This window comes from Saccopteryx bilineata, chromosome 1, assembly GCF_036850765.1.
Source record: "Saccopteryx bilineata isolate mSacBil1 chromosome 1, mSacBil1_pri_phased_curated, whole genome shotgun sequence".
NCBI lineage: Eukaryota > Metazoa > Chordata > Mammalia > Chiroptera > Emballonuridae > Saccopteryx > Saccopteryx bilineata.
Genome location: NC_089490.1, coordinates 46,761,060 through 46,833,148, shown reverse-complemented (window position 1 = coordinate 46,833,148; position 72,089 = coordinate 46,761,060). Strand labels below are relative to the sequence as shown.

Sequence of the window (72,089 nt, the reverse complement as noted above, 5' to 3'; positions counted from 1 at the left end):
GGGCAGACCCGCGAGCATGCCCTTCTGGCTTACACACTGGGTGTGAAACAACTGATTGTTGGTGTTAACAAAATGGATTCCACTGAGCCTCCCTATAGCCAGAAGAGATACGAGGAAATTGTTAAAGAAGTCAGCACCTACATTAAGAAAATTGGCTACAACCCTGACACAGTAGCATTTGTGCCAATTTCTGGTTGGAATGGCGACAACATGCTGGAGCCAAGTGCTAATGCAAGTGACTTTTTTACACCAGTTGTTTTAAAGCCCTGAAAGGGAGGGAGCAAATTGTAAACAGTAGTTGACAGTCTCAGTAACTGGCGATCTTGTGTTTTAGATGCCTTGGTTCAAGGGATGGAAAGTTACCCGTAAAGATGGCAGTGCCAGCGGAACCACACTGCTTGAAGCTCTGGATTGCATCCTGCCACCAACTCGTCCAACTGACAAGCCCCTGCGCCTGCCCCTCCAGGATGTCTACAAAATTGGTGGTATGTTGAACATTACTACTATATTAGAATGTAACTGGTATGGGGGGGGGGGTGGCTGCAATTTCTTCAGAGCTGTTTTGACTATGCCCCAAACATTTTAGGTATTGGTACTGTACCTGTGGGCCGAGTGGAGACAGGTGTTCTCAAACCTGGCATGGTGGTCACCTTCGCTCCAGTCAATGTTACAACTGAAGTCAAGTCTGTTGAAATGCACCATGAAGCTTTGAGTGAAGCTCTTCCTGGGGACAATGTGGGCTTCAATGTCAAGAACGTGTCTGTCAAAGATGTTCGACGTGGCAATGTGGCTGGTGACAGCAAAAATGACCCTCCAATGGAAGCAGCTGGCTTCACAGCTCAGGTAACACTTTAAATAGCATGGTCTTCCTCCCATAGCCATTTAATGGTATTTTGACACTCAGTAAATGCAAATCTTTTCTTCAAGGTGATTATCCTGAACCATCCAGGCCAAATCAGTGCTGGCTATGCACCTGTGCTGGATTGTCACACAGCTCATATTGCTTGCAAATTTGCTGAGTTGAAGGAGAAGATTGACCGCCGTTCTGGCAAAAAGCTGGAAGATGGCCCAAAGTTTTTGAAATCTGGTGATGCTGCCATTGTTGACATGGTTCCTGGCAAGCCTATGTGTGTTGAGAGCTTCTCTGACTATCCTCCTCTGGGTAAGGGTAGTCATTTAACGCAACTAGAAATTTTATTTAGGATGAAAAGTATTTGAGTACCAAGTGTAACTAATGGTAATAATTTGTTTTAATAGGCCGTTTTGCTGTTCGTGACATGAGACAGACAGTTGCTGTGGGTGTCATCAAAGCGGTGGATAAGAAGGCAGCTGGAGCTGGCAAAGTCACCAAGTCTGCCCAGAAAGCTCAGAAGGCTAAATGAATATTATCCCCAATACCTGCCACCCCAGTCTTAATCAGTGGTGGAAGAACGGTCTCAGAACTATTTGTCTCAATTGGCCATTTAAGTTTAATAGTAAAAGACTGGTTAATGATTACAATGCATCGTAAAACCTTCAGAAGGAAAGGAGAATGTTTTGTGGACCATTTGGTTTTTTTGTGTGTGTGGCAGTTTTTAAGTTATTAGTTTTTAAAAATCAATACTTTTTAATGGAAACAACTTGACCAAAAACCTGTCACAGAATTTTGAGACCCATTAAAACAAAGTTTAATGAGAAACCTGTGTGTTCCTTTGGTCAAAACTGTAACTTTCTCTTACACTATTTACAAAAAAGTTTTTCTAGTGTTAACATGTGCTGATACTTTAGAATTGGATAATTCTGTTTTTCTGGGGTGGTGACTTATTTTCACTGTCAGGAGAATCATCTTTATATAAAAAACTGGGTGTTAGTACAATAGTAAATAGGACAGATAAGCAGAGTTAACTTGTTTATATGTAAGCTACTTTATGAAGGCCAAATTCTGTTAAAAGTTCATGTGTTACGTTTAAAATTCTGTAGTTAGATCAATCAATATTGACTTCATTTATTCTGTCAAAATTTTAGTTTTCCAGTTACACTGGAATGTGAGTTCACGTTTACAAAATACTGAGGTGTAGTTAAAACAAACTAAAATGAGACAAATAGTATGGAGTGCTGTCTTGCTATAGTTAATTGTATCAAGTCCAGGAAAAATAAATGATGCTGGAAGTTGAGTGTGTTTGGTCACTTTAAATAATTTGTTACCAGTAGGAATTTTTGTGTAAAGAGTCAAAGTTGGAGAAGACATTTCTACATTGGGATTAAACCCAGATTCAAGAGGTGCAGTGGCAAATTAGCCTGAGAAGAGGGGGTACTATTTGGGGTGAGAGTTGGGATTCAGTCAGTGGCATTTAAAACAATGTTCAGTAAGGAAAAATTGCTAAAATTTGCCAGGTGGACAGGATGCAAGTGAACAGCTTTTTAACTACTAGGATAATCTGGTAATTTGCATGCAATGATTGGTTACAAAGGAAAAAATAGTTGAGTATTAAGTTCAATGAATTTGTTTGCTTTGGTGTGATGGCCATTAGTGAATTATGGATTTTTTATAGTTGATTATTCAGAGTACTTGAAAAGGGCATTTACAGTGTCCAGCTGAAAGCAAAACAGACACCTTATATAACAGGTTTTTGGGTTCTATAATTAAAATCGTCTATTAGATAATTTTCAAATTGAATGCAATGTGAAATTTGTCTTAATTGTAAGCAGGTAAATGCCTTAGCTCTGCTGAGAGGTGTGAAGACTAAGATTACTCCATGGAGGGGGGGGCGGCTATCTTATAAATTTTATAACGAGATGAAAGGATTCATACATGGTAGCTGATATAAAAGCAAATTTAACAGATGTATTGCTAGAACAAGATCGTAACCACCATCAGTGTTACACTGCAGCAAATAGCTCCTGTATGAAATGCTAGGGAAGAGGTCAGCCAGATTATAGGAGTTTTCCTCATGATTATGTGCTTCCTTTCCACAGAACAGTTTGTATAGGGTGGTTGGAAAAACTGCTTGGTTTGAGCACCATCTACTGGTGGTTACTGAATTAGTTTTCTCACAGCAGTTTGCTTTTTTTTTTTTTTTTTGCTCTACCAAGTTTACACTAACTCCGTAATCTTGTGTTTTAATTGATTAAAAACAAACTTGCGATGTCTTCATTATAGGCCATCTCAAACTGGTGTTGAAAACTTAGGTACTTAAGCTGCTATAATATCTAGGTCAAGATTTCAGGATTTTGAAGTTTTACCAAGAATACTGGTGTGGTTTTAAGAGTATAAAAGAAAATGGGGAAGGCACTTCTGTTCAGGGGTTTTAACACATTACCTATCAGGCATATCTTGGTTTTGTTTAACTTACCCTCTGCCCAGAGTTGGCATGCAAAAAAAACTACGGGTTTTGGTTATTTCAGACAATTTATGCCCTCAGCTTTATTTCCTATAGTTAATCCTATTGGTAATTTACCTCCCAAATCTAAGGTGCATCAAGAACTCAGCTATCTGGATTAAGAACCCAGTCGAGATTGACAATTTCTTCTGAACAGCTAACAACCCAGTTAGTGCTTTCTTCATGAAGAATGCATGTGGTTATTTGCCAACATTGCCATGGGATTTTAGTAAATGAACATATCTTCCTGTGGTGATTCCAAAGATTTCATTCAAGTAGAGATACTGATTTTTAAATATCCCTGATCAAATTAACTGCAGCTAAATGAAAGTTCTGCCATGTCACTAATAGACAACTAGAGTCACTTTTTTTGGAACTTAAATATTTTCTAAGCAAAATGTAAGTTGACTAATTTTGCTGAAAGGATCAATGTTAAATTCCTAAACTAAGTGGTTGACTAAGGGCTGATGTAGCAGCAAGGTCGACACTGCAGAGCAGTTTTTCAAGAACACATTCGAGTTCTCGCTCTGCCCAATAAAGGCTCCTGAGTGTACAAATCAATGGTGAAGAGCTCATGATTTTCAGTATGGGATGTAAAAGTCCTGAGAAATATTACGAGGACTGGATTTTATTTAAATTTATTTACCTTGGTAAACTTTACTGCTGAATTGAGCATTGGGCTCATGCTGAGACAAGCTCTTCCTGGCCATAGTGGTCACAATTCCTGAAATGGGCACCTCTAGATAAAGGGTGACAACTATTTCATGTGTGTCAAGATGGCCTTTACATGTTTAGCTTGATAAACAAATGCTAGTTTGTCATGAAATTACACAGAATCCAGTAAATTGAAAAAGTTGCATTCTGCAGTTAACCATATCCTGAAGGGATGTACAATATGAGTTCTAAATTCTGCTAGATTCCATGGTGATGGGATGAGCATACTGTAGACAGGAAAGAGAATAAGACATTTCTCCCTTTTTTATCTTCCTAAAGTTTTCTTCCCTGCTCAGGTTTTGGTTTTCATAACTTTTTTTCACCTATAGGTTCTCTCTCACCCAGGTAGCATCAAAGTCACCATTATTTGCAGGTCTATGGAAACTTCCATGACTAGTTAAAATGAATTGAAGAGTAATTACTGTTAATGCATTATTTGCTCAGTCAGTAGTGATTTAGAAGAGGAAAATAGTAACTTTGTTAGGAAATTGCTACACAGTTCTTGAAATGTTGGCTTGATTCAATAGAAATCTGAGGGGCTGTTTTTAGTAGGCCCCTGGATCTCTTAAGTGTTTAGAACTCAGTTTGGTCTCGGGGGTAAACATCATAACAAAGATAATGCTAAATTGATGTTACAATAATATTCTAAGCAAACAGAATATTAGACAATCTACTAAGAAAGCAAGAGATTTAAAAGTTTTTCTCACCTAAGTATTTACGTACACTGAATTTCACCATTTTAAAGTTATGCAAGTGTTGACACATGTACATCTACCCTCCCCCCGAAACTTGCCCTGCGACTCTGTAGTCATCACCTGCCTCTCCACAGAATCCTTGGTAACCACTGATCTAACTTCTGTAATTTTGTTTTTGTACCAGTACCATATATCTGGATTCAGACAGTATATAATAGCCTTTTGAGTCTGGTTTCACTTGCCATGATGCATTTGAGATGTCTGTTGTGCATGTATCAGTAATCTCTTCTTTTTAAATGTGAGACAGTTTATTCATTTCGATGTGAGGGACATTTGGTTGTTTTCAGTTTTGGATAATTATGAATAAATCCACTATAAATGTTCACATGTAGGTTTGTGTATGACTACAGGTTTTTATTTTACTTCTGTATGTAGTATTGGGATATATGTCAAGGCACTGATTTTTGTTTTTAAGTGGTTTTTTTTGTTTGTTTGTTTTTTTGTATTTTTCTGAAGCTGTAAACGGGGAGAGACGGGAGAGACACAGACAGACTCCCGCATGCGCCTGACCGGGATCCACCCGGCACGCCCACCAGGGGCAATGCTCTGCCCACCAGGGGGCGATGCTCTGCCCCTCCGGGGCGTCACTCTGCCGCGACCAGAGCCACTCTAGCGCCTGGGGCAGAGGCCAAGGAGCCATCCCCAGCGCCTGGGCCATCTTTGCTCCAATGGAGCCTTGGCTGCAGGAGGGGAAGAGAGAGACAGAGAGGAAAGAGGGTGGGGGGTGGAGAAGCAAATGGGCGCTTCTCCTATGTGCCCTGGCCGGGAATCGAACCCGGGTCCCCCGCACGCCAGGCCGACGCTCTACCGCTGAGCCAACCGGCCAGGGCTATGATTAATTTTTTAAGGAAGAGAAATAATTTGATAAGTGAAAGTGACAGGCAAAACTCTTGATAAATTTCATCTTCTCACCTCCTATATGCTTTCCCCAGGCTGTGCATGTACCCAGTAGGTGCTGGGTAGGTGGGCATTTCCCAAGGGTCTGAACTGGGTCTTTTCTATTACTCTCTGCTGGAAATTCTGTAGAACAGTGAAGAGCTGTGACAATGTTATGAAGGAAAAGAAAAGGATACTACGAGAGAGAAGAGTAAAAGGGAAAAAATTGGGGTGGGCTAGAGAAGGTATTTGTCACAAATAGCTGAAACCTGAAGGTTAAGAAGGAGTTACTGAATTGGATAATATAAAAGCATTGTATTACTTCTTAGATATCTCAATATTATGAGGCTTACCTTGGCCTCATAACTATATAGAACCAGAAAAACTAAGGAAATCTAAAAGTCTTTTAATCTAACAAATCAACTTTGATTATATTCATTGAAATCCTTTTTCAATTTAGAAATTAAATTTAATGGGGTGACATTGATTAATAAGAGTATATAGGTTCCAGGCAAACATCTCTACTGCATTTGAACTGTTGTGTTGTGAGCTCATCACCCAAAGTCAAATCATTTTCTGTCACTGTATATTTGTCCCTCTTTACTCCCCTCCTCCCTACCATCTCCCCCTGGTAACCACTTCACTTTTATCTATGTCCATGACTCTCAGTTTTATATCCTCCTGTGTGTGAAATCATATAGTTCTTAGCTTTTTCTGATTTGTTTCACTTAGTACAGTGTTCTCAAGGTCCATCCATGTTGTCATCAATGGTAATGTCATCATTTCTTATGGCTAGGTAGTATTCCATTGTTTGTATGTACCACATCTTATTTATCTAATCCTCTGTTGAAGGACACTTTGGTTGTTTCCATGTCTTGGCCACTGAATAATGCTGTGATGAACATGGGGGTGATTGTGTCTTTGCATACTAGTGTTTTTTGAGTTTATTGGGTAGATATCTAGTAAAGGGATTGCTGGGTTATACGGTAATTCTATTGATTTTTTTCCTTTTAAGAGAGAAAGGGACAGACAGGAAGGGAGAGAGATGAGAAGCATCGACTTATACTTGTGGCATCTTAATTGTTCATTGACTGCTTTTGCGTGCCTTGATTGGGAGTTCCAGCCATGCCCGTGACCTGAAAGAAGCAGCCGTTCAGGTCCTCTCCCCATTTTTTAATTAGGTTGTTCTCCTGTTTGTTGCTGAGCCTGGTGAGTTCTTTATATATTTTGGATATTAACCCCTTATCAGAGCTGTTTCTGAATATCATCTCCCATTTGGTTGGCTGTCTTGTTTTGTCAGTTTCTTTCACTATGCAGAAGCTTTTTAGTAGGATGTAGTCTGATTTTTTTATTTTTGTCTTTACTTCCCTTGCCTTTGGGGTCAAACTCATAAACTGTTCTCTACAGCCAAGGTCCATGAGTTTAGCACCTATGTTTTCTTCTATGTAATTTGTTGTTTCAGATCATATATTTATGTCTTTGATCCATTTTGAATTAATTTTTGTGGAGGAGGACAAGGTATAGTCAAGTTTCATTCTTTTGCATGTGGCTTTCCAATTTTGTCAGCACCATTTATTGAACAGATTTTCTTTTCTCCATTGTGGTTTGGGGGTCCTTTGTCAAAGATTATTTGTCTATATATATGTGGTTTTATTTCTGGGCTCTTGATTCTGTTCCATTGGAGTGTGTGTGTGTGTGTGTGTGTGTGTGTGTTTTGCCAGTGCCAAGCTGTTTTGATTATTGTGGCTCTGTAGTATAATTTGAATTCAGGTAGTGTGATACATCCAGCTCCATCTTTTTTTCTCAGGATTGTTTTGGCTATTCAGGGTCTTTTATGGTTTCATACAAAGATAGTGATTTTTTGGTTATATTTCTTTAAAAAATGACATTGAGATTTTAATAGGAATTACATTAAATGTGTATATTGCTTTGGGTAATATGGCAATTTTAACTATGTTGATTCTTCCAATCTATGAACGTGGAATGTTTTTCTATTTCATTGTGTCTTTTTCAATTTCTTTTATTAATTCTTTGTAGTGTTCAGTATATAGGTCCTTCACATCCTTTAACTTTATTCCTAGGCATTTTACTTTTATTTTTTTATTGTTGCAAATGCAAAAGGAATTAATTTTTTCAATTCATATCCTTTTTTAAAAATGTTTATTGTACTGATTTTAGAGAGAGAGTGGAAAGGAGAAGGAGAGAGGGACAGGAATATTGAGGCAACCTCTGCATTCTGGGATGACATGTCAACCAACCAAGCTATCCAGCCAGGGCTTAATTTCTTTTTATTTTTTGCTTCAGAGAGAGAAAGGGAGGAGTAGGGGATAGGGGAGGGAATTATTTATTTGTTGTGTTGTTCCACGTAGTTGTACATTCACTGGCTGCTTCCCACGTGTGCCCTGACTGGAAATCAAACCCATAACCTCACTGCGGGATGACACTGTTAACCGACTGAGCTAACTGGTCAGTGCCTGGACATATCCTTTGATCTCTGCTTTTCTTTCTTTTTTGATTCAGTCATTTTTTAGAAGTATGTTGTTTAATTTCCACATTTTTGTGTGTTTCTTCACTTTCATTTTCCAGTTAAATTCTAATTTCAAAGCCTTATGGTCGGAAAATATGTATGATTTAAATTGTCTTGAATTTGTTGAGGTTAGTTTTGTGGCCTAATATATGGTCTATCCTTGAAAATATCCCATGCACACTGGAAAAGAATGTGTAATCTGCCTGACTGGTGGTGGCACAGTAGATAGAGCATCGCATCAACCTGGGATGCTGAGGTCCTAGATTCGAAACCCTGAGGTTGCTGGCTTGAGTGCAAGGTCGCCAGCTTGAGGAAGGGGTCACTGGCTCAGCTGGAAGCCCCAGGACCAGGCATGTATGAGAAGCAATCAGTGAACAACTAAAGTGCCGCAGCTACAAGTTGATTCTTCTCATCTGTATCTCTCTCTCTCTCTCTCTCTCTCTCTCTCTCTCTCTCTTTCTCTTGCTCACTTAAAAAAAAAAAGAATGTTTAATCTGATGATCTGGGATAAAATGTCTGTAAATGTCTATTATGGCCTGACCAGGTGGTTGCACAGTGGATAGAGCATCGGACTGGGTCGCAGAGGATCCAGGTTCAAAGTCCCGAGGTTGCCAGCTTGAGCGTGAGCTCATCCAGCTTGAGCAGGGCTCACCGGCTTGAGTGTGGGGTTGCTGGCTTGAGCATGGGATCACAGACATGACCCCATGGTCACTGGCTTGAGCAAGGGGTCACTTGCTCTGCTGTAGCCCCCCAGTCAAGGCACATATGAGAAAGCAGTCAATGAACAACAAAGGAGACTAAGGAGCTGCAATGAAGAATTGATACTTCTCATTTCCTGCCTGCCTGTCTGTCCCTATCTGTCCCTCTCTCTGTCTCTCTCTCTCTCTCTCTCTCTCTCTCTCTCACACACACACACACACACACACACACAAATGTCTACTATGTCCATTTGGCTTAGTGTGCTGTTTAAGGCCAATATTTCTTTATTGATTTTCTGTTTGGATGACCTATATAAAGCTGTCACTGGTGGGTTGAGATCTCCAAATATAATTATGCTTTTGTCTATCTTTTTGTTGTTGTTCTGTTAGTAGATGTCATACATATATTTTGGTGCTCCCTGAGTCAGTGCATATATAATAAGTGTAATGTCTTCTTGTTATAGTGTCCCCTTTACCATTATGAAATGTCCATCTTTGTCTCTTGTTACCTTTGTTGTCTTGAAGTGCGTTTTTTGTTGTTGTTGTTTTTTTACAGAGACAGAGAGAAAGTCAGAGAGAGGGATAGACAGGGACAGACAGACAGAAACAGAAAGATGAGAAGCATCAATCATTAGTTTTTCGTTGCATGTTGCAACTCCTTAGTTGTTTATTGATTGCTTTCTCATATGTGCCTTGACTGTGGGCCTTCAGCAGACCGAGTAACCCCTTGCTGGAGCCAGCGACCTTGGGCTCAAGCTGGTGAGCTTTTGCTCAAACCAGATGAGCCTGCATTCAAGCTGAAGACCTCGGGGTCTCGAACCTGGGTCCTTCCGCATCCCAGTCTGACGCTCTATCCACTGCGCCACCGCCTGGTCAGGCAGTATTGTCAGATATAAGTATGGCTACAACTGCTTTTCTTTGGTCAATATTTGCTTGGAGAATCGTTTTTCCAATCTTTTACTTTGAGTCTACTTTTGTCCTTGCAGCTTAATTGTGTCTCCTGAAGGCAGCATATTGGTGAGTTTTCCTTTTAGATCCAATCTGCTACTCTGTGCCTCTTTATTGGTGAGCTGAGTCTATTTACATTTATGCTAATTATTGACACAGAGAATTTCCTACAGCGATTTCACGTTTTGTTTTTTGATAGTGCTGTGTCTCCTTTGGTTCTTCTCCTTTGTATTTCTCTCAGTTGTTTTTGTTCGGTAGTATTCCATGCATCTTTCCTTAATTTCTTCTTTTCTTAATCTATGTATTTCAGTTTCGTTTTTCTCATGGGTGGTTACCATTTTTTTGTTTGTTTGTTTTTGTGACAGGGACAGAGACAGAGAATCAGAAAGAGGGACAGATAGGGACAGACAGGAAGGGAGAGAGATGAGAAGCATCAATTCTTCCTTGCAGCACCTTAGTTGTTCATTTATTGTTTTCTCATATGTGCCTTGATGGGGGGGGAGGACTACAGCAGACCTCTTGCTCGAGCCAGCGACCTTGGGCTCAAGCTGGTGAGCCTTGCTCAAACCAGATGAGCTTGCTCTCAAGCTGGCAACCTTGGGGTCTCAAATCTGGATCCTCCACCTCCCAGTCCAATGCTCTATCCATTGCACCACTGCCTGGTCAAGCCCATTTGGTTTTTGAGAAAAAAATGTTTCATATATACGAGTCCTTTGTCTTATGAGTGCTTCCACACTCCATCCTACTTTGCTTTTTTAGACCTTGATTCTCTCCCTTTTTATGTTTTTGTTGTCACAGATTATCCTTGTTTATATTGTAAACTTGTTGGACATTTTACTTACAGCTTTGTGTTGTTTTGTTCTTTTTATCCAGTAGACTAACCCCCTTGAGTTATTTCCTGCAGTGTGGGTTTTCTGGTGATAAATTCTTCCAGCTTCTGTATGTCTGCAAAAGTTTTTATTTCTCCTTCATATTTGAAAGATAACTTGGATGGATATAGTATTCTTAGCTAGTAATTCCTCTTTCAGTACTTTGAATGTTGGGGCCCACTCTCTTCTGGCCCTTAAAGTTTCTACTGAGAAGTCTGACAATAACCTGATGGGCCTTCCTTTATATGTTATGTTCTTCTTTTCCCTAGCTGCCCTGAGGATTCTTTCTTTGTCATTGATTTTTGACAGTTTTATTACAGTGTACCTTCCAGAAGATCTGTTTGGGTTGAGGTAACTCAGCGTTCTGTTTGCTTCTTGGATTAGAAGATCTAACTCTTTCCATAGGCTTGGGAAGTTCTCATCAATTATTTGTTTTAATAGGCTCTCCATTCCCTTCTCCCTCTCGTCTTCTGAAATACCCACTTTTCTTATATGGCTCTTTCTGATAGAATCAGAAAATTCTTGTAGAGCTCTCTCATTTTTCTAAAGTTCTTGAGTCTCTCTGTTCTTCCCTCTGTATGATCTCTAGTTGCCTGTCTTCAATGTCATTGATTCTCTCCTTTGTCTGGCCTGTTCTATCAGCTAAACTTGCTAGCTCATTTTATAAATTCATGAATTGAGTTCTTTATGCTTGTTTTTAAAGTTTCAATCTCCTTGGTGATGTACTCATTGTATTTTCTGAGCTCATTTAGTTGCTTATCTTTGTTTTCCTGCATCTCAATGAGTATTTTCAGAACTTCAATTTTGAATTCTCTATTGTTTAACTCCAAGGTTTCCACATGATTGAGATTTCTTTCTGGAGATCTTTTTGTTTTGTTTTGTTTGTTTTGTTTTTGTGTGTTTTTTTTTTTTTTTTTGGTTTTTTTTTTGGAGGGGCACCCGGATATGAACTGAGGTGGAGATCTTTTATTTTCTTTCTGAACTGCATCTCTTTCTTGGGTAGCCATGGAATTCATTTTTTCTGCCTTGAGGGCATTTGAGAATGGTATTGTTAAGAAATCAAGCAAGAAACAATAGAAAAATAAGAATAATAAATTTAAAATAAAAATGAAAATGAAAGGATAAAAGAGAATGGTTGACCTATAGTGGTGCAGTGGATAAAACATCAACCTGGAATGCTGAGGATGATGGTTCAAAACGCCGGGCTTGCCTGGTCAAGGCACACACAAGAAACAACTATTACGAATTGATGCTTTCTACTCCTTCCTCCATCTTTCTCTCTATGCTCTCTAAAAATCAATAAATAAAAACCTTTAAAAGAAAAAAATCACAAGAAAAACAAAGAGCAAACCCCAAAACAACAATCAAAACAGATAATACAACAAAAAAAACTAAAGAAAAACAAAAAAAGAAAAATCCCCCCCCAAATAACTAAGCAAACAGAAGACTTCTAAGAGGTTTTATGTATTTCCAGAAGGTGGCAGTAGAGTATAAGTTTTAGCTCTGTGAAATTCCTAGGCTAGCCTCTGTTGAGAAGCTGCTGTTCCAATGATGGAGGCAGGGCTGCAGTTGTGATGGTGGGTGTGGCATGCTGTGAGGTTTATGGCTTTAACAATGGCGATCTCAGGCCTCTGGGTGCTCCTCCCTGCATCTCAACAGACCAGGGGACCAGACAAAGAGCACTTCTGTTCTTCAGAGGAAGGAGACAAAACCACTTGTGGAGTATGTCTTGGCTACTGTCTGTACTCGCATGGGGAGGGAGGCACGGATCTGGGAGGCTGGGGGGCCACATTTTGCATTTTTGTGTTTCCTTCTGAGTGCAGGCTGCCAACAGATGGTGGGAACACTGGTGGTGTTCCCATGCTCTGCTGCTTTGATTCAGTATCTCTCCAGCTTCCCCACATCTTTGATTCAGACAGCTCTCTGCTCCTCCTGGCAGAAGAAGACCCAGTCACTCTGGATTTCTCCTCTCTCCGGAGCCCCTCCAGACAAAAACTCAGACAGTCCAGGTTTCTCTCTTCTCTGGAACCAACCAGGAGTGGGTCTTATCTTCCAACCCCTTCTCAAACATACCCTCCTTTAGTCCATTTGGTATACAGATCTTTCAAGCAAGCCTGTGAGTTCATCTGGGGTTCCTTCACTGAGTTATAGTTGTTCCATTTGTTAAAATTTCAAGGGGGAGAGATCAAGGGTATTTTTCATTCTGTCACTACTCTGATGTCTTCTCTCATTGAAATCTTTGCTTGATTACATCATTGAAGTGTATGTCATATATTGGAAGGCAGAGATATCTCATAGAATCCTCACAACCTTCTTACGGGGCAGGTATTGTACCCATGTCTCAGATAACAGACTGAGGTATGGAGAGAGGCTCATATGTCATCCCATTGCTGGATGAATTTTTTTCTTGATATTTATTTAAATTTGCCTTCTGATAACTTACAATCATTATACCCAGGCTACTCTTTAGGCGAGATGAAGAATTTCATTCTATTTTCTACCAGAGCCACCAATTTACTTGAAGACACCAATCAATACTCCTTAGTCACTTTCATTTCCTACAGCAGTTTATTTTTCTCTTCTTTTTTTTTTTTAAAGATTTAAAATGGATAGAAAGGTGGGGGCAGGGGGAGGAACAGGAATCAACAACTCGTAATAGTTGCTTCTTATATGTATATGTGTGCCTTGATTGGGGAAGCCCAGCATTTCAAACCAGCAACCTTAGCATTCCAGGTCGACACTTTATCCACTGCACCACCACAGGTCAGGCTCTATAAGCAGTTTCTTAACCCTCAGTTAGATGGTTTCTAGATGGTTTCCGTTCTGTTCTTCCCAGTTTATAACTTTAAAAGTGTTTTCACTGAAATTAAGTATAAATATATTATGGCCATGGATGCATAAAAGACTGGTCTCTTAATCTGGAGTGTGCTTTTATTAATGTGACTCAAAAGAAAAGTCACCTTATTTGGACTCTACTTTCCTAAATTGATGCATTTGGACTAGATGATCAGAGTGGTATAAGTGGGAAAAAGTTGTCCTTTTTATTATCTATCCAATGCGCATAATATTGTTTATCTCTTCAGATTGTTGTGAGAGTGAAATGAACTAGCAGATACAGACTCTGTAGCCAAGTATCTTGCCTATTGTAAATGGCCAATAAAAGGTAGTTATTATTATTATGATTGTTTGGAAGATCACAATTTACTTTAAGCAGCTCCACTGTAATTTTCTGGATTATAGTAAACAAAACATTACCTAATCTTTAAAATATAAATTATGTTTTAGGAAGACATCCTTTAAATTATATTATTTACATGTCTTTTTTCCTTTTTCTTTTACAAACAAAACTTTTATTTTGGAGTAATTTTTTTTAAAAAATTTTCCATTGATTTGAGCAAGAGAGAAAGGAGAAGAAGGAGGGAGGGAGGGAGAGAGAGAGAGAGAGAGAGAGAGAGAGAGAGAGGAGCATTAACTATTGCTCCTCTTAGTTGTACACTCATTGACTGTTTCTTAAACGTGCCCCGACAGGGGATCAACCCCATGGCCTCCATGCACCAGGATGATGCTCTATCCACTGAACCACCCGACCAGGGCTTGGAGTAACTTTAGATTTATAGAAAAGTTACAAGGATAGAATAAGAATTTCCATACACCCCTCACTTAGTCTGTTTCCCCTAATGTTATCATCTTGCATTACCAAAATATATTTGTCAAACTGAGGAGCCAACATTGGTGTGTTACTATTAATTTCTAGACTTTAATCAGATTTTGCCATTTTTTCAATTAATGGCCTTTGCCTATCCTAGTTTCAATTAATGCAAGACCCCACTGTATGGTTAATTTTAAGAACTCAAATATCAGAAATTTACATATAACTCTGCTATATTTCATCATTTTGTTGAGATAATTTCGAATCTTGAACCTTCTAACTAGCGTGTTACATAAAAATGTGGGCTTTGCCATTTACACATATGATACTTATAATTATGTTTTTGTAGTTTCATTTTTAATTATTGTTAACTACTAAACAAAATGGGTCCAAAAATAGAGACCTACGGTATTGCACTAGAGCAGTGATTTTCACCTGGTGTGCCACAAGAATTCTTAAAACACAATACTTATTTACTCAGGGGCACTGACCTCTTTTCCCTTAGACTGTCAAATAAAAAATGACAACAGTCAACACAACAATAGCCATCTGGTGTGAATGAATCAAAATTATACCTATATATTTTTTTTGTCAGGCCAGCAAAACTATATGTTTTGGTGTGCCACAGAATTTTAGTAATTAGTTTGTGTGCCATGAGATAAAAAAGGTTGAAAATTGTTAGAGAAATAATCTTTGATTATAGTCCAGCCAATTGCAAATTCACCTAATAATCTTGCATAACAAGATTATTATCTAGGTCATTCTAGATCATTATTATTATTACCAAGACTATAATCTATGTTGCCTGACCAGGCAGTGGCACAGTGGATAGAGTGTCAGCCTGGGACACAGAGGACCCAGGTTAAAACCCCCGAAGTTGCCAGCTTGAACAGGGCTCACCAGCTTGAGCACAGGGTTACTGACTTAAGCATGGTATCATAGACATGACCCCATGACCACTGGCTTGACCCCAAAGGTCACTGGCTTGAACTCAAGGTCGCTGGCTTGGCTGCAGCCCCCAGGTCAAGGAACATATGAGAAAACAAACAATGAACAACTAAGGTACCGCAACTAGGAGCTGATGCTTCTCATCTCTCTCCCTTCCTGCCGGTCTGTCCCTATCTGCCCCTCTCTCTGTCTCTCTCTCTCTGTCTCTGTCTGTCTTGCAAAAAAAACAAAACTATACTCCATGTCCTATTTCACCACTTAAATCACAAGGTAGGCCCTGGCCGGTTGGCTCAGTGGTAGAGCATCAGCCCTGCTGTGGATGTCCTGGGTTTGATTCCTGGTCAGGGCACACAGGAGAAGCTCCCATCTGCTCTCCACCCCTCCTCCTCTCACTTCTCTCTCTCTCTCTCTCTCTGTCTCTCTCTTTCTCTCTCTTCCCCTCTTGTAGCCATGGCTTGACTGGAGCAAGTTGGCTCCTGGCGCTGAGGATGGCTCCATGGGCTCTTAGCTAAGAAGAGCTCGGTTGCTGAGAAATGGAGCAATGCCCCAGATGGGCACAGCATCGCCCTCTAGTGGGCTTGCAGGGTGGATCCTGGTTGGGGCACAAGGAGTCTGTCTCTCGGCCTCCTCTCCTCTCACTGAATAAACAAAACAAAACAAAAAAATCACAAGATAATTATGATGAAATTTTTATCAAATATTTGGTAAAAGCAAAGTTAAGTAGGTGATAGCTTTAAATTTACTTTCTCTCTTTGAGCAGACAAAAATAATTTGCTCTGCACTTAAGGTTACAAAGATCAAAGTGAGTAAAATCTTCTTGAAATTTATTTATTGATCAAGTAAAAATTGAAACTTTTATTTTGGGCATGAATGATAAGTACATTACATTAAAAATCTGGAATCAAGCCTGACCTGTGGTGGCACAGTGGATAAAGCATCGACCTGGAATGCTGAGGATGCCAGTTTGAAACCCTGGGCTTGCCTGGTCAAGGCACATAAGAGATGTAGCTACTATGAGTTGGTGCTTCCCACTCCTCCCCACTTCTCTCTCTCTCTTCTCTCTCTAAAAGCAATAAATAAAGTCTTTTTAAAAAGTGACAATTTTTCTCATATTTCATGCTGCCCCCATCCCAGAAGCCTACAAACATATTTCTCTCCAGAAGGGGACAGGTGGTGCCTGCTCTGGTGGCCAAGTCTGGGTCTGGGGACAGGCACAGGTGATCTGTCTCAGAGCCGGGAGGTCTCTTCCAGCAGCCCCCTCTTGGGGACAGTGACCCCCTCCTTGTTGGGCGGTGGAAGGTGCAGAGGGGCCAGGTCCTTCCAAGTGGTTGTGGAGGGGGTTCTGTGTGGGGATGTACTAGGAATTTAATTTTTCTATATTAAGCAATTATAATTACCCCAAATACAATCTGAATATCACCTTTTATTTGTTTTTTTTGTTGTTGTTTTTTGTTGTTGTTTTTTTTCCCCTGAAGCTGGAAACAGGGAGAGACAGACAGACTCCCGCATGCGCCTGACCAGGATCCACCCGGCACGCCCACCAGGGGCGACGCTCTGCCCACCAGGGGGCGATGCTCTGCCCCTCCGGGGTGTCGCTCTGCTGCGACCAGAGCCACTCTAGCGCCTGGGGCAGAGTCCAAAGAGTCATCCCCAGCGCCCGGGCCATCTTTGCTCCAATGGAGCCTTGGCTGCGGGAGGGGAAGAGAGAGACAGAGAGGAAGGAGGGGAGGAGGTGGAGAAGCAAATGGGCGCTTCTCCTATGTGCCCTGGCTGGGAATCGAACCCGGGTCCCCCGCAGGCCAGGCCGACGCTCTACCGCTGAGCCAACCGGCCAGGGCCTGAATATCACCTTTAACACAATCTCTTTTGAAAAGTTGTCTAAAATGTAGGTTATTGCTTGGGCAAAGCAGAATAGATTTTAAAATAGACATAGTCAAAAGTAGGTGGTTCTGTTTATCCTAGTTCGAGTAGCTGGCCGCAAAAGCTGCAGCAGACAGTGTGGGGTGATCCTGCAAGCGTGGTTTCAGGAGTCAGAGGACAGGTGGCTAACATCAAAAGAAAAAAACATAAAATATTCTATTTGGTTACATTTTCAGTAAAATCATGTGATTGAGTTTATGAATCAATCCCATTTGGTGTTGTAATAAACTGTAGAGTTGCCACATCAGCAGCTTGAGTTTCAGTGCTGCCTGGACCCCGAGGCAGTGGTTCTCAGCCTTCTGGAGAGGACATTGACAACATTTTCTGAGCCCTGGGTTTTAGCCATTGAGATGTAAGGGGTGCAGCAATATCATTGCAAAAAAGGAAGTGTGACAAGCCTTGACCCGATCAGATTAGTGACTGATTAGATTGGCAGCTGATCGCATGGCAGTTGATAAGATCAGCGGCCAGTCAGATAGAGGATGATTAGATTTTTTCTTTTTAAGTGAGAGGAGGAAAGGTAGTGAAACAGACTCTCACATGCGCCCTGACTGGGATCCACCTGGCAACCCTCATCTTGGGTTGATGCTCGGACCAACAGAGCTATCCTCAGTGCCAGGGCTGATGAACCAATGAAGCCACTGGCTGCAGGGGGTGACAGAAACAGAGAGAGAGAGAGAGAGAGAGTGAGGTACAGATATGGACAGACAGGAGATGAGAAGCATCAATTTTTAGTGGAGGTGCTTTAGTTGTTCATTGATTGCTTTTTCATATGTGCCTTGACCGGGGATGATAGCAGAGCAAGTGACCACCTGTACTCAGGCCAGAGACCCCGTACTGAAGCTGTTGAGTCACGCTCAAGACAAATGAGCCCATGCTTAAGCCGGCAACATCGGAGTTTTGAACCTGGGTCCTCTGCGCTCAGTCCGACCCTCTATCCACTGCACCACCGCCTGGTCAGGCTGTTTCAAGACTCTCGTCAAGCTTGCATGGAAAGATGGCAGGTGGCACTCAAATCATCCTAAAAATGCAGCCAACACATAGCAAGGTGACAGCTCTGGAGCTGACAGAAAATGCCACTGCTAGAAAGAATATAGCATTCTTACACCTTCACTGGGCCCCAAGGAGCTTAAAGTCCAGCCAACTTTTCTACTTTCTCTCCATCTCATTTGGTTTCCTGCCTTTTTCTCCTCATAACTTTTCACCACAGGAAAAAACATCCTTTACCAAAATACAGAAGCTATTCTTATTCTCAATATATTTAATATTTGAACTTTTTCATAATAAAAAACTTTTTTAAAAAAAATTCAGTGCAACTACAAAGTCACCTGTGGCTCTGATGGTCAATGCAGGGACCCACGGGGAGAGGGTTCCGTGTGCTATGATGTGCAGGGCAGACACTGAGCTTCTCTGCCTGATACACGTAAGTATCTGCTAATGGTGGAGTATTCCATATACTGTCAAAGCTAAACATGGTATTATTTTTCTCATTATTAGAACATAATATGGAGAAACTGTAAAAATGGAAGCTCAAGAAAAAAAATATATATATATTTTAAACAAGAGCATTATAGAGCAGTTCCTCAACCTGCCTAAGACTATGCTGGTCCTGTAGTAATAATGGCTCCTCTTAAAATAGAGCGCTTTTTTTTTTTTTATGAGACCAGGGAGGACAGAGAGGAAGGGAGAGAGATGAGAAGCATCAATTCTTCGTTGCAGCATCTTAGCTGTTCATTGCCTTCTTATATGTGCCTTGACTAGAGGGCTCCAGCCAAGCCAGTGACCCCTTGGGCTTCAAGCCAGTGACCTTAGAGCTCAAGCCAGCAACCATGGTGTCGTGTCTGTGATCCCCCACTCAGAGCCAGTGAACCCGCGCTCCAGCTGGTGAGCCCCTGCTCAAGCCGAATGCACTTGTATTTAAGCTGGCAACCTCGGGGTTTTAAACTTGGATCCTCTGCAGTCCAGGCTAATGCTCTATGCAATGAGTCACCACCTGGTCAGGCAAAGCAGAACTCTTCATAGAACTGCTGTCCATTCATAGTTTGTACAAATGGAAAAGAGAGTATATAGGCATCTTAAGTAACAAATATATTTTCTACCTTCTATTTTCAGTCTTTCAGCTAGCTCTCGGCATTTAGTGTATTCCTTCAAGGGTTCTGGAACAGCCTTGGCCAGTAATTCCATGTCAACTTCTTCATACTTGAGAACATCTAGGGCGCTGCAGGCACACAAGCATTTCATTAACATAGGAGTGCATACAATACAAGACAGATCAAGAACAGGATTCCTTAGAAATAATGTCAGAATAAATAATATCAAAAGATACCTATTGCCTGACCAGGTGGTGGCGCAGTGGATAGAGCGTCGGACTGGGATGCGGAAGGACCCAGGTTCAAGACCCCGAGGTCGCCAGCTTGAGCGCGGGCTCATCTTGCTTGAGCAAAGAGCTCACCAGCTTAGACCCAAGGTCGCTGGCTCCAGCAGGGGGTTGCTCGGTCTGCTGAAGGCCCGCGGTCAAGGCACATGTGAGAAAGCAATCAATGAACAACTAAGAAGTCGCAACGCGCAACGAGAAACTGATGATTGATGCTTCTCATCTCTCTCCGTTCCTGTCTGTCTGTCCCTGTCTATCTCTGCCTCTGTAAAAAGATACCTATTTTTTCCAAGTACAGTGAAGAAATGCAGCAGCCTCTGCAACATAGCAGAACCTCAGTGACACCTGTGTGATTCTTGCCAACTCCCTTCCTGTATCCTGAGAAATGAGTTGTTGGTAAAGGTTTATTGCTGTAATCCATTTGTCCTCCTTTCTTGTAAGGATGGAATCTCCTCTGATAACAAGGGCTTGATTGAGCTTCCTAAGAATTTACACCTAAGCCACAGCCAGTTAAGCGCATGTTCTGTGAATGAGTCTCCTTGCTCGCTCAGACCAGGTGAAGGTCTCCAGTTTGCTCCAAGACTGCAAAGTATTCTGCAGTTTCCCTCTTACTTTGTTTGGTTGTCTCAAGGCCTCAGTGATCTGCAGTCTCCTTACATTTTTTTATTTACTAACTTTCGTCTTTCCCTCTTATTTAATAGATTGCTTTTTTTTTTTTTTTTTTTTTTATCAATTCTGTGCACCCAAAACCAATTAAACCACTTAAACCAATTACTACCAAGTCAACAGAAAGTCAGATCTGCCCATCCAGGGTCCCAAGTCCTCCCAGGGCTCACACTGACCTTCTTTATAGCTCATTGTATTATCACAGTTGTGCATTATCACAACCTGTGCAGATGTCTGACTCATCTATCTCTTAGAAGGCCTGCTCTAAGAAGATCTAGAAATTCTCTCTCCACAAGGAACTAGATAATTCATTACAGAGGCCTCACCAGATAAGCTACATTGAAACCACAGAACCCTAACCTCCAAAAGGGTGATGGTTGTCGATGTCAGAAATTATAGAACATAGTGGAACACACCTCCTAATGACTAACCAAAAAGTCACCTTGGAACTAGCAGCATGTGACCTTGAAGAAAAGTCCTTAACTATCTAATTTATAAAACAATCTTAAATCACTTGTTTACGAGACTTGGAGTTGCTCTCGGTTCCAGACTTCAAGACGTTCTTTGAATCAAGCCTAAGCCGCAGGGTTCAGGAGTCTGGCACAGAAAGGACAAGTCTCACTTGGGGAGAAGACAAGAGAACTTCAGCTACCTAACACATCAGTGGGTCTCCTATAACCCCGACAGGAAACGAGTGTGCACAGGCATGAACCTATCCCTCTGGGTAAGATGCCTGTTCAAGTCGTCAGTGCTTAGCACAGAGCCTGCCATGTCTGCAGTGAAAGCGGTCAGTGTATCTCGACCAACTCTCTACCTTTTTAGCTGTATATATCTAGGCATTGATAAAGTGAGTTCGTTTAGGACACTGAATGTCAATTAAAACCAAAATATAGCCTGACCTGTGGTGGCACAGTGGATAAAGTGTCGACCTGGAACGCTGAGGTCGCCGGTTCAAAACCCCGGGCTTGCCTGGTCAAGGCACATATGGGAGTTGATGCTTCCTACTCCTTCCCCCTTCTCTCTCTCCTCTCTCTCTAAAAATGAATAAATTTTTAAAAAAATAAAAAAAACAAAATATAAAATTGTTTTTAAAAAAGAAAAATAATAACCCAATAGAGTCAATTAAAAAAATAAAGGAAAAAAAAGAAATGAAAACGTAAGTTTATTTCAAGAGGCCAAATGCTAAACTGTAAATATTCTACTGAAATCAAACACGGGGACTGAGACCCTGCTTCCTCCTGAAGGGAAAGACTTGAATTAAAAAGAAAAGTAGCCCTGGCCGGTTGGCTCAGCGGTAGAGCGTCGGCCTAGCGTGCGGAGGACCCGGGTTCGATTCCCGGCCAGGGCACATAGGAGAAGCGCCCATTTGCTTCTCCACCCCTCCGCCGTGCTTTCCTCACTGTCTCTCTCTTCCCCTCCCGCAGCCAAGGCTCCATTGGAGCAAAGATGGCCCAGGCGCTGGGCATGGCTCTGTGGCCTCTGCCTCAGGCGCTGGAGTGGCTCTGGTCACAATATGGCGACGCCCAGGATGGGCAGAGCATCGCCCCCTGGGGGGCAGAGCACTGCCCCTGGTGGGCGTGCCGGGTGGATCCCGGTGGGGCGCATGCGGGAGTCTGTCTGACTGTCTCTCCCTGTTTCCAGCTTCAGAAAAATGAAAAATAAATAAATTAATTAAAAAAAAGAAAAAAAAGAAAAAAAAAAAAGAAAAGTATTTGGCCAAATTAATTTTTTTTCCTTCTTTTCCAAGCGAGAGGAGGGGAGATAGAGAGACAGATTCCTGCAGGTGCCCCGACTGGGATCCACCCGGCAACCCCTGTCTGGGGCTGATGCTCTGCCCATCTAGGGGTGTGCTCGAACTGAGCTACTTCTAGCACCTGAGGCAGAGGCTCCATGGAGCCATCGTCAGTATCCAGGGCCAATGTTTAAATCAATTGAGCCATGGCTGTGGGAGAGTAAGAGAGAGAGAATGGGGAGGAGAAGGAGTGTGGAAGCAGATGGTCACTCCTTCTGTGTGCCCTGACTGGGAATCAAATCTGGGACGTCTTCACATGGGGCCGATGCTCTACCACTGGGCCAACCGCCCGCATTTGTTTTTTAAATCATCTTAAGAGAATTGCTACTCATGGCTATTCATGAGATTAGTTTGGTAAAAATGTAAAACAGTCTTCTTTTACATATTTTATCATCAATTAGCATCTTATTTCCTTATTGATTTTTATTTATTAATTTTTTAGAAAGAAGAGAGAGAAAAAGGAGGCAGGGAGGAGCAGAAAGCATCAACTTATAGTTGCTTCACATATGTGCCTTGACCAGGCAAGCCTAGGGTTTCAAATGGGCAACCTCAGCGTTCCAGGTCAATGCTTTATCCACTGTGCCACCACAGGTCAACCCATCAATTAATATTTTAAACTGAGTTGAAAACAATCACTTCCCCTGCTTTCACTATGACCTCAATACATATTACTCACATTTAATGAAATTCTAACTATATAAATTTGAAAAAGTGTAATATTTGATCAAAACAAAACATAATGTTGCCCTGGCAGGGTAGTTCAGTTGGTTAGATCATCATCCTGATACATCAAGGTGGTGGGTTTAATCCCTGGTCAGGGAACATACAAGAACCAGCCAGTGAATGCATAAATAAGTAGAACAACAGTCCTAGCTGGTTGGCTCAGTGGTAGAGCATCAGCCTAGCGTGTGGATGTCCCAGGTTGGATTCCCCATCAGGACACAAGGAGAAGCGACCATATGCTTCTCCACCTCTCTGCCTTTCCCTTCTCTCCATCTCTCTCTTCCCCTCCCTCAGCCATGGCTTGGTTGTAGCAAGTTGGCCCCAGGCACTGAGGATGGTTCCATGGCCTTGCTTCAGGCACTTAAATAGGTTGGTTGCCAAGTAACAGAGCAACAACCCACTGTCCATCCTCACTTTGTCCCCAGGGCTGGTTGCCACCACCAGAAGCCTTCATCTCTTAGGGACAGGGTTCTTTCACCGGTGTTAATAGAGCATGTGTCCCCATCAGAGAGGTTGGCCATCACCTGACTTGCACGGGCGGGTGCACTGCCTCTGGTTGGAAGCTCACGTGTTTGTCCTCTGTCCCTTTAGAGAACAACTTTCAGGAGGTTTCTACACTGCAGGGATGTGAAAACTCTCTCTGGCCTTGGAATGGAAGGAATGCTTTGCACCTTGTGGTTTGTCTTTCTAGATTTCTGCATTATTCTTGTGTTTGTTTTAAGCCCAGGAAAGGACAGCTGTCACCTAACTAGCTTCTGGTCCATTTGTCACACTTAGTGCAGCAGTACCTACCCCTGGATAATGAACACAATTACTAAAAGGGCTTTTTTTAAATTACTAAAAGGGCTTTTTTTTTTTTTTTTTTTTCATTTTTCTGAAGCTGGAAACAGGGAGAGACAGTCAGACAGACTCCCGCATGTGCCCGACCGGGATCCACCCGGCATGCCCACCATGGGGCGACGCTCTGCCCACCAGGGGGCGATGCTCTGCCCATCCTGGGCATCGCCATGTTGGGACCAGAGCCACTCTAGCGCCTGGGGCAGAGGCCACAGAGCCATCCCCAGCGCCCGGGCCATCTTTGCTCCAATGGAGCCTTGGCTGCGGGAGGGGAAGAGAGAGACAGAGAGGAAAGCGCGGTGGAGGGGTGGAGAAGCAAATGGGCGCTTCTCCTGTGTGCCCTGGCCGGGAATTGAACCCGGGTCCTCCGTAAAAGGGCTTTTTTTAAAAAAAAAAACCTGGTCCTTATTCTACCAAGGATTTCCCTTTCAAAGGACAAATACGATATTTCAGATAAAAACAAGTATGTGAGTGCACACAAGAGGCTCCTATGTTAAGATTCCATTGATAGGAGACGTCCAGAATAGGTCAAGGAGCAGAGACACCAAGCAGGTGAGGGCTACCAGAGGCGGGAAGAGTGGGGAGTGAGTCTTTTTAGTGCAGGGTGTCCATTCCAGGTGATGGAAGGTCTTCAAGGAGATAGCCGGGTGCTTGCACAGCATCTTGAAGGTACTGCACGCTCAGGAATGAATGGCACAACTTAAAACCTAAACAATCACTTTTATTTCTTAATAATAATGAATCACACTATAGGTGAATAGATATAACTAGAAAAAAATAACAAAAGAAAAATAGAACAATTCCACATAAAATTAATGAAATAGAACACTGTATGATGCCAAGGCATAAATATAAATATAATGACAACAGAAAATAAAACGATTTTAAAGCTTTGTGAAAGTAAATTTTTCAGATGTTGTAGGGACAGCTGATTGGACAAGTGGCCCCGAGTGTTGTGCAGGGGCAGCTCCTCCTGTCTGGGCAGAGCCAGGGCGGGATCCTGGGAGGCTTCCTGAGGAAGTGGTTTTCCGGAATCTGGGTGGTCAGGAGGGGCTGCGGGGGCCGGGCCTGGCTCCATAGCTGCATCGGGAGGGGCTTCAGGAGGTGAAATGTCAACTGGAGTCAGACACCCCTCCAGGTCTGGGTTGACCTCCAGGTCTGGCCGTGCTGCCGGCTCCTCGGGAGGTCCCTCGGGTGGAGCAGGAGCCGACTCTGCCTCCTGGGCTGGTGCTGGAGTTGCTAGAGGAGAAAACAGAAAACATCATCCATGTTTACTCCTTTTTCTTTTTCTTTTTTTTTTTTTTGTATTTTTCCGAAGTTAGAAGTGGGGAGGCAGAGACAAGACTCCCCCATGCACCCAACTGGGATCCACCCGGCATGCCCACCAGGGGGCGATGCTCTGCCCATCTAGGGCGTTGCTCTGCTGTGGCCGGAGCCATTCTAGTGCCTGAGGTGGAGGACATGGAGCTGTCCTCAGCGCCTGGGCCAACTCTGTTCCAATGGAGCCTTGGCTACAGGGAGGGGAAAGAGGGAGAGAAAGGAGAGGGGAGAGGGTGGAGAAGCAGATGGGCGCTTCTCTTGCGTGCCCTGGATGGAATCGAACCTGGGATTTCTACACACTGGGCTGATGCTCTACCACTGAGCCAATCGGCCAGGGCTCCTAACACAGAGCACAGGCACAGCCGCAGGCCCACCGCAGGATGGCCTCTCTGCCTGCTGTCCAGCAGATGGGTGGTCTGAGGCCGGTGTTTGCTCCTGGTCAGCCTCTAGGGGTGCTCCCTGTGTGTCTGACAATGATCTCTCCCAATAATCTCACATGCTCTTCCAACCCTCCCCCCAATCCCACCTCCTCCACCACCTTCTCACCTTCGGATCTGCCTCCTCAGGCTCCAGGTTGTTTGGCTCAGTTCCATTCACAGGGCCTCTGCTGATGCAGGCTGGGGTCAGACATTGTGAGCCAGGGTGCGAGGAGCCCGGGCGGCTTTGGTGGAGCAGCTGCCAGACCCTGGGTGGCTCCCAGGAAGGAGACATCTGGATCATGAGTGATGACATAGTAGGAGGCCTACTCAGGCCATCGACGGGGCCTGGGGCCCTGAACGCCCAGGTGGCCTTAGTCATTGCGGGCCCGCATTGAATATGAGTAGCCTGGTGCACCTGGCCCACAGTTGTGGAAACGGTGTGGGGTCCCCTTCCATCCAGTGCTGCTCCTCCGTGTTTCTGACTGAGTTCTGCAATGACATGACCCACAGGGGTCGGGTGGACTCAAGCCCAGCCTGGCACTAGTCGCTGCTGCTTTTGCCCACTGCACCTTCTGCTCCCGAATCAGACCCGAGATGTGTCTGCAGCACCTCCTCCCAGGGGACATGAGCGTCACCTCCAGGGCTCACGATAAACCTGGGGCAGAGGGTGCCGCCCACACTTCCCGCCCAACCAGCCAGCCTTTACCTGGGGTGTGAACGTGCCTGGTTCACAAGGCTTCTCACCCACCTGCTCAGCCTGTTCCTCCTAAGGGCAGGCTCCTCCCACGTGAAACCCCTTACACATACATGTATACACACTTACACTGTCACACACTCACATAGGGGACATAGACCTGCTCAGGTGAGATCACAGTGGTGGCCTGGCCTGGAAGCATCACCTCTGAGCCTCCATGGGTTACTTCTGGGTTGCGCCGAGGAAAGGGCCACAGGCCTTTGGGCTGAGACCAAACCCTGCAGTGGCCATGATGGAAAAAACCATATCGACCTTTTATCTGGGTGTCACATTCTCGGGACAGGGGCAGCAACACGAGAACATGTCGACTGTGCCGAAGCCTCTGACCAAGTGAGCTGGAAGTGGCTGTTTTAGAATGTGGTTGCCTCGCAACCAGGGTTCCGAGTTCTGGTGGGCTCTCTCAGCAGGCAGTGAGGTCACTGTGTGGTGAGGTCATTGCTGCTGCCACGTGGTGATGTCACTGCTCTTGTCTGAGGCGATGCTTGGGGTAGGGGACAGGAGGCAGAGCCGGCTCCTGCGGCACCTGTGGGACATCTGGAGGAGCCGGCTGCACGGGCAGAACCGGAGGTCCAGCCAGACCTGGAGGGGCGCCCGACCCCAGCGCCGTGCCTCCTCCGGCAGCCGCTCCAGCTGCAGCTCTGGAGCTGATCCCGGCCTGAGCAGCGTCCCCTGACCACACTGAGGCCCCACCAGTGCTGCCTCAAGAACCCTCTGCCCAGACTGCCCTGGTTGTGGCCAGACAAGGGGAGCTGCCTGTGGACAGCGCATCAGGGCCAGCTCGAGAGCTGCTTGTCCTTCAACCAGCTGTCCCTAGAAGACTTGTTTTACACCTCTCTTTGTTTCCTTTCATTTTCTTTTAAGGTTATGTTTTTATGCCCCCATGGTGTGATTCATGTAATTATTAATTTTATTTGGAATTGTTCTGTATTTTTTTATTCTTTTTGTTTTTTTATAGTGTGATTCATTATAAGTAACAAATGAAAGTGACTCTTTATTTTTTAAGTTGTGCCTTTCCTGAACGTGAAGTCCCTTCACAATGCTTGCGAGCACCACCACCGTCTCCTCAAAGAATGTTCCATCACCTCGAATGGAAACCCTGCACCAAAACGACACTCCCCACTCCTCCGTCCCAGGCCAGTCCTCACCTGCTCTCTGTTTCTGCTCCTTTACCTATTCTGGACTTTCCCTATCACTGAAATATTATAATAAGTGTGTTTTGGTTGTGCTCCCATATGTTTGTGTTTATCTGAAAATCCATTTCTGTCATTTGAAAGGGAAATAGCAGGTGAAATACAGGCCAGCTGGGAGGTGGGGGCTCTTTTATTAAGTGTTCGCATCATCTAGGGCTAGAGACCACTGTGTTGAGTGTGAGTGCAGGGCCTGATGCCAGTCAGGCAACTGCGGACCCTTCCTTGGCCTAAAACAAACACGAGAAAAATGCGAAAATCTGGAAAGACACACCCCAAGTTAGAAAGCATTCCTCACAACCCAAGGCCAGAGAGAGGGTTAACATCCCTGCGGTGCAGAAACCTGAAAGTCTGTGTTTTCTAAAGGGACAGAGAGCAAACACTTGCTTCCAATAAGAGGCGCTGCACAGCCAGAGTGTTTCAGGTGATGGCCGACCTCCCAGTGGGGAAACACGCACTGTGGACACTGGCGAGAGTGCACTGTCGCCATCAGACTGGCAGGCTTCTGGTTTGGTGGCAAACAGCCCTGAGGACAACAGGGGAACGCAGAGGTCCCAGCAGATCCCGGGAGAGGATGGTGAAAGTCCCCTTCTCTGGGACAGTGTGCAGGCCCTGTTGAAGTCCCACAGGTGCACACCTTCACCTGGCAGTGCTCGTGCCAGGAGGGGACCCAAAGAAGTTCTTGTACAGTTTTTCAAAGATGCGTTTTCGAGACCACCTATCAACCACCAGGGCAAGGTCCCAGAAAGTTTCTAACTTTCATTAGAGTTAATAAGACTATTTGTGCAGAATTTTGTACAACAGAACACTGTTCTTTTTAAATTTTCTTTGTACATTTTGGCCTGGGATATGGATTTTAAATGGACATTGTATCAGCTTCACTAAAATAAACAAAATATTGGTAAAAATCATAACAAAGATACTTTACACCTGTCAGAATGGCTATCATCAATAAATCAGTTGGTGAGAATGTGGAGAAAAGGGAACCCTCGTGCACTGTCGGTGGGAATGCAGACTGGAGCAGCCACTGTGGAAGGAAGTATGGAGTTAGCCCTAAAAATACACATGGAACTGCTTATGAGCTAGAGACTTCACTTCTGAGAATTTATCCAAAGAAACTGAAACACTAATTGAAAAGAATATATGCACCCTTGTGTCCATGGCTGCATTATTTACAATATTAAGATTAGGAAGCAGCCCAGGCATCCTTCAGTAGATGAGTGGATAATAAACCTGCGGTACATTTACACAGTGGAATATTATTCATCCGTAAAATAGAAGATAATCTTAAGCTTTGTGACAGCATGAATGGTCTTGGAGAATATTAGGCTAAATGAAACAAGCCAGGCCTTTGTTCCGTTGGTTGGCAACTGAGCTACCTACCATATTTCCCCATGTATAAGACGTACTTTCCACCAAAAGATTTGGGGTCTATAAATTGGATGCATCTTATACAGTGGTTGTAGATATTTTTACTTGCATTTCCCTCTTTTTTGTGTTTTTTGAGCTCATCGTTGAAGACAGTGATTTGTCATCAGACACAGATGAGGACAAGCTAAATGATGGGACTATGACAGTGAAGAGTTGTATGAATTTTATGAATAAAACTTGAGTTCAATAACTTTATGTAACACATATTTTTTTCAAATTTTGGGCTCCAAAATTAAGGTGTATCATATTCATGGGAGCATCTTATAAATGGGGAAATACAGTATTTTAGCACCTGAGGCAAGGTCATGGAGCCATCCTCAGTGCCTGGGGCCAACTTGCTCAAACTGTTTGAGCCATGGCTGTGGGAGGAGAGAGGAGAAAGTGAGAGAGAGAGAGAAGGGGGGAGGGTGGAGAAGCAGATGGGTGCTCTACTTAGTGCCCTGACACGGAATCGAACCAGGGATGTCCATACGCTGGCTGATGCTCTACCACTGATCCCACCGGCAAGGGCCTCACAACTATTTCTTCATATGCTTTGTCTTCCAAGACATCAAGACATTCTAGTTTTCCTCCTATTTTTCTGGCTACCCTTTCTCAATCTGTTTTGTATGTTTCTCCTACTTAGCACTGCACTCAAGCCCAAAAGCACAACCAAACCAATCCCCCAATTCTATCGTTAGGGGGTCTATCTCCTGGGACTACTCCTAACACAAATTCTCTGGCATTCTGGGTCCAGTCAGGAGATTGAAATGACAGATTAAATAGGTGATATTTAATATAAGAATAATTACTTATAATGAAGAATAACTCTAAGGATCTCTGTGTAGCACTCTAGGGCTGAGGGAGAGTACCCAAGTAAGAACAAACTTGGAAGACTTTCAGACCTCAAGTGCAAAAGGCCTTCAGAGACCTTGGAATATGGATACATAAGATAGCTTGTAGAGGGAACGCCAGCTCTGTGTGGACTTCCTGGCCACAGGCAGACTGCACACAAGACTTGCAGAAAGATCAACAACCTAGTGTGTTGACCAACTCTAGACCACAGGCAGCTGTATGCAGGCCAGGCAGGAATCTTGGATTCCCTGTCTAGTAAGCTGTAGACAGGTTATGACCAGCGCAAGGTTGCAAGATCCCAGCAAATCACTTTCTAGGTATGTGCCTAGGATAAGCTCAGATGTTCTCACACCCAAAGGAACATACTTCCCCCCACTCAACCCCCTTCTTCTCCTTCCACTATGCTAGAAATTGCAGGCAACCTCTTCCTCCTGCAATGTCCCTTTAGCAACCTTTACTGAGAAAGCTTTACATAGTAGGCACTTAAAAAGAGAAATGCTTAAAAGAATTTTGTAGTTTATTAGAAAGCATATATTGCCTGATGAGGTGGTGGCACAATGTACAGAGCATTAGCCTGGTACGCTGAGGACTGAAGTTTGAAACCCCGAGTGGCCAGCTTGAGCACAGGCTCACCAGCTTGGGCGAGGGGTCACCAGCTTAAGCATGGCATCCTAGACATGCCCCATGGTTGCTGGCTTGAGCCCAAAGGTCGCTTTTTTTTTTTTTTTTTTTCAGAGACAGAGAGAGAGTCAGAGAGAGGGATAGACAGGGACAGACAGACAGGAATGGAGAGATGAGAAGCATCAATCATTAGTTTTTCATTGCCCGTTGCGACTGCTTAGTTGTTCATTGATTGCTTTCTCAAATGTGCCTTGACCGCAGGCCTTCAGCAGACTGAGTACCCCCTTGCTGGAGCCAGCGACCTTGGGCTCAAACTGGTGAGCTTTTTGCTCAAACCAGATGAGCCCATGCTCAAGCTGGTGATCTTGGGGACTCGAACCTGGGTCCTTCCGCATCCCAGTCCGACGCTCTATCCACTGCGCCACCACCTGGTCAGGCCAAAGGTCGCTATCTTGAAGCCCAAGGTCACTGGCTTGAGCTAGGAGTCACTGGCTCAGCTGGAGCCCCTCGGTCAAGGCACATATGAGAAAGCAATCAATGAACAACTGAAGTGCTGCAACCAAGAGCTGATGCTTCTCATTTCTCTCCCTTCCTGTTTGCCTGTCTCTCTCTCTCTTGCTATAAGAGAAGAAAAGAAAACACATATTGAAGGGTGTTTCTGCAGCTAGGAAGAAATAAACTGAAAACTGACACATCTCACAAGCTCCAGCCACATTTGTTTGAACAACTAGGCATAGTCCCACATTAGGTGGAATGAACTAAGTGCAACACTAGAAGTATTGTGACGAGGAGCCTAAAAGGATCAATCTTCACCTGTGTCTTTCAGCATCGGCAGCTCTGCCAGCTCTGAATTCTGAATGAGCTTCTAGTCTCTTTTGGTGGCTTTCCTGGTATTTCAGACCACTTCTCTTTAATGGGGCATTCTTCTTGGAGTTGCTATTTCTGAAGTGGAGAAGTCATGGCTATTCTCATCTTGGTTGAAACTCAAAAATGACAAAATATTTCAAAACAATCTTCTTATATAAATAAAAATGTAAATGTTCGTTTGTTCAAAATCTTAAATCTCCAAAAGTTCTTCACCAATTGCTTTGAAATTTTGACACAACACTGCATTTGAATACGTGCGTTTTTGTTTTCGTATACCTACTATTATATAGATGTCACACCTGTGATAGGTAAAAATGTTTTTGAAAAACAGCGCCATCTGTTGGACGTAAAAGCAACACACGCTATACTAAATATTTTATGATTCCATTTCAATGTTATGGGAGAAATATAAATCACATATGGCTGAAGGTATTTTCTGTTGAATACGCAAAGAAAATTCAAATATGAACATGGATTTCACAGCAGAAATCTACAATGAAGCGTTGATAATGATTGAAGATTTGTGCTTAGAAATCATGAACAAAGTTCTCAATCAATTGGGAATGCCATCACCAAATCGATCTGCTGCTGCTTCGTTTGATGTAGAATTGCATCGTGAACAAAAATTACAACACGAGTGATCGTTTGTCGTATGTGCAATCAAACATTCCTAAGCTAACGCTTGAGCAAAAAGGCATTTACAATCAAATAATGGAGAAATGTTCTTAGATGTGCCAGGAGGAACTGGTAAAATGTTCCTAATTAGATTGATTCTGGCAGCAGTTCGATCCCAAAATGACATAGCCTTAGCTCTTGCGCCATCTGGAATAGCTGCGACATTGCTACCAGGTGGAAGAACTGCTCATTCCGCTTTGAAATTGCCATTGAACATGCAATTCATTGAAACTCCCACGTGCAACATTTCCAAAGCATTTGGCATTGGAAAAGTTTTGCAGAAATGCACTTATTGTTTGGGATGAATGTACAATGGCACACAAAAAATCACTCGAGGCTCTTGATCAATCATTGCAAGATTTGCATGGAAACATCAGACCATTTGGGAACGCATTAATATTGCTTGCAGGAAAGTTCAGGCAAACATTACCTGTAATTCCTCGATTGACACCAGTGGATGAAATAAATGCTTGCCTAAAATACTCTACTTTGTGGTGACACGTAAAGATGTTAAACTTAACTACAAATATGCATGTCCAGCTGCAAAACGATCAATCAGCTGAGATATTCTCACATCAATTTCTGGAAATTGGGAGCGGAAAGGTGCCGGTTGATCTGACCTTAGGACGAACTTCATTGCCTCATAACTTCTGCAATTTAGTGACGTCAAAAGAAGAATTGGTTGAAAAAGTATTTCCCAATATTCAAACCAATTATAAGAATCACGACTGGCTGAGTGAACGAGCTATTCTTGTGGCAAGAACAAAGACATCTATGAACTTAACAATATTATTCAGTCTAACATTCAAAGCGAGGCAGTCACATACAAGTCCGTCGACACTGTAGTGGAAGCAGATGAAGCGGTTAATTATCCAACAGAATTTTTGAATTCACTCGATCTGCCAGGGATGCCACCACACGTACTGTAATGAAAATCGGCGTGCCAATTATCATGTTGCGAAACATCAACCAGCCAAAGCTTTGCAATGGCACGTGGCTTGCAGTAAAAAAATTAATGAGCAATATCGTAGAAGCAACAATCTTGACAGGACCTTTCAAAGGTGAAGATGTCCTCATTCCTCGCATTCCTATGATTCCAGCGGATATGCCATTTCAATTTAAGAGATTGCAGTCCCCAATTCGATTGATGTTTACAATCACCATCAACAAAGCTCAGGGCCAATCTTTAGAATTGTATGGCTTAGATCTAGACACGGATTGCTTCTCACATGGACAATTATATGTTGTGTGTTCTAGAGTCGGCAAACCAGACAATCTTTATATCTGCACAGACAATGGAACAACAAAAAAATATTGTATACCCACAAGCATTGTGAAATTAAACATATTAGAAATGTGCGTTCTCTTTTCTTTCTTTTCCATTTAACCAGCCTGAGCCACAGCAACATGTGGCCAGGTACAGCTAGTTAGTAATAAAATCCAAACTCTTGTCTCTAAGGTAACTTTGTAATTCAGGGCCATGATGGTTGCATTTAGCATAGGTCCCTATCTTCATCCTCCCTCTCCCCCCCAATAATTTGAAAAATGATGAGTGCCTGCTAGCTGTTTCCTCTTTTTATTTTGGTATTTCTGTTGAAATGAACTTTAGTACCGAGCTTTTATAACTACTCAGCAATGCGGTCTGTGGTCGGTAGAGGAAATCACAAGTGCGGCCAATGTCTGTTGAGGCTGACTATTGTCATCACTGGGGATTTCTATGAAGTAACTGGACTGAGTAAGGTTACAGTCTTAGCTGATGTTTTCCTGGGGCCTCCTGGTCTATAGCACTCTGGCTAGCAGTACCGGAAGGAAGGCTGTTTTAAAGTAGTCTTTTAAGTCAGGTAATTCTGTATAAGTAAACAGATGTTTTTCATTGAACATTTTTCAGTGAGGGTTACTACTGTAATGGAATTCAATTACAAAACTCACATTTCTTTATATGTCTAGTGTCACTAGCTCCAAATTATAGTTGTCAAGAACATTTCAAAGCATTTAGGAACTTTCTATTTCCTCAAAATAAATTTGCTATATTCTATGAGTCAACCAATAAATGAATAAATGGGACAACAAATTGATGTTTCTCTTTCTCTCTCTCCCTTCCTTCCTCTTTCTTTAAAATCAATAAGTAGCCTGACCATGCAGTGGCACAGTGGATAGAGCATTCGACTGGGATGTGGAGGACCCAGGTTTGAGACCCTGAGGTTGCCAGCTTGAGTGTGGGCTCATCTTGTTTGAGCAAAGCTCACCAGCTTGGACCCAAGGTCGCTGGCTTGAGCAAGGGGTTACTCAGTCTGCTGAAGGCCCACGGTCAAGGCACATATGAGAAAGCAATCAATGAACAAGTACGGTGTCGCAACAAAAAACTGATGACTGATGCTTCTCATCTCTCTCCGTTCCTGTCTGTTCCCATCTATCCCTCTCTCTGACTCTATGTCCCTGTAAAAAAAAAAAAGTCAATAAATAAAATTTTAATTTTTTTATTATTTTATTTATTCATTTTAGAGAAGAGTGATAGAGAGAGAGAGAGGAGAGAGGAGCAGGAAGCATCAATTCCCATATATGCCTTGACTGGGCAAGCCTGGATTTTCGAATCTGTGACCTCAGCTTTCCAGGTCAAGGTTTTAACCACTATGCCAGCATAGGTAAATAAATAAATAAATATTTTTTTTCTGAAGTTGGAAACAGGGAGGCAGTCAGACAGACTCCCGCATGTGCCCAACCGGGATCCACCCGGCATGCCCACCAGGGGGCGATGCTCTGCACACCAGGGGCATTGCTCTGTTGCAACCAGAGTCATTCTAGCGCCTGAGGCATAAGCCACAGAGCCACCCTCAGCGCCCGGGCCAATCTTGCTCCAATAGAGCCTTGGCTGCGGGAGGGGAAGAGAGAGACAGAGAAGAAGGAGAGGCGGAGGGGTGGAGAAGCAGATGGCGCCTCTCCTGTGTGCCCTGGCCGGGAATCAAACCCGGGACTCCTGCACGCCGGGCTAATGCTCTACCACTGAGCCAACCGGCCAGGGCCAATAAATAAAATTTTTTAAAAATACAATATAGTACTATAATCAGTATTGCTGCTGCAGTAAGAATTTTGCCTAGAATGGCCATGATAACAACAAAAAAAAAGGTTACCAACTCTGGCCGGTGGCTCAGTGGATAGAACGTTGTCCCGGCGCGTGGATGTTCCAGGTTAATTCCTGGTCAGGGAACACAAGAAAAGTGACCATCTGCTTCTCTTTCCCACTCGCAGCCAGTGGCTCGATTCATTCCAGTGTCGGCTCTGGGCACTGAGAATAGCTCAGTAGATTCGAGCACCGACTCAAGGCAAGGGTAGTTGGTTAGGGGTTTTGCTGAGTGGATCAGGGTTGATGCACATGTGGGAGTCTGCCTCACTATCTCCCCTCCTCTCACCTTAAAAAAAGAAAAAAGTTACAATTTTTTGAAATTACTAAATCAAGTATGAAGAAGAACTCATCACTGCTGGATGACCCATCGTTACAAGTACTTTTTACTTATTACTGCTCTTGGTCGCTTTTTGAAAAGACTAAAATTAGATGAAGCAAATCCATAAAAACTGAGCTATATCCAGGTGGCCATATTATCAATTACAGCAAAATACTTGGCTGCCTCAACCCATAATCAGGCTTAACACCTCTCCGTAAAGCCACTTTAGGGTTCTTAGAACGGTCTCAGTATCTGCTTTGGCCTGAAGAGGACATGGGGGTGTCTCTAGGCCGATGACAGGTCTGGGTTGGCATATCTAGGGGCGGGCAGGGCCCTCTGACCCACTTGGCTTTATTTATCTTCTAGTCTCTCCAAAAAGGTTGTGTCCAAGGAGCCAGTCAATGGGTCATCCGCCCTAATCATGTGACTACATATCATGGAAGTACTGGAGAGGAAGAGGAATGGCAACATCATTCTGACTTTTCTGCCAATTCTGACCTAAAACAGGGAAACACCAGTCATCATTAATATGGATTTGTCTTCAATGTTAAGAAATTGTGGCCACATTTTCATTAAAAAAAATTGTATGATATAAAATGACTATATTTACTTTACTTTCCCTTCCTTTACATTAGTCTGCATTAACAAGGTTACCAAGTTCTCCACATTGTGAATGATAGAAAACTATGCTGATTTCTAATTCTTCTGTTTTGTAGGAATTAATTCATGTTCAAAGACAATTACTACTGAGGATGTCCTGCAGAAATCTTAGAAGTCAACTTTCACCCTCCATACACTCCAATACTGGATATCAGCTGAATGATTCTGGATACTGCTGTACAGTTTCAGTGTTTTAGCCCTAAGATTTAAGGGCTCTGAAACTGCCTCTTAACCTAGAATAACCAAGAAGGCTTTCAAAACAAGTTGAAAGATAAGAATTTTATTTTATTTTTCTTTTTTTCAGTATTTTTCTGAAGTTGGAAATGGGGAGGCAGTCAGACAGACTCCCACATGCGCCCAACCGGGATCCACCCGGCACGCCCACCAGAAGGAGATGCTCTGCCCACCAGGGGGCGATGCTCTGCCCATCTGGGGCATCGCTTTGTTGCAACCAGAGCCATTCTAGCGCCTGAGGCAGAGGCCATAGAGCCATCCTCAGCGCCCGGGCCAACCTTGCTCCAATGGAGCCTTGGCTGCGGGAGGGGAAGAGAGAGACAGAGAAGAAGGAGAGAGGGAGAGGTGGAGAAGCAGATGGGCACTTCTCCTGTGTGCCCTGGCCAGGAATCGAACCTGGAACTCCTGCACGCCAGGCTGACACTTTACCACTGAGCCAACCGGCCAGGGCTGAAAGATAAGAATTTTAATGTGGTACATTTAATGGAAAAAGTCCTCTCTGAGTAGGCAAATCTGAAGCAAAGACTTTTTTCTAAGCTTTAGTTTCAGGTCCACTATATCTCTCTTGAATGAACTTTGCACAAAGTTGTATCAACAGGCTCATTATATTAGAGCACCTGAGAGAAAGAGTATAAATTAACAGATTATAACTATTTTTTTTCAGATATACAAAAAAGCACAATGATAATCTCTGTCTTCTTCACATATTAATGACAAAGCCTTAATAACTAATAAGGTTATTTTAACAGGTGCTTAATAAAAACACTTCTTGTCTTCTATCTACACTTTTATGTTGTTTAAAAGTCTTCTACAAATAAAAAGCTATAACTGTCTCTCTTTAAGCTGGTCTGTATTACACGAGCTTTGATCAGTTCTGGGCAGCTCATTCACAGCTGCGTGTCTGTGCTGAGTGTTCTTCACAAATCTGAGCAGATTGACGATGGCAGCAGGTGTCACTCCAGGTATGCGACTAGCAGCCCCAATCTATGAATCAAAACCACAAAAAAAACATAAATGCCAGCATTATTCAAATAATGTTTGTTAAAGAACAATTTGTATATTATAGTTTATAAAATATTTTCAAAAGTATTATCTTAATGCTTTTCTAATTAACTATAAAGTAGATAAAGGACATGTGATTATTAATATCTTCATTTTTTTCTTGACCTGCGAAATATGAGGCTTACAGAAACTTAAGTGACTTGTTCTGCCCTGGCAGGGTAGGCCAGTTGGTTAGAGTGTCGTCCTGATATGCCAAGGTTGCGGGTACTATCCCTGATCAGGGCGCATATAGCAATCAACCGATGAATGCACAAGTGGAACAACAAATTGATGTTTCTTTTTCTCTCTCTCCCCTCCTTCCTCTCTCTTTAAAATCAATAAAAAAAAAAAAGTATTAAAAAAATTATTTATCCAAGATCACATAACTAACAGATGTTAGGGTGCCTACTTTTTCTTTTCATTAAACTAATGCAGCATCCCTAGAAGTGTTGGGCAGCACCCTATAATTAATATTTCTGTATTGTATTTTTTACAGTGAAATATATGAATATTAACTCTAAGTGGTGTAAGGACTAAATAGCTTCATGCCAGTTCAGGTACATTTAACCACCAAATGAGTCTACAGCAAACACTGGACCTTTTTGCATCTGAGAACTGTGGATAAAAGGTTGAGAATTTGATGACCAGTGCTGTCCAACTGAACTTTCTGTGATACCAGAAATTTTCTGTCACGTCTGCACTGCAACAACGCACTGTCCAACATGTTAGCCACTAGCCGTATGTGACTATGAGCACCTTAAAGGTGGTTAATATGACCGAAGGATTTAATTTTAAATTTTATTTAATTTTAATTAATGCAAATCGTCTACTTGGCTAGTGGCCATATTTTGGGCAGTGCAGTTTATAACTATGCATAAAAACACAACCCAAAACGAATAGTATGCATAGTGTTATAAAGTTTAAGGCTTGTTTGCCTATTTTCCATGATGACCACTGCTAAGAACACCAAGTTATATTGAGGAAATCACTCCTCCACTTAAATAATAAAAATTAAAATTATTTAAAAATTTGTACAGAACAGATTTTTGTTAAATATTTCTTTATTTTATGAACCACGGCCACTAAAAAAAGAAAACAAAACAAACAAAAACCCTACTACTCATTAAATGATGAGACACCACCAACTTTAAAGGTACCACCCAGTTTCAGAGATGTGAAAATGTACATGTTAGAATCAATCAATACAGCCAATCAGTCTTTAACTATTTAGTAGAAGTTCAATACTATACAATATAAAGTTTTATAGAGTCATTTACAATTGTATGCGAGTGTGTGCACATTACAGGTGCACACACACAATGTGCATGCACACACACACACTCAGGCTAAAGCATGGGGCAGGGGACCTCTTCAGCTCCCCTCTTTCTCCCAGTAGCTCCCAAGGTCACACTATGGAGCCCTTAGAGAGGGATCTGAGTAGTAATTTGAAAACCACTGGCCCTGGCCGGTTGGCTCAGCGGTAGAGCGTCGGCCTAGCGTGCGGAGGACCCGGGTTCGATTCCCGGCCAGGGCACATAGGAGAAGCGCCCGTTTGCTTCTCCACCCCTCCGCCGCGCTTTCCTCTCTGTCTCTCTCTTCCCCTCCCGCAGCCAAGGCTCCATTGGAGCAAAGATGGCCCGGGCGCTGGGCATGGCTCTGTGGCCTCTGCCTCAGGCGCTAGAGTGGCTCTGGTCGCAATATGGCGACGCCCAGGATGGACAGAGCATCGCCCCCTGGGGGGCAGAGCACCGCCCCTGGTGGGCGTGCCGGGTGGATCCCGGTCGGGCGCATGCGGGAGTCTGTCTGACTGTCTCTCCCTGTTTCCAGCTTCAGAAAAATGAAAAAAATAAATAAATAAATAAATAAATAAAAAAAAAAAAAAAGAAAACCACTGAATTATAACCAACCCAATTCTTGACTTTTGTTTATTTATTTAGATTAAGTTTTTCCATCTCATAAAAATATATTGATGCCTGTCATAGAAAGAGATATTAAAAATAACAGGTTCAGTTCTTTATGATAAAATAAAATATTAGTTATGTGGCCATGATTATTCCAGGTTTAAAAAATTAAACCACTGGCTCTTAATTTATACGCTCTTCCTATCCACTGCCTGCTTTCTTACCGTCTGTGGGCGACTGAAATGTAGCTTCTCTCGAACTTCAGAGGACAAAGACACATCCCTGAGAGTCAAATAATCCAGGTCTTTCGGCAGCTGGAGAGCTTCATCTCGCTGAATGTTCTTTATTTCTTCTTGTTGATGGAATAATGCTGATTCATAAGTGGCTGGTGAACAAAATTATGATACTCAGGTTATATTTAACAACTTACATTTGTATAGCTTTTTACAGTTTACAAAGAGCTTTTTCTACATTATCTCACTCAACACTTATCTCAACACCATGGGCTAGGTAGGGTGCCTGTTCCCTTACCCAGATGAGGAAACTGAGGCTAAAATAAAAACAGGGAGTATCTTAAAATTAACTACAACGTTCTGTCTGGTAGTTTACTACATGTCCTTTTCATTTGAAAATTTTGGAAAATTAAAAGGAAATTGTGTTCCTTCTCAGTGTAATTTTTTTTTCTTTTTTTTTAAATGAGAGACAGATTCCCACATGTGCTCTGATGGGAATCCACCAGGAAACCCCTGTCTGGGGCTGATGCTCGAATCAACTGGGCTATCCTCAGCGCCTGAGGCCAACACTCGGACCAACCAAGCTGTCCTGAGCAACTGAGTCTGATGCTCGAACCAATTGAGCCACTGATAGAGAGGGAGAGAGAGAAGAGGGTGATGGAGGGGGAGAGAAGAAGAAGATGGTCACTTCTCATGTGTACCCTGCCTGGGGATCGAACATGGGACGTCTGTACGCCAAGGTGATGCTCTATTCACTGAGCCAACCTGCCAGAGTCTCAGTGAAAATTTTGGTGGAGCATCCCTCAGTAGGCTGTGGGTTTGAAATCTAAGTCCTAATAATCAGATATTTCTTCAAGAAAATGGTCTTCTGAAGTATGGACATATAAAGCTACAATTTTAAAGTTTAAAGCTCATCAGTGATAACACATAATTTATTTCAGGCTTTATTCAGAAGTAAGGTTAAGAAAGAAAATTCAGCCATTATTTATTATTAAAGCCTTCTGTTCTTAGAAAAATAAGTTCAAAACCTGTTTTAAAACCTAAATTGAGGTGGTCTTCCGTCCTGTTTAAGAAAACCAGTCTTCCCTAAAGGTTCTGGTGGCACCTGCTTCCATCACTTGCCTGGCAGCCAGAAAATCTCAGCTCTGAGCCTGGCTCTACCAATAAATTACCCTCTGACCATGGGCATGTCATTATCCTTCTGGGCCTCGGGTTCTTTAACCAGAAAATTTAACGGCTGACCTAGATTACTTCTAACGGTCTTTATGGCAACAAAGAGAGTTGTGAAGTATACAGGCCTTACAGCCAGACAAGCTAGGTTCAATTCCCAGCTCTACCGCTTACCAGTTGTGTGTTCTCAGGCCAGTTACCATTTATCTGTAAAATTAAGATATTAATGCTAATGCCTGTCCTTCACAGGACAGTTATAGTATCAAATGAAACAATGCATGCAAAGGGCTTAATGCAACACTGTAATACAACAATCTAGTACAAAGAATTGTAATATAAATTTATGACTCATGAACAGAATCAGCAGGGAATCATGAAATATAACTAAGATAACATAGGGGTTAAAAGTATATTTATTTAATCTTTCAAATACGTGTATAGCAAAACATTAGATAATACAAAGACTGTGAAACTGATTGCCATCCAGGACATATTACTGTCTAGTGGAGGATGGGTGAAGTAATTTGAAAACCACTGATAAGGGTTATGTTTTAACCTAGTGAGGTTTCTTTTAAGCCCTGGATATAAATTAAGAGTCTTTATCAACAAACAAGTTAATTATCCTGGGTTATCCTAACCTGAACCTGATTATTTACTGGACAAATTAAATTCCAAACAAAGTTAAACTATACAATGTAATCACCTATATCCAGGTGCTAAAAGCCTAAACGTTCAATAAGTTATTATTTAACAGAGAAATCATGATATTGAAATAAAAGGTAAACATTATGTCTTACACATTAGTTTACTACTAGTATGTGGTCATTTGAAAGTGATTATAAGTCTAGGTGGGTTTCCTTTTGTTGCTACACTTTGTGTGTGTGTGTGTGTGTGTGTGTGTGTCAGAGACAGAGCGAGGTACAGATAGGGACAGACAGACAGGAGATAAGAAGCATCAAATCTTCGCTGAGGCACTTTAGTTGTTCATTGATTGCTTTCTCTTATGTGCCTTAACCAGGCGGCTACAGCAGAGCGAGTGACCCCTTGCTTGTGACCTTGGGCTTCAAGCCAGTGACATTTGGGCTCAAGCCAGCGACCATGAGGTCATGTCCATGATACTATGCTTAAGCCAGCAACCCTGTGCTCAAACTGGTGAAATTGGAGTTTTGAACCTGCGTCCTCTGCGCCCAGTCCGACCCTCTATCCACTGCACCACCGCCTGGTCAGGCTGTTGCTAGACTCATCAACTTGCATGGAAAGATGGCAGGCGGCACTCGGGTCATCCTAAAATTGCAGCCAACGCATTGCAAGGTGACAGCTCTGGTGCTGACAGAAAATGCCACTGCTAGAAGGAATATAGCATTCTTACACCTTCACTGGGCCCCAAGGAGCTTAAAGTCCCTTTCTGTTTGAAGAGTACATCATCATCCAACTTTTCTCTTTTCTCTCCATCTCATTTTGTTTCCTGCCTTTTCTCCACATAACTTTCCACCACAGGAAAATACACCTTATCAAAATACAGAAGCTGATCTTATTTTCATTTTCAATTTAATATTTGAACTTTTTTCATAATGAAACACTTTAAAGAATAATTCAGTGCAACTACAAAGTCACCTGTGGCTCTGATGGTCAATGCAGGGACCCACAGGGAGAGGGTTCCGTGTGCTATGATGTGCAGGGCAGACACTGAGCTTCTCTGCCTGATACACATAAGTATCTGCTAATGGTGGAGTATTCCATATACTGTCAAAGCTAAACATGGTATTATTTTTCTCATTATAGTGGTCCCATGTCAATCGTGGGGGTTAGGTTCCGGAACACCCTGCAACAGGCGAAAATCCTCTAAGTAGCGACCTTATATTTATTTTTTTGTTCATATATATTTTAAGGCTTTATATACCCACCCAACACTATTATAAACCTTTCCCACACTGTTATTAACCTTTCCCACACTTATTTTGCTTATTTTACTGCAAAAATAATTAAAATAATAAATATATAAAAATCCCTATATACTGCAAAATCCCACGGTATGGCGAAAAACCACAACACAAAATAAGATATATACAATTTAAAAGTCCCCGATGCAGTGAGACGGCAAAAAGTGAACCACGATACAGCGATGGATGACTGTATTAGAACATCATATGGGGAAAATGCAAAAAGATCAAGGAAAAAAAATAGTTCTTTTTTTTAAACAAAAGCTTTATAGTAGCAGATCCTCAAACTGCCTAAGACTATGCTGATCATATGATAAAAATGTCTCCTCTTACAAAAGAGCTATATCTTTTTTACAAGAGGGTGCAGGACAGAGAGGAAGAGAGAGAGACAAGAGGCATCAGTACTTTATGCAGCATCTTAGTTGTCCATTGCCTTCTCATATGTGCCTTGAGAGAGTGGCTCCAGCCGAGCCAGTAATCCATTGCTCAAGCCCGCGACCTAGAGCTCAAGCCAGTGATCTTGGGCTTCCAGCCAGCGACCATGGGGTCATGTCTACGATCCCATGCTCAAGCCTGCGACCCTGTGCTTCAGCTGGTGAGCCTCTGCTCAAGCAGATGAGCCTGTGCTCAAGATGGCGACCTCAGGGTTTTGAACCTGGGAGCTCTGCAGTCCAGGCCGATGCTCTATCCACTGAGCCACGGCACGGTCAGGCAAACTAGAGCTCTAAATGGAACTGCTGTCCATTCATAGTTTGTACAAACGGAAAAGAGAGTATATAGGCATCTTAAGTAACAAATATATTTTCTACCTTCTATTTTCAGTCTTTCAGCTAGCTCTCGGCATTTAGTGTATTCCTTCAAGGGTTCTGGAACAGCCTTGGCCAGTAATTCCATGTCAACTTCTTCATACTTGAGAACATCTAGGGCACTGCAGTCACACAAGCATTTCATTAACATAGGAGTCCATACAATACAAGACAGATCAAGAACAGGATTCCTTAGAAATAATAATGTCAGAATAAATAATATCAAAAGATACCTATTTTTTCCAAGTATAGTGAACAAATGCAGCAGCCTCTGCAACATAGCAGAACCTCAGTGACACCTGTGTGATTCTTGCCAACTCCCTTCCTGTATCCTGAGAAATGAGTTGTTGGTAAAGGTTTATTGCTGTAATCCATTTGTCCTCCTTTCTTGTAAGGATGGAATCTCCTCTGATAACAAGGGCTTGATTGAGCTTCCTAAGAATTTACACCTAAGCCACAGCCAGTTAAGCGCATGTTCTGTGAATGAGTCTCCTTGCTCGCTCAGACCAGGTGAAGGTCTCTGGTTTGCTCCAAGACTGCAAAGTATTCTGCAGTTTCCCTCTTACTTTGTTTGGTTGTCTCGAGGCCTCAGTGATCTGCAGTCTCCTTACATTTTTTTATTTACTAACTTTCATCTTTCCCTCTTTTTTAATAGATTGCTTTTTTGATCGATTCTGTCCACCCAAAACCAATTAAACCACTTAAACCAATTATTATCAAGTCAACAGAAAGTCCGATCTGCCCATCCAGGGTCCCAAGTCCTCCCAGGGCTCACACTGACCTTCTTTATAGCTCATTGTATTATCACAGTTGTGCATTATCACAACCTGTGCAGATGTCTGACTCATCTATCTCTTAGAAGGCCTGCTCTAAGAAGATCTAGAAATTCTCTCTCCACAAGGAACTAGATAATTCATTACAGAGGCCTCACCAGATAAGCTACATTGAAACCACAGAACCCTAACCTCCAAAAGGGTGATGGTTGTCGATGTCAGAAATTATAGAACATAGTGGAACACACCTCCTAATGACTAACCAAAAAGTCACCTTGGAACTAGCAGAATGGGACCTTGAAGAAAAGTCCTTAACTATCTAATTTATAAAACAATCTTAAATCACTTGTTTACGAGGCTTGGAGTTGCTCTCGGTTCCAGACTTCAAGACGTTCTTTGAATCAAGCCTAAGCCGCAGGGTTCAGGAGTCTGGCACAGAAAGGACAAGTCTCACTTGGGGAGAAGACAAGAGAACTTCAGCTACCTAACACATCAGTGGGTCTCCTATAACCCCGACAGGAAACGAGTGTGCACAGGCATGAACCTATCCCTCTGGGTAAGATGCCTGTTCAAGTCGTCAGTGCTTAGCACAGAGCCTGCCATGTCTGCAGTGAAAGCGGTCAGTGTATCTCGACCAACCCTCTACCTTTTTAGCTGTATATATCTAGGCATTGATAAAGTGAGTTCGTTTAGGACACTGAATGTCAATTAAAACCAAAATATAAAATTGTTTTTAAAAAAGAAAAACAACCCCAATAGAGTCAATTAAAAAAATAAAGAAAAAAAAAAGAAATGAAAACGTAAGTTTATTTCAAGAGGCCAAATGCTAAACTGTAAATATTCTACTGAAATCAAATACAGGGACTGGGACTGTGCTTCCTCCTGAAGGGAAAGACTTGAATTAAAAAGAAAAATATTTGGCCAAATTACTTTTCTTTCTTCTTTTCCAAGTGAGAGGAGGGGAGATAGAGTGACAGACTTCTGCATGCGCCCTGACTGGGATCTACCTGGCACCCCCAGTCTGGGGCTGATGCTCTATCTAGGGCCATGCTTACAACTGAGCTATTTTTAGCACCTTAGGCAGAGGCTCCATGGAGCCATCCTCAATATCCAGGGCCAATGTTCTGAATCAATTGAGCCATGGCACTGGGAGAGTAAGAGAGAGAGAAGGAGGAAGGGAAGGGGTGGAGAGCAGATGGCCAATTCTGTGTGCTCTGACTGGGAATCGAACCTGAGATGTCCACACATGGGGCTGATGTTCCATCACTGAGCCAACCGGAAAGAATCCCCCCCCCCTTTTTAATCACCTTAACAGAATAGCTACTCATGACATTTGCTAAAAATATAAAACTGAAATCCTTCTTTTACATATTTTTATTATCAGTTAGCATTTTATTTACTTATTGACTTTTATTAATTTTTTAGAAAGAAGAGAGAGAAAAAGGTGGCAGGGAGGAGCAGAAAGCATCAACTTATAGTTGCTTCACATATGTGCCTTGACCAGGCAAGCCTAGGGTTTCAAATGGGCAACCTCAGCGTTCCAGGTCAATGCTTTATCCACTGTGCCACCACAGGTGAGGCTCAGCAATTAGCATTTTAAACTGAGTTGAAAGCAATCACTTCCCCTGCTTTAATTAGTCACATTAAAGCAAATTCTAATTATACAAATTTGAAACAGTGCAATATTTAAACAAAACCAAGCATAATGTTGCCCTGGTGGGGTAGTTCAGTTGGTTAGAGCTTCATCTTTTTTTATTTTTTATTTTTTATTTTTTTATTTTATTCATTTTAGAGAGGAGAGGGAGAGACAGAGAGAGAGAGAGAGAAAGAGAGAGGAGAGACAGAGAGAGAGAAGGGGGGGAGGAGCTGGAAGCATCAACTCCCATATGTGCCTTGACCAGGCAAGCCCAGGGTTTTGAACCGGCAACCTCAGCATTTCCAGGTTGACGCTTTATCCATTGCGCCACCACAGGTCAGGCTAGAGCTTCATCTTGATACATCAATATAGTGGGTTTAATCCCTGGTCAGGGAACATACAAGAATCAGCCAGTGAATGCACAAATAACTGGAACAACAGCCCTGGTTGTTTGGCTCAGTGGTAAAATGTTGGTTCATCGTGCAGATGTCCTAGGTTTGTTTTTTTATAAGGGCACATAGGAGAAGCAACCATCTGCTTCTCCACCCCTCCCATTTCCCTTTCCTCTATCTCTCTCTGCTCCTCCCTCAGCCATAGCTTGGTTGGAGCAAATTAGCCCCAGATGCTGAGGATGGCTCTATGACCTTGACTCAGGCTCTTAAATAGCTTGGTTGCCGAGCAACAGAGCAACAGCCCAGATGGGCAGGCAATGGCCTGGAAGGGAGCTTGCTGGGTGAATGCCTTTAGGGCACATGCAGGAGACTGCCTCCCTGCTTCTCACTTAAGAAAAATTAAAAAAAATTAAAAAGTCAGCCAGTGAATGCATAAATAAATGGAACAACAAATCTCTTCTTTCTCTTTAAAATCAGTAAAACTTAAAAAAAAAAGTTATAAAATATCTGTAAAAGCCTGAAATAATGTGAACTCTCCTAAATTTAAACAAACAAATAAACAGCTTGAAAATTAAGTGAATTATAAATATAAACATGTTTATACTACTACCACCTCTTGGTGCAACTTAGCTGGTAAACGAAGATATCATCACCCTTATTTGTGATACAGGTTCTCATTCCTGTGAATGAGATCCTCTGATTTGGGTGACTACGATGCAGCTTATTTATTTATTTATTTATTTATTACAGAGACAGAGAGTGAGTCAGAGAGAGGGATAGACAGGGACAGACAGACAGAAACGGAGAGAGATGAGAAACATCAATCATTAGTTTTTCATTGCGTGTTGCAACACCTTAGTTGTTCACTGACTGCCTTCTCATATGTGCCTTGACTGCGGGCCTTCAGCAGATCGAGTAACCCCTTGCTGGAGCCAGCGACCTTGGGTTCAAGCTGGTGGGCTTTTCATCAAACCAGATGAACTCGCACTCAAGCTGGCGACCTCGGGGTCCCAAACCCGGGTCCTCTGCATCCCAGTCTGACGCTCTATCCACTGCGCCACCACCTGGTCAGGCCGATGCAGCTTCTTTGATAATCACTGCTACTACAACTGAAAACCTGCTTAACATCCTCCAACACAGAGGACAGTGCTTTGTGAAATTCCCATGAAAAGGAGAACTTGGGAACAGAAGTACTAAACAATATAGCACCATGATGAGATGAAAGCCAAACAAGGACATGTTATGCCTGGCTGTTAATGAAAGAGACAGCATTTGGACAGGTTAGAGACAATAGATACATATGAGAATGATAAAACAAAAATAGCACCCCTCAAGAAACAAGGGACTCAGCAAGTAAGTCCAAAGAATTTATAACACTCTGCTTAATCAAAGAAGTTTCCTTTATATACTTTACAGGTAAGATGAGACCACCGCAACTGTTCCACACTTCTAAAAGCAACCGGATAACTGTATTTCTTAATTTGTATCCTCTATATCTTAGCAAAGCCACAAAAACTCAATGGGAGCCATAAAAAAATTATATAAAATAAGTAATCATGTAGAATCATACATATTTTTCAATACTGAATAAAGAGGTAAGTTACATTTAAAGGATTTTGAAAAGCAGTCAAAAGTAAGCATCATTTAAAATGAGAAGGCAGAGAATCTATAAGTAACATCTCTCTGAGATGATCTCGTTTTCCTGTAAAAAGTGAGAGGTTTATATTAAAAATGCTTACCTGAGAGGCTCACTTCTACTAATACTTATAGAAGCCTCTGGGATTAACTTTTTCCATTTGGAACTTGAAAACTCAATGGATTTTAGCATAGAAATGCCTTCTTCTAAAGAAGACTTCATCCAAGAAGCTCTTTCATGCCTTTGTTGGGAAACACAGCCAGCTTCCTTATACCCTAGAAGAGGGCAGGAGAGAATATCATGAGAGGTCTGATAAGAACAAACCTGGTCGGTAGACTCTGTGAAAAGTTACCTCGGAATGTGAGGCGGCTGTCAGCATTATCAGGGCGCAGTGACAAACGGAACTCCGCTCGGCTCGTAAACATTCGGTATGGTTCATTGGTGCCCAGTGTGGTGAGGTCATCAATCAAGACTCCTATGTAGCCTTCTGTTCGGCTGACGATGAAAGGAGGCTTGTGTCTGACCCGAAGACTTGCGTTGATTCCAGCTATCACACCCTACAAGAGGACTGAAATGTTTAAAAGGCCATCATGAAGTGAACAAAGAGCTCTGCTATTCAGAGCACTACCAGAAAAATCACATGGGGTAGGAAGAAAGGAGGCACTACCTAGAAAGAATAGAATAGAGATATGCTATAACTCATTGTTTTCCAAATACAGTAAATTCTTGAAAGGCCTAAATAGAATCTATTCTTAAAAATCCACCTGGAGTAGAAAAGATGGCGATGGAGTAGGCAGAGGTACCAACTTCCACCTCCCAGAACCAAAGTGGATTACAAACTAATTTTAAGAACTATCACCTGGAAAAAACAACTTTGGACTCTTCAACCAAGGAACACTGAAGAAGCCACACTGAGACTGGTAGGAAAAGCGGAAACGCGGAGAGGGCTGCCCAGCTCCCGGGAGCAAACAGCAGCTGGGAGAGACTCCCGTGGCGGGAAGTGAGTTTAGCAGAGAGGGGAGGGTCCTGAATCCCAGGAACAAAGCCCCAGCCTGCAGCCCCAGAGCCTAGAAGAGGTGTATAGACAGTATTTAGCTGGAAACAAGACAGGCGACTGTTTGTGAGAAAGAGACTGATTTCTCTCAGACCCAGGATTCTTCTTAAAGGGACCACGCAGAAAACCTCTCTCACAACCATATACCCGGGGCTCCAGGGGACGGGGGAGAGGAGAGGACCAGAGTAGCAGGAAGAGAGTGTAATCTAGGAGGCACAGGGAGAAAAATATTGGGAGACAGCTACCCTAACCCCTGGGTCGAGTCACTCCCCAAATCTGAAGTGAATATTTCCCCTGGAAACAGCAATACCAGCAAAGGGAAGCAGGACTCCAGCCAAACAAGCTCTCCCACAGCACTCAGAGCAGAGTTGCTTAGAATGAGGGAGCTTTCGGGTCTACAGAAGAGAGTCTTAGGGTCTGAGCTGCAGCGCCCCCACCCACACGGCTGAGTGCTTGCCCAAGGGAGGGTGGTGGCAGGACACGAAAGCGCGGTTCTGTCGGCAGGGACAGAAGCCTGCTGGATGCCACTGAGGCCCAGGTGTGAGCTTGGTCTTGCCCAGCTGGGGAGGAGGGGGTGTGCAAAAGTGGTCAAGCACAGCTGCAGCCGCCTGCTATCCAGCCTGCGGGGGAAGGGCAGGAACCCCAGAAAAGGTGGAGACCTGCCCTTGAGCAAGGGCGCAGGAGCACAGCCCTGTCCCGCCCGCGGAACCCAGGCTTGTGGCCTGACTTGGAAGCCGACTCCTCCCACGGGGGTGGAGCCAAAAGGCCAGAACAGGTGGAGTCCCACTACTGAGCGTGGGCACGCAGTCCCACCCAGCCTCTGGAGCCAAGGCTTGCAGCCGTCCCACGAGCAGGCTCCTCCAGCAAGGGTGGGGCAAAAACCTGGAATCAGGCAGAGACCCGCAGCTGAGCAAAGGTGCTCGCCACTGCCCTCAGGGCCAAGCATAACGCCAACCACGGGGGCGGGGCAATGGCTAAGGCCACCGAGGCTTGTACACCCGAGCACGTGATCACAGCCACTCCCGTGAAGGAGAGGTGGAAACCACAGCAACAGCACCAGTGGGCAGGCACCATACCCAAACGCCCTAGGCAGCAACAGCAGAGGGGGTGGCGGGCCTGCAGACAGACCATACCTAGGGAACAGAGGCCACACCCAGTGGGCTCCAGTGGCCAAAATCTTCTTTTACACAGAGAAAATGAAAAGGCAGAGAAATGCCACACAAATGAATCAAGAGAAATTCCCAGAAAAGGACCTGAATGAGTCAGATATAACCAAATTACCAGATGCAGAGTTTAAAGTAACAATTGTTACGATGCTCAAAGATATTAGAACAACAATAAATAGTCACTACAAACACTTAAATAAAGATAGCAAATATAAAAAAGGACATTGAAATAATAAAAATGAATCAGTCAGAAATGACAAATACAATATCAGAAATGAAGAACACAATAGAAGAAATTAAAAGCAGGATGGATGAAGCTGAGAATCGAATCAGCGAGTTAGAGGACAAGATGACTAAAGGTACGGAAGCAGAGCAGAAAAAAGAAAAGAGACTCAAAACGTCTGAGGATATTCTAAGAGAGCTCTGTGACAACATGAAGAGAAATAACATCTGCATTATAGGGGTTCCTGAAGAAGAGAAAGAACAAGGGATAGAGACTTTGTTCAAGCATATCATAGCTGAAAACTTCCCTCAATTAAGGCAGGAAAACATCTCACAAGTTCAGGAAGCACAGAGAACTCCATTAAAGAGAAACGCAAAGAAATCTACACCAAGACACATCATAATTAAAATACCAAAGCTAAGTGATAAAGAGAAAGTATTAAAAGCTGCTATAGAAAAAAAGACTATCACCTACAAAGGAGCCCCTATAAGGATGACTTCTGACTTCTCAACAGAAACACTGGAGGCCAGAAGGAAATGGCAAGAAATATTCAAAGTAATGCAGAACAAGAACCTACAACCAAGACTATTTTATCCAACAAGGCTATCATTTAAAATTGAAGAAGAAATGAAAAGCTTCCCAGACAAAACAAAAAAAATCAAGGAATTCACTACAACCGAACCAAGGCTGCAATAAATGCTAAGAGGCCTGTTGTAAACAGATCAAAGGAGAAAAAGAATATAGCAAAAGAGGAATACAGCTTTAGAGAATAAAATGGCAATAAACAATTACATATCCATAATAACCTTAAATGTAAATGGATTAAATCATCCAATCAAAAAACATAGGGTAGCTGCGTGGATAAGAAAACAGGACCCATACATATGCTGTCTACAAGAGACACACCATAAAACAAAAGATGCACATAGACTGAAGATAAAAGGATGGAAAAAATATTTCACATAAATGGAAATGAAAAAAAAAGCTGGGGTAGCAATACTTATATCAGACAAAATGAACTTTAAGTCTTCTATTTATTTATTTATTTTTTCAGAGACAGAGCGAGAGTCAGAGGGATAGACAGGGACAGACAGACAGGAATGGAGACAGATGAGAAGCATCAATCATTAGTTTTTCGTTGCGTGTTGCGACTTCTTAGTTGTTCATTGATTGCTTTCTCATATGTGCCTTGACTGCGGGCCTTCAGCAGACTGAGTAACCCCTTGCTGGAGCCAGCGACACTGGGTCCAAGCTGGTGAGTTTTTGCTCAAGCCAGATGAGCCCATGCTCAAGCTGGCGACCTCGGGGTCTCGAACCTGGGTCTTTCAACATCCCAGTCCAATGCTCTATCCACTGCGCCACCGCCTGGTCAGGCGACAAAATGAACTTTAAAACAAAGACTATAGTAAGAGATAAAGAAGGTCACTACATAATGATAAAGGGAGCAATCCAACAGGAAGATATAACCGTTATAAATATCTATGCATCTAAGATAGGAGCACCTAAATATATAAAGCAGACTTTGATGGATTTAAAGCGCGAGATCAACAGCAATACTACAATAGTAGGGGATTTCAATACTCCACTAACATCACTAGATAGATCCTCAAGAAAGAAAATTAACAAAGAAATAGCAGACTTAAAGGACATAGTAGATCAACTCGATTTAATAGATATCTTCAGAACCTTTCACCCTAAAGCAGCAGAATATACATTCTTTTCAAGTGCTCATGGTACATTCTCTAGAATAGACCACATGTTAGGGCACAAAAGTGGTCTCAACAAATTTAAGAAGATTGAAATCATATCGAGCACTTTCTCTGATTACAATGGCATGAAACTAGAAATCAACCACAACAGAAAAACTGAAAAATACTCAAACACTTGGAAACTAAATAGCATGTTATTAATTAAAGAATGGGTAAACAATGAGATCAAAGAAGAAATTTAAAAATTCCTAGAAACGAACGATAATAAGCATACATCAACTCAAAATTTTTGGGTTTGATTCCCGGCCAGGGCACACAGGAGAAGCGCCCATTTGCTTCTCCACCCCTCCGCCGCGCTTTCCTCTCTGTCTCTCTCTTCCCCTCCCGCAGCCAAGGTTCCATTGGAGCGGAGATGGCCCGGGCGCTGGGGATGGCTCCTTGGCCACTGCCCCAGGTGCTGGAGTGGCTCTGGTCGCAACATGGCGACGCCCAGGATGGGCAGAGCATCGCCCCCTGGTGGGCAGAGCGTTGCCCCATGGTGGGCGTGCCGGGTGGATCCCGGTCGGGCGCATGCGGGAGTCTGTCTGACTGTCTCTCCCTGTTTCCAGCTTCAGAAAAATGAAAAAAAAAAAAAAAAAAATTTTGGGGACACAGCAAAAGCAGTCCTGAGAGGGAAGTTCATAGCATTACAGGTATACCTCAAGAAGTTAGAAAAAGCTCAAATAAACAACTTAACTCTGCATCTAAAAGAACTAGAAAAAGAACAGCAAGTAAAGCCCAGAGCTAGTAGAAGGAAGAAAATAATAAAGATCAGAGCAGAAATAAATGACATAGAGGCTAAAGAAACAATACAGAGGGTCAATGAAACCAGGAGCTGGTTCTTTGAAAAGGTAAACAAGATCAATGAACCTTTAACCAAACTCACCAAGAAAAAAAGAGACAGGACTCAAATAAATAAAATTAGAAACAAGAGTGGAGAAATAACAACTGCCACAACAGAAATACAAAATATTGTAAGAAAATACTATGAAGAACTGTATGCCAAAAAACTAGACAACCCAGATGAAATGGAAAAATTCCTTGAAATATATAATCTTCCAAAAATTAATCTGGAAGAATCAGAAAACCTAAACAGACCAATTACAACAAATGAGATTGAAACAGTTATCAAAAAACTCCCAACAAAGAAAAGTCCTGGGCCTAATGGCTTCACAAGTGAATTCAAAAAAGAACTAACTCCTATCCTTCTCAAGCTATTTCAAAAAATTCAAGAGGAAGGAAGACTTCTAAGCTCCTTTTATGAGGTGAGCATAATTCTGATTCAAAAACCAGGCAAAGACAACACAAAGAAAAAAATTATAGGCCAATATCCCTGATGAATTTAAATGCTAAAATCCTCAACAAAATATTAGCAAACTGGATCCAGCAATATATGAAAAAAAAAATCATACACCATGATCAAGTGGGATTTATTCTGGGGAGGCAAGGCTGGTACAATATTCGCAAATCAATCAATGTGATTCATCACATAAACAAAAGGAAGGAGAAAAACCACATGATAATTTCAATAGATGCAGAAAATGCATTTGATAAAATCCAGCACCCATTCATGATCAAAACTCTCAGCAAAGTGGGAATACAGGGAACATACCTCAACATGATAAAGGCCATCAATGACAAACCCACAGCCAACATCATACTCAATGGGCAAAAATTAAAAGCAATCCCCTTAAGATCAGGAACAAGGCAGGGGTACCCCGTTTCACCACTCTTATTCAACATAGTTCTGGAAGTCCTAGCTACAGCAATCAGACAAGAAAAAGAAATAAAAGGCATCCAAATTGAAAAGAAGAAGTAAAATTTTCATTATTTGCAGATGATATGTTATTGTATATAGAAAACCCTAAAGTCGCAGTCAAAAAACTACTAGACCTGATAAATGAATTCAGCAAGGTGGCAGGATATAAAATTAACACTCAGAAATCAGAGGCATTTTTACATACTAACAATGAACTGTCAGAAAGAGATATTAAGGAAGCAATCCTCTTCACCATTGCAACCAAAAAAATAAAGTACCTAGGAATAAATTTAACCAAGGAGATTAAAGACTTGTACACGGAAAATTATAAAACGTTGATAAAAGAAATCAGGGAAGATACAAACAAGTGGAAGCGTATACTGTGCTCATGGTTAGGAAAATTAAACATCATTAAAATATCTATATTACCCAATGCAATTTATAAATTCAATGCAATACCAATTAAAATACCAATGACTTACTTCAAAGATATATAACACATATGCCAAAAATTTATATGGAACCAAAAGAGAACACGAATAGCCTCAGCAATCTTGAAAAGGAAGAATAAAGTGGGAGGTATCACACTTCTGGATATCAAGTTAAACTATAAGGCAATTGTACTCAAAACAGCCTGGTACTGGCATAAGAACAGGCATATAGATCAATGGAACAGAACTGAGAACCCAGAAATAAACCCACACTTTTATGGACAACTGACATTTGACAAAGGAGGTAAGAACATACATTGGAGTAAAGACAGCCTCTTCAACAAATAAATGGTGTTGGGAAAATTGGACAGCTACCTGCAAAAAAATGAAACTAGACCACCAACTTACACCACTCACAAAAATAAACTCAAAATGGATAAAAGACTTAAATGTAAGCCGTAAAACCATAAGCACCTTAGAAGAAAACATAGGCAGTAAACTCTCTGACATCTCTCGCAGCAATATATTTGTCGGTTTGTCTCCACGGGGAAGTGAAATAAAAGACAGGATAAACAAATGGGACTATATCAAACTAAAAAGCTTCTGCACATCTAAAGACAATAAGAACAAAAAGACAAACTACACAATGGGAGAATATATTTGACAATGCGTCTGATAAGGGGTTAATAACCAAAATTTATAAAGAACTTGTAAAACTTAATACCAGGAAGACAAACAATCCAATCCAAAAATGGGCAAAAAAATTGAATAGACACTTCTCCAAAGAGGACATACAGATGGCCAATAGGCATATGAAAAAATGCTCAACATCACTAATCATTAGAGAAATGCAAATTAAAACCACAATGAGATATCACCTCACACCAGTCAGAATGGTGCTCATCAACAAAACAACACAGAATAAGTGCTGGCGAGGATGTGGAGAAAAGGGAACCCTCCTGCACTGCTGGTGGGAATGGAGGCTGGTGCAGCCACTGTGGAAAACAGTATGAAGATTCCTCAAAAAATTAAAAATCGAACTGCCTTTTGACCCAGCTATACCACTTTTAGGAATATACCCCAAGAACACCATAGCACTGTTTGAAAAGAAGAAATGCACCCCCATGTTTATGGCAGCATTGTTCACAATAGCGAAGATCTGGAAACAGCCCAAGTGTCCGTCAAAGGACGAGTGGATTAAAAAGCAGTGGTACATACATACTATGAAATACTACTCAGCCATAAGAAATGATGATATCGGATCATTTACAACAACATGGATGGACCTTGATAACATTATACTGAGCGAAATAAGTAAATTAGAAAAAACTAAGAACTATATGATTCCATACATAGGTGGGACATAAAAATGAGATTCAGAGACATGGACAAGAGTGTGGGCGTTACGGGGTGGGGGGGAGGAGAGAGGGGGGTTGGGGGATGGGAGGGCCACAAAGAAAACCAGTTAGAAGGTGACGAAGACAATTGGACTTTGGGTGATGGAAATGCAGCATAATCAAATGTCAAAATAACCTAGACATGTTTTCTCTGAAAATATGTACCCTGATTTATCAATGTCACCCAATTAAAATTAATAAATTCTTTTGTAGTAAAAAAAAAAATCAAAATAACCTAAGATGTATTCTCTGAACATATGTACCCTATTTATCAATGTCACCCCATTAAAATTAATAATAAATAAATAAATAAATAAAAAGGGAACAAAATCCACCTGGAAAACTTTTCTACTTCTTTCCCATTTACAAGTTACAAATATAACTTCCCACTTAAAAGAAATAATAACATGATCTATCTATCTCTCTTTCTTCCTTCCTTCCCTTCCTGCCTTCCTCTTCCCTCCCTCCCTTTTTTCTTTCCTCCCTCCATCTCTCCCTTCCTTCCTTTTCTTCCTCCCTCCCTCTCTTCCTCCTCCTCCCTTCCCTCACTCCCTCCCCAAACCCACCCCTTTCCTTTTCTTGTTTTAAGCAAGAAAGAGAGAGGGAGAGACAGGGACAGACAGGAAGAAGGAGATGAGAAGCATCAGCCCATAATTGCCTCATTTCAGTTGTTCATCGATTTCTTTCTCATATGTGCCTTAACTGAGGTGCTCCAGCTAAACTAGTGACCCCTTGCTCAAGCCAGTGACCTTGGGCTCAGACCTGCGACCATGGGGTCATGTCTATGATCCCACACTCAAGCCAGTGACCCTGCGCTCAAGCTGATGAGCATGTGCTCAAGGAAGATGAGCCTGCACTCAAGCCAGCGACCTCAGGGTTTTGAACCTGGGTCCTCGGCACCCAGGCTGACATGCTATCCACTGTGCCACCGCTTGATTAAGCATGATCATTTTCAATAAAATTATTTTGAAAGAGTCATAAAGCCACAAGTGTTTTTTGATTTACTTATTAAAATTTATTTTTTAAAGTTTACTGATGTTAAGAGAGAGGGAGAGAGAAAGAAATATCGATTTGTTGTTCTGCTGATCTATTCATTCATTGGTTGACTATTACGTGTGCCCTGGCTGGGGATTGAACCCACAACCTTTCCATGTGGGAAACACCCTCTAACCAACTGAGCTACAAGTATTTCTTTTTTAATCCTGTTGTATACAGTAGCCATCATCCTATACCCTGAAACAGAAATGTCTTCTATTAGTTAGGAATTATATCTAAGATCTCCGTAATTATCATAACAAATGTTAAAAGGAGGAATGCCAGTTCAACAGCCCCTTTCTGTTTACATTGGCATCTGAACACTTACTTGAGCTGCAGCTTCCTCGTAGCCAGTAGTGCCATTTATCTGTCCGGCGAAGAAGAGCCGTTGCACCAACTGAGTCTCAAGAGAAGGACTGATCTGACGTGGATCTAAGTAATCATACTGAACACCATAGCCTGACCAATGAATAAATAGTACAAAATAAGTAAAAACATAGCGGAATTTGCATCAAGGTAGAGATGCAAAGGTTATCGTTTCATTAAATGCTCTCTAAAAATAAAGACTATTTGAAATGTGCAGATGTGCGGCTTCGCTTTCTGAGACTCAAAGCAAGCATGACTGGAGCTAGGCTCTCACTGTCTGCTGAGGTGATGCCAAGCTCATTCTGAAAAGTGGCTGTGCTTCTCTTTACCTGGCTCGATCATTTTAGCTTTCTCCAAGCCTCTGATGCATGTGATCATCTTCTCTTGTAATTCAGCTGGTAGTGTCACAGATAACCCTTGGGGGTAGATGAGGTCAGAATCTATCCCTTCCGGTTCCAACCAAACATGATGTAGACGGTTTGGGAAACGCAAAACCTTTGATTCAATGGAGGGACAGTATCTAGAACAGGATAATTAAATTTAAAAATTGAGTGAAACAAACAAGGATTGGCAACATTCCTTAAAGTAACTGAGCCGTGATAGTTTGTCCTTACCGGGGTCCCTTCGTAGTTTCCTTAATGTGACTATTAAGGTGAAGGTTCTCAAGGATAATCTCATCCACTCTAGGGTTGGTGTGAGTCAGGTAACATGGCAGCTGATCTTCTGGCTAAAACACATGAATTAGTTATAACATTTTTGCTTCTCAACTAGCATGCCTCTTATTCAAATAAACTGCACACTTACTTTTACAGACATTAAATCTATGCATAATGCCAAGTACTACTTATGGAATAGTCTTGCCAAAAACAACCCAAAAGATGAACCTAAATTTAAGCAAGGCTCTAGATCTATTAGTTTAGAGGAAACACAGAAAATGGAGAAACAGTTCAAGGCACCAGCAGTGGGATCAAATCAGACAAATTGAGGATACTGGATCTAGAGAATAAATGACTATTTCTTCCACATACATATGTCAAAAAAAAAAGAAAAGAAAAGAAAAACAACAACAAAAAAAGAAGGGGTGGAAACTATTATAAGGCAAAGCATCCAATGAATGGATAAATCTTGTTTGGTTCCTGGTTCAAAAATAAAACAACTATAAAGAAACATTTAAAATAAACAGCACAAATTTTAAATAAATATTTTAAAACAATAAGAAGAAAAACTAGGGAAAACTGAACACTGAGTATTTAGATAATGTTAAGAAATTATCTTTTGCCTGACCGGGCAGTGGTGCAGTGGATCGAGTGTTGGACTGGGACACAGAGGATTCAGGTTTGAGACCCCAAGGTCTCTGCCTTGAGTGCAGGCAGGCTAGTTTGAGCTCAAGGTCGTTGACTTGAGCAAGGGGTCACTCGGTCTGCTGCAGCCCTCCAGGTCAAGGCACATATGAGAAAGCAATCAATGAACAACTAAGGTGTCGCAATGAAAAACTGATGCTTCTATCTCTCTCCCTTCCTGTCTGTCCCTATTTGTTCCTCTCTCTATCTCTCTCTCTATGTCACAAAAAAAAAAAAAAAAAGCAAAAGCAAATTAACTTTTGCCTGGCCTGTGGTGGCGCAGTGGATAGATCATCGACCCAGAATGCGCAGGGCTCCAGTTCGAAACCCTTGGCTGCTGGGTCAAGGCACACACAAGAAGCAAGCAATGAACAGTTTAAGTGAAGCAACTATGAGTTGATACTTCTCACTACCCTGCCCTCATCTGTCTGTAAAATCAATAAATAAAATCCTTAAAAAAATAAATTATGTTTTGTTGGGTGTGGATAATGATATTGTGGTTAATTTTTACAAGTTTTTATCTGTTGAAGTCTTACACCAAAGGATTTATAAGTGAAATGATGTGATCTGGGACTGTTGATACACTCAGCCAGGAGAGTGCTCTCCCTCTCAGGAGCAAGGCCACGCCTTTCCCGCACCCCCAGCCCTCCCCCCGCCGCAGGTGCATTACCTTCATCCTCCTCTCTCCTAAGGCCCAAGGGCCCTTGTTTGCCTCTGTAGCTTGTTTCCTGGGCCAATTTCTTTTATAACTCACTTCTCCTACCTCTGTGACTTTATTTAAATTTTTAACTGATTGTGTTGACTTGGTTTTAACTACCTCTGTGACTTTCTAAATAAACTTTCTTTTATATTCTGAAAGAAAAAAATCAGCAAGAAGCAAATGTTCAGGAAACCTAAAACAAGACTGCCCAAAAATATCATTTGTTAAAGCTGGGTGATGAACACACTGACAGGAAAGGAGATGAGAAACATCGACTCATAGTTGTGGCACCTTAGTTTGTTGATTTCTTCTCAGATGTGCCTGGATTGGGAGGCTGCAGCCGAGCCAGTGACACCTTGCTCAAGCCAGCGACCTTGGGCTCAAGCCAGCAACCCTGCACTCAAGCTGGATGAGCCGTCCTCAAGCTGGGAACCTCAGATTTGAACCTGGTTCTCCACATCCCAGGCCGACGCTTTATCCATGGTGCCACCACCTGGCCAGGCTATAATAAATGTTTTAAAATATACATACCAAGAAAGTTTCATCACAAGTTTTATATTTCCACAGCAAATATATAAAAATGATTTTTCAAAAAAACCCAGAATATTTGAAGCCACTGATTAGGATAACACTCTCAAACCAGGACCATCAAGTATTAGTCCTCAATTCTAAAAACACAATATACTTTTTTTAATATTCAAAATATAGGTAAAAGTAACCTATACACTTAAAAAATATAGCATGAAAGACTGAAGAACGGATTTAGATTAAAAAAATAAAATAATTAAATGCTATATACGACCTTAATGTGGAAAAAAAGGTTGGCATAAAGGACAATAATGGGACAATCAGCAAAATCTGACTATGGACTTTATATTGTATAACACTATTATATCAATGTTAAATTCTGCAACTTTCATCACTGCATCAAGGTTATAGAGAAGAATGTTTCTGTGCTTAGTTGAGATACAGACTGAAGTATTTAGAGGCAAAGGGTCATGATCTTTGCAATTTGGCTCTCAAATGTTTGAGATAAAAAACAATAATAAGAATAAATGTGTATACTACTGATTTATACTGTATATATGCCTCTAGAGAGATATAAATATGACAAAATATTAATGATGGGTGAATTTTTGTGGTTTATAGGAGATTCTTTTAATTTTCTCACAACTTTTCTGTATGTCTGAGATTGTTTCAAGTTTAAATAGGCAAAGTTACTGAAGTAATGAAATTTAAGAACATATGGAAAAATAATTACTCAATTGGCCAAATTAGCTAATCCTTTTAAAGATCATTTTTTTCCACTATAAGTAATAGTTATGTAAAATGAATTGCTACCAAATAAGAGAGAGAGAGAGAGGAAGAAAGGTAGGGAGAGAGGGAGGGAGAAATGAAGCAAGGGAGGGAGGGAAGGTTAGGCTATATCCTGCTGTGAACAGACAATATTTAGCTGTAAAGCCAGATTTTTCCTAAATTATCTTACCTTAATCCACACTGTTTCATTAATAAAGCTGAATGGCATGGATGGATTATCTGGTGTCTGCTTGTTTAAAATGCTAAAATTAATGGATGCTTTGGCAATTCGGGGTGGAGTCCCAGTCTTCAATCTTCCCACCACAAACCCCAACTTCTCTAGAGTCTGAGCCAGCCCTATGGAAGGCTGATCCCCTAAACGTCCTGCTGGATGCATCTCCAATCCAATTACAATCACGCCTCTCAGAAATGTCCCGGTAGTCAGAATCACGCTGTCCGCAAATACTTTGCTTCCATCCGCTAAGAGATAGGGAAGAGAGTAAAAATCATGTTCTAATTGTTTCCATGGATCAAGTCAAAATATGACTATTTTACATTAGAACTACAGAAAAACTTTCTCTTTAGAAGCTTGAGAAATTACTTAAATGGGTAAGAAGGCTTTATGTCATCAATCTCTAGAATCCAGGAAAGCTGAAGAACATAGTGTTCTACCATCAATTCACATGTTCCTAAAATTATACCAGGACTGAAAATGATTAAATCAGTTGACTTTTAAGATTAATTAATGTTAGACTTCCGAATACATCTGATAGACTACATCACATGATTCTTTCTACCTCATAAAACTCCAAGAAAATGAAATAAAATGGGGGAAAAAAAGATATAAAATCACAAGGACAATGTATGGGAGAGAATTTGTCAAAAGATGAGACATTCCAAAATATTTTTGGAAGACTGTATGTGGTTGGAAGACTGATAACGGATCTAGCAATGGGGAGAAGACTATAAGTCAAGAAACTGAAGAGAATACACCAATGAGGACTAATTTGCCCAACAAAAGGCCTAGAAGCTGGAGAACTGAGAATGAGAACTGAAGAATATAGACATGAAGCTTGGGGTGATATTAAAAAATATATACATAAAGATTATATCTGCAGACAGATTTCTTTACAGGAAAATTTAGGTTTATTCTTCAAGTAATGGAGAGTTACTGTTTAATATAGGTACAGCGTTTCAATTGAGGAGGATGAGAAAATTCTATAAATAGATAGTGGTGGCAGTTGTACAATACTGTGAATGTACTAAATGAAATTGAATCATATACTTAAAAATGGTGAATATGGGCCCTGGCTGGTTGGCTCAGTGGATAGAGCATCGGCCAGGGTGCAGATGTCCTGGGTTCAACCCCCAGTCAGTACACTCATGAGAAGTGACCATCTGCTTCTTTTTCCATCCCTCTCCCCCTTCTCTCCCTCTTCCACTCTTGCAGCCAGTGGTTCTGTTGGTCTGAGCATCTTTCCGGGGCACTCATGATGGCTTAGTTGGTTCGAGCATCAACCCCAGATGGAGGTTGCTGGGTGGATCCCAATGGGGCCACTTGTGTGAGTCTGTCTTACTATCTCCCTTCCGCTCAATTAAGAAAATAAAATGGCTAAAATAGCAAATTTTATGTTCTGTACATGTTACTAAACAAAAACATTGTATTATTGAGCCTAAAAATATAGACAGGGTAAAAAGATAGCATCTAAAGATATGAAATTAAGTAACAAAAGGATAAATTATTTTTTAATTTTAATTTTATTTTTTTACAGAGACAGAGAGAGAGTCAGAGTGAGGGATAGACAGGGACAGACAGACAGGAACGGAGAGATGAGAAGCATCAATCATTAGTTTTTTGTTGTGCATTGTGACACCTTAGTTGTTCATTGATTGCTTTCTCATATGTGCCTTGACCATGGGCCTTCAGCAGACTGAGTAACCCCTTGCTTGAGCCAGTGACCTTGGGTCCAAGCTGGTGAATTTTTGCTCAAACCAGATAGATGAGCCCTCGCTCAATCTGGCGACCTCGGGGGTCTCGAACCTGGGTCTTCCGCATCCCAGTCCGATGCTCTATCCACTGCGCCACCGCCTGATCAGGCAGGATAAATAATTTAAAGGTATAAAGGTCTACACTAATAAAAACAATATAATCATGAAATCCAAAGAGAAGAGGAGGCAGGAGAAAATGAAAATAAAACTAATTTCATAACTGTTTAGAAGAAAGTCAGTAAACACTGACAGAAGGAGAAGATGAAGCACATTATATAAAATCATATTTAGGTAATCACCAGAACAAAAACATAAGCTTTTTAAAAATAAACAAATAAGACATACATAATTCCCAAATACAAAGCAAACACTAAGTGGTTAAAGGAAAGTACAGAAGTGTGCATAATATGCTGCCATGTGAAATACACACACACACACACACACACACAAAGATACATATACATGTACACAAAGAAAGACTATACAAGATTCAAGGAATGCTCCTGAAGAAGAAAACTGACTGCCTGGGCGACAATATGAGAGAGAGAAACTACCTTTTCATTTGTCCCCTTTAAACTGTTTACCTTGTATACATAGTTCCTATTCAAAAAATATTAATAAACCTATAATAAAAATTAACTCTACAACAAGGAAGTTAAGTCCAGATCTGTATTTTAAATAAGATTCTCCAGCACAGCTCCTCTAACCATTGTTTTTCCTAGAATGCTAGCGGCAGCTATATTGGTCCTCAAGGCAGAAGACTGAGTCTTCTCTTAAGAAATAATAGACATGGACATTTGAGAGTTCCCACAAAAACCAGTTCAATCCCCAATCACCAGAGTAGAGTCAGCCAAGCAATGCAATTAACTGTGCACCCACTACTCTTCCAATCAGTGTTTCTTTTTTTTTTAAACTTTATTTTCTTAAAGATTCTATTTATTGATTTTAGAGAAAAAAGAGAAAGGGAGAGAAAGAAAGTGGAAGAGGAGCAGTATGTACCTTGACCAGGCAAGCCCAGGGTTTTGAAACAGCAACCTCAGTGTTCCAGGTCAGCACTTGATCCACTGCACCACCACAGGTCAGGCCCAATCAGTGTCTCAGTACCTCATTTAAAAAATCTGAACAGGTAACCAAAGTTCCCTAGACACTTGACAAAGCTGTGTACATGAAAATAAGCAGCCCAAATAAATGAACAGAATTAAGAAATCTCGAGAAAACAATACAGAGATCAGAAGTAAACTTCAAAAATTTGATTGTTAAAATCCTTGTAAAGACTATAAAAAAGGCTGGACCTGTGGTGGTGCAGTGGATAAAGTGTCAACCTGGAACACTGAGGTCGCTGTTTTGAAACCCTGGCCTTGCCCGGTAAAGGTACATATGGGAGCTGATGTTTCCTGCTCCTCCCCACTTCTTTCTCTTCCCTCTCTAAAATGTATTTTAAAAAGATTATAAAAGATATTAAATTCAGCCTGACCAGGCGGTGGCGCAGTGGAGAGAATATCGGACTGGGATGCGGAAAGACCCAGGTTCGAGACCCTGAGGTCGCCAGCTTGAGCGCAGGTTCATATGGTTTGAGTAAAAGCTCACCAGCTTGGACCCAAAGTTGCTGGCTTGAGCAAGGGGTTATTCGGTCTGCTGAAGGCCCGTGGTCAAGGCACATATGAGAAAGCAATCAATGAACAACTAAGGTGTCGCCACGAAAAACTGATGATTGGTGCTTCTCAACTCTTTTCATTCCTGTCTGTCTGTCCCTGTCTATCCCTCTCTCTGACTCTCTCTGTCTCCGTTAAAAAAAACACAAAGATATTAAATTCAGAAACCAAAATCAAGAGGCTAAAAAAAATTATAAAAAAAGAGACCCTGTATATAATGAAAATATTAACTTTAAAAATTCATTACAAGACAGACCTGGCCATCTTGCTCAGTGGTAGAGCTTCAGTCCGGCGTGTGGAAGTCCCAGGTTCAATTCCCGGCCAGGGCACACAGGAGAAGCACTCATTTGCTTCTCCACCCTTCCCCCTCTACTTTCTGTCTCTCTCTTCCCCTCCCACAGCCAAGGCTCTATTGGAGCAAAGTTGTCCCGGGCGCTGAGGATGGCTCCATGGCCTCTGCCTCAGGCGCTAGAATGGCTCTGGTTGCAATGGAGCAACACCCCAGATGCGAAGAGCATTGCTCCCTGGTGGGCATGCCGAGTGCATGTGGGAGTCTGTCTCCCTGCCTCCCCGCTTCTCAGTTCAGAAAAATACAAAAAAAAAAAAAAAAAAAAAAGGAAAAAATTTATTACAAGACATTGGATAATAAAGTTAAGGAAATCTCCTAAGAAAGTAGGGCAAAATGACAAAATAGAAAAATAGAAAAAACCTAGGCCAATTCAGGAAGGGTAAGAGTTACAGAAAGTAAGCATGGATAAATCATAGACTAGAATATCCCAGAAATCAAGGACACATATTTCTAATTAAAAGAGAATACTTAGTACTCCACCACAATGAATGAACAAAGATCACACTGAGGGACATAATTTTAAAAGGTCAAAACACCAGCCCTGGCCAGGTAGCTCAGTTGGTTAGAGTGTTATTCCAATACGCCCGGTTGCAGGTCCAATCCCTGGTCAGGGAACACGCAAAAATCAACTAATGAATGCATAAATGAGCAGAACAACAAATTGATGCTTTCTCTTTCTCTCTCTCTCTCTTTCTTTCTCTCTCTCTCTCTAGCTTTCTCTCCCTCTCTCTCCTCTCCTAAAACCAATCAATAAATAAAAATTAAAAAAAAAAACTCGGAAAGCAGAGACACATACAAGATCCTAGAAGCTTTCAGAAAGGAAAAAAGCATATGCAAATATATATATATATATTTAAATTTAAGTCAATATGCACTGAGCTTTTTTACAGCAAAACTGGAAGCTAGAAAATGCCAGACTGTCAAATTCTCAGGAAAAAGATTTAAACTAGAATTCTATTCTCAGCCAACTTAAGAATCAAGTCTAAAGGGAAAATAATATATTTTTAAACCTGCAAGGACTCAAAAACCTACATCCAGTGCATCTTTTCATAGGAAGCTACCAGAAGAAATGGGGTAGTGAGAAACAGACTACCCAGGGTCCCAGGAAATAAGCGATGATGTAAACACCACAAAGTAGTGACAGGAAGTCTCAAAATGGCATCTGTGCAGAAGGCCTAGCGAGCAACCGTCCTGATTATAGCAGACGAGTTGAGCGAGATTGTGGAAGTTGATATTTCTAGAAAGGAGGCATCCAAGAAAACAAACACTTAAAAGAACCCCAAGAATGGATAGATGATTTGAACACTAAGAAAATGATAGTATTTTTTTTCTGATAAAAATGCTGAACAGGTATACAAATAAAATAAGCAAAAAAAAGATAAAGCAATTATTAATCCAAGGCAAAACAAAGAGGTACATGAAAGAAAATAAACTAATACACACTTGGATCTACAGTGAACAATGTTTAAATAATAATAATAATAGTTTAAATATTATCAACCAAAATTTATGTATAATTTTATTGGAAGCATAGAGGGAAGGAAAGCAGGGGATTAAAGATAGCTACTATAATAAAGTTAATAGATAATGTCTAAGACTGATAATTTAGAGAGTAAAAACATAAACATATTGTTTAGAAATATGTAAATATAGATCAGAAATGACAGCTAAGAAACTGAACTGATTAGGCTTGTAGAGGAGATAAGGAGATAATTAGTTATCATACAAATGTTTAAATTTTATTTGATTTTGCCTGACCAGGTGGTAGCACAGTGGATAGACCATCTGCCTGGGACACTGAGGACCCAGGCTCAAAACCCCAAGGTCGACAGCTTGAGTGCAGGCTCACCAGCTTGAGCGCAGGATCACTGGCTTGAGTGTGGGATCATAGACAGGACCCCATAGTCGATGGTTTGAGTGCAAAGGTTGCTGGCGTGAGCTCAAAATTGCTGACTTGAGCATGGGTCACTGGCTCAGCTGGAACCCTTGGTTAAGGCACGTATGAGAAAGCAATCAATGAACAACTAAGGTGCTGCAACTATGAATTGATGCTTCTCTTCTCTCTCCCTCCCTGTCTGTCTGTCTCTCCATATCTCTTGCTAAAAAAAAAATTGATTTTTATAAAAATTAGGTGCATATGTTATTTTGATTAAAAAATAAATACATGGTCCTGGCTGGTTAGCTTACTGGTAGAGCGACGGCCCAGCATGTGGATGCCCTTGGGTCAATTCCGGGTCAGGACACACAGGAGAAGCGCCCATCTACTTCTCCAGCACTCCCCCTCTCACTTCTCTCTCACTGTCTCTTCCTCTCCTGCAGCATGGTTCAATCAGAGCAAGTTGCCCTGGGTGCTGAAGATGGCTCCATGGCCTCTGCCTCAGGCGCTAAGAATACTTCGACTGCTGAGCAATGGAGCCACATCCCAGATGGGCAGAGCATTGCCCCCTATTGGGCTTGCTGGGTGGATATCAGTACGGACATATGCAGGAGTCCGTCTCTGCTTCCACTACTCTCAGTGAATTAAAAAAAATAATAATATATAACTCTTAAATAAAAAATATATAGCCTGACCTGTGGTGGTGCAGTGGATAAAACGTCGACCTGGAAATGCTGAAGTTGCTGGTTCGAAACCCTGGGCTTGCCTGGTCAAGGCACATATGGGAGTTGATGCTTCCAGCTCCTCCCCCCTGTCTCTCTCTCCTCTCTCTTTGTCTCTCTCTCTCCCTCTCTCTCCTCTCTAAAATGAATAAATAAAATAAAAATTTTAAAAAAAGAAAAAAATATAAAAATCTTATAAAATACAAGTTTAAAAAATTTAAGGTCAGAATTAAGAAAAATAAAAAGTAAAACAGAAAAACCAACATAAAAAGACACAATTATACAGGCTATAAAGTCCTACACATGGTACAGATGAGTCCAGATACTGACTGAGCTTCACGAAGGCCAAACTGAAAGAAGAACTATGATTTTTTATAGAGTTTTCCTCATTTACAAAGAGAAAGCACACAATTTCCTAGAATAAGCAAAACATCTCCATACTCTGCTCTAAAATAAATTGTTTACAAGGAGCCTGATGCTATTATTATTAACAGAATGTTAGTAACTAGTACATACCCAAAACAACACCACTGACACGGCACTTCCCAGTGTGCTCGGGTTCTGGTTCTGTAAGAACAAGATCTTCTACAGCTCCCTCCTGAACAGTAAGCAGTGGTGTGTTTAGGATTTCTTTCTGTCAAAAGAGAATGCGAGTTAAAACAACAGTTAAACGGTCACAACAATCTCTCCTGTTTTCGTGCCCTGTTCTTACCTGCATGTTCTCTTTATAGAGTTTCCTATCAATCTGAGCTCTCAGACCCCAAACAGCTGGTCCTTTACGCCGATTTAATACTTTGTAATGTACACCAGACTGGTCACAGATTCGGGAACACAGGCCATCCAAAGCATCAACTTCCCTCATTAAATGCCCCTTTCCAATGCCACCAAAGGAAGGATTACAGGACATCTGACCTAAAGAAAACAGACAAAATAAATATATGAGCACCTTGTAGTAGTGAATGGGTTTTTTTAAAGAATTAATTGTTAGAGTCAAAGCTATCTTTATGAGGTCTAGCGAAAATACCTAACACTTGCCTGACCAGGTAGTGGCACAGCGGATAGAGCTGCGGACTGGGACGCCGAGGACTCAAGTTTGAAAACCCGAAGTTGCCAGCTTGAGTGCGGACTCATTCAGCTTGAGCACAGACTCACTAACTTGAGCAAGGTGTCGCTGGCTTGAACATGGAATGACAGACATGACCCCATGGTCGCTGGTTTGAGCCCAAAGGTCACTGGCTTGAAGCCCAAGGTAGCTGGCTTGGGCCCAAGGTCTCTGGCTCAAGCAAGGGGTCACTCGCTCTGCTGTAGACCTCCAGTCAAGGCACATAAGAGAAAGCAAGTAATGAACAACTACGGTGCTGCAACGAAGTACTGATGCTTCTCATCTCTCTCCTTTCCTGTCTGTCCTTATCTGTCCCTTTCTTTGACTCGCTCTGTCTCTGTCAAAAAAAGAATAAAGAAAATACCTAACACTCCACTACATTCAAATACCTTAAAAAATCGAAAGTCTGGTTTTAAGAATTGTTATTCACTAAGCTTATCTATAAGAGTTATTAAAATATCTTTGAAATTTACTTTAAAATTTACATCATTGTTTGTTGAGAATAATATGAATTTTGATAGGAATCCCTTTATCCCTGACAGATCTACATAACATACATATAATGATTACCTTGTTTCAATAATACTTTTTTGTTCATTAGATTTTTGTTCTTGAAAGGTAGTACAAAAAGCTACATTGTATAATAAGAAAAGTGTGATCTTTTGGATAATCATATAGTCTCTCTCCAAAAGAATCACAGTTAACAGTGTATATTTCTCCCCAGTTATGATTTGGATGGCAACTTTAAAAAAGTATTTCATTACTCAAAGATGTGATGTATTCACAATTTTTTCAAAAACAAAACACAGTTAATATTTTAATTACTGTTCTCTCTTGAGCAAAATGCAGTAGGATATCCATGGGCATGCATAATTTACAAGATACTGGTTTAGCTATTATGTACAATACCATTATGCAAAAGCGTGGTCTTGCTGCAAAATACGACCTTCTACCAGGGGTCCCCAAACTTTTTACATAGGGGGCCAGTTCTCTGTCCCTCAGACCGTTGGAGGGCCGGAGTATAAAAAAAACTATGAACAAATCCCTATGCACACTGCACATATCTTATTTTTAAGTAAAAAAACAAAACGGGAACAAATACAATATTTAAAATAAAGAACAAGTAAATTTAAATCAACAAACTGACCAGTATTTCAATGGGAACTATGCTCCTCTCACTGACCACCAATGAAACAGGTGCCCCTTCCAAAAGTGCGGCGGGGGCCGGATAAATGGCCTCAGGGGGCCGCATGTGGCCCGCGGGCCGTAGTTTGGGGACCCCTGTTCTAACCATTACCCATTAAGGGCAAAAGAAGTATTGTCCAGTCCTAAGCACGAAACTGGGGAAATATCCAGCAGAAATCTAGAATGCAACAAAAGGTAGCATAGTTCTTCAAAAAGGCTTCACAAAATCTGGAGAAAAACACAACGGTGGTTTAATAAACGACCACTAATAATGTCAATTCACTCTTTATCCAAAGCAACAAGCTAGTCAAGTTTACATGACAACAACGAAATAAGCTATCAGCAAGTATAGTATTCTTAGTTTGCCCTTTCCCAAGGCACCGCCCCGCTCATCCCACAATCAATTACTCTTGCCAGCACCACCAGCAGCAGCAAACTCCACGGTCCACAGAGCGGGCTAATTCCCGCCCGTTTGACTTGGACACAAATGAGGCTAAAAACCGCAGGCACTAGGATTCTCACTAGGGTTGGGAGAGAGAATAGGTTGCCCACAACAGGCAGTGGGAGAGGGAGAAGGGCATTATTCGAGGCTTGCGTCCTGCGCCGAGCTCCACACCACTCGTGCTCCTCACCGATCGTGTCCACACGGTGCGTGAGTAGCAGAGTCCTAGAGCCGCACCGCGCGGCAGCGGCGGCGGCCTCCGTCCCGGCGTGTCCTCCGCCGATGACTACCACGTCGAAGTGCGGGGTCCGGGGCGCAGCGCTGTCACCGCTGAACCGGGACAACGGAAGGTGCTGTTTGGTGAGGGAAGTCGCAATAGAGCGACCGCAACCTCGGAGGGAGAACATGGATGGAGAGAGGCAGTCTGTCCGACTGTAAACGTGACACGTACAAGGGGCACAACTTTAGGGCAGGAGAGTAAGCCGTCAGGGCGCAGCCACCTTGCTCTGATGTCACGGCGTAGCACGTCTCTGTCCAGCGTCGCCGCTGATTGGCGGTTTGGCGTGACTCCACCCCGCAGCGGCGCTGGTGGTCCTGAGTGTGGGTCGAATACCTGTGGTTCTGGAGTGCGGCTTCCCACTCCGTTTTTTTTTTTGTTGTGTTTTTTTGTTTTGTTTTATTTTGTCCTTTAAGGCAAGTTGCAGCCCTGATGGCCCGGTGGCTACCTACAACCAATGGTTTTGATCACTTGGCTTTATCAGATTTTGTGAATTTTCTGGCACACTATCATATCACCTCACCTTCTGTTTGCTTATAGTGATTAGAACCTGAATAGGAATAGATTTGAAAGGAGTTGGTGAAAGATTTATGATGGCTAATTAGGGGAATCCAACAGTTGAAGGGCAATTGTCCAGCCTTTTAGAATTGATTTCTTTTTTCTTTTCCTTTTTTTTTTTTTTTTTTGGCTTAGGGAGACAGAGAGAGAGTGGGAGAGTGGGGGACAGACAAGAAGGGAGAGAGATGAGAAGCATCAACTCATAGTTACAATACTTTAGTTGTTCATTAACTGTTTTCCAATATGTTCCTTGACCCCAGGGGCTCCAGCTGAGTCAGTGACCCCTTACTCAAGCCAGGTACCTTGGGCTTCAAGCCTGCTTCCTTGGGCTCAAGCCAGTGACCATGGACTCATGTCTGTGATCCCACGCTCAAGCCGGTGACCTTCGGTTTTCAAACCTAGGTCTTCAGTGTCCCAGGCTGACTACCGATATTTTTAATTTTAAAAAACCTTTGACGGATTAAAGAGTGAAATAACCTGTGTGGGAGTTTTATTGCTCATTATTAAAACCTATCAAATACATAATTTTGTTGTCATAGTACATTAATAATAAGCATTATAGACATAATTTAAGTCTTACAGAAATACAAAACTCTTGAGTTAAAAGAACCTATAACTTCCACCAGGCTTTCTGATTCCCACTTCTATAATCATTGTCAGCATTTTCTTGTTAATTCCTCCTAGTTTTTTAATATAGTACTAACCCTATTATTTTGCATACGTATGTGATTATGTTGTTTTTCAGTTTGCTGCTTTTTTATTATGTTTCTTTTTACTAACCTCTAACAGAAAGTATGATAATTTTTAAATTAAATTTAATTTTATTAGATTTTACTTGCTGATTTAAGAGAGGAGAGAGAGAGAGAGAGAAAGAAAGGTGGGTGCTGGTGGTGGGTGAAGAGTAGGAATCATCAGCTCATAGTTGCTTCTCATATGTGCCTTGATTGGGCAAGCCTAGGATTTGGAAACAGGGACCTTAGCATTCCAGGTCACATTTTATCCACTGTGCCACCACAGGTCAGGCAGTTTGCTTTTTTTTTTAATTATTAAGTGAGAAATAGGAAGGCAGAGAGACACACTCCTGTATGCACCCCAACCAGGATCTACCCGGAAGCTCTCTATTGGGGTGATGCTCTGCCCATCTGGGGCCACTGCTCCACTGCTGCACAACCGAGCTATTTTAGCACCTGAGGCGAGGCCATGGAGCCATCCTCGGTGTCTGGGGCCAACTTTACTGGAAACATTTGAGCCATGGCTATGGGAGGCATAGAGAGAAAGAGAAAGGGGGTGAAGAAGCAGATGGTCGCTTCTCCTGTGGGTCCTGTCTGGGAATTGAACTGCGGACTTCCACATGGAAGGTCCATGCTCTTATGCTAAGCCAACTGGCCAGGGCCGGTTTTTTGTTTTTTTTTTTTAACATTGCATTTTTTACCGTGTTTGCTGGTTGTAAACCCCAGGCTTGTCCCAAGGTACCTAGGAGAAGCAACTACTATAAGTTGATGCTTCCCACTCCTCCCCATCACCTTTCTCTCTCTCTCTCTAATAAATCCACAAATAAAATCTTTTTGAAAAGATAAAAAAAAGAAATAACAACATATATTTTACTCTCTCCATGCCGGTATATATCAATCTATCTGATATTTTAGTGTTACACAGTATTCAATTGTGTATATTTGAGCTGTAATTTATTTAATCAATTCCAATTATTGGGCACTTGGATTGTTTCCAATTTTTTGATAATATGATCATGCTTATACAGATCTTTTTGAAATTTACGGGACTCTTCTGAAATAAAAA

General features: G+C 41.9%; 2 protein-coding genes across 2 annotated transcripts in view; one reads left to right on the top strand and one right to left on the bottom strand.

The window, feature by feature from the left end:
• EEF1A1 (eukaryotic translation elongation factor 1 alpha 1) overlaps positions 1 to 2,153 on the top strand; it is a 4,056-nt gene extending 1,903 nt beyond the window's left edge. The window contains exons 4-8 of the mRNA XM_066253663.1: positions 1 to 231; positions 335 to 485; positions 587 to 843; positions 928 to 1,162; positions 1,258 to 2,153. The exon at positions 1 to 231 is cut by the window's left edge and continues 66 nt beyond it. Of these exons, the coding sequence (XP_066109760.1) occupies positions 1 to 231; positions 335 to 485; positions 587 to 843; positions 928 to 1,162; positions 1,258 to 1,382 (999 nt within the window). The 3' untranslated portion in view covers positions 1,383 to 2,153. The remainder of the gene's footprint in view (positions 232 to 334; positions 486 to 586; positions 844 to 927; positions 1,163 to 1,257) is intronic.
• A 33,974-nt stretch (positions 2,154 to 36,127) lies between these two features.
• Positions 36,128 to 69,970, bottom strand: MTO1 (mitochondrial tRNA translation optimization 1). Its single transcript, XM_066253654.1, has 12 exons — positions 69,648 to 69,970; positions 67,441 to 67,640; positions 67,245 to 67,362; positions 60,331 to 60,620; positions 57,419 to 57,531; positions 57,134 to 57,324; positions 56,767 to 56,897; positions 47,978 to 48,182; positions 47,729 to 47,900; positions 43,192 to 43,310; positions 39,264 to 39,424; positions 36,128 to 37,081 (listed from the first exon to the last, which is right to left on the bottom strand). Exons 1-12 carry the CDS (start codon positions 69,862 to 69,864, stop codon positions 36,920 to 36,922), a joined length of 2,079 nt encoding a protein of 692 aa, XP_066109751.1. The 5' UTR covers positions 69,865 to 69,970; the 3' UTR covers positions 36,128 to 36,919.
• Between the last annotated feature and the right edge of the window lie 2,119 nt (positions 69,971 to 72,089).

What these genes read in the sequence shown, in the direction of transcription:
- MTO1 (XM_066253654.1), bottom strand. Translation starts at nt 69,864, where the DNA reads ATGTTCTCCCTCCGAGGTTGCGGTCGCTCTATTGCGACTTCCCTCACC. An exon ending in GCACCGTGTGGACACGATCG is followed by an intron (nt 67,641 to 69,647) that starts GTGAGGAGCACG and finishes TGTTTTCTTTAG; the next exon opens with GTCAGATGTCCTGTAATCCT. An exon ending in TGAAAGACTGAAAATAGAAG is followed by an intron (nt 39,425 to 43,191) that starts GTAGAAAATATA and finishes TTTGTTCACCAG; the next exon opens with CCACTTATGAATCAGCATTA.